The sequence below is a fragment of the Ambystoma mexicanum genome, chromosome 7q (assembly GCF_040938575.1).
Source record: "Ambystoma mexicanum isolate Mex_15411 chromosome 7q, UKY_AmexF1_1, whole genome shotgun sequence".
NCBI classification, from domain to species: domain Eukaryota; kingdom Metazoa; phylum Chordata; class Amphibia; order Caudata; family Ambystomatidae; genus Ambystoma; species Ambystoma mexicanum.
The window spans coordinates 857,452,508-857,524,596 of record NC_090941.1 but is presented as its reverse complement, the minus strand read 5'-3'; the positions used below and the strand labels follow the sequence as shown (position 1 = coordinate 857,524,596).

The 72,089-nt window shown below is 44.6% G+C and overlaps 1 protein-coding gene across 1 annotated transcript; it reads left to right on the top strand.

The window, feature by feature from the left end:
- The first annotated feature begins 32,183 nt into the window (after positions 1–32,183).
- On the top strand, positions 32,184–62,695 carry MTNR1B (melatonin receptor 1B). The gene is made up of 2 exons (XM_069639534.1): positions 32,184–32,577; positions 61,410–62,695. The coding sequence occupies exons 1-2, from the start codon at positions 32,184–32,186 to the stop codon at positions 62,276–62,278; spliced, it is 1,263 nt and encodes a 420-aa protein (XP_069495635.1). The 3' UTR covers positions 62,279–62,695.
- Positions 62,696–72,089: the final 9,394 nt, after the last annotated feature.

Genomic DNA, 72,089 nt, shown 5'->3' with positions numbered 1-72,089 from the left:
ATCAACATCTCCTTAGCCATTCCCCTCCCTCTTCCTCTCTGTGACTCTGGGGGGTTCCATATCTCACCAAAGTATGCAGCATACTTCGCATGTGCGTCTGCTGCTGCATTCCCTTTCGAGATGTGGTCTTCACCATTGGTGTGTGCGGTGCATTTGACCAAAGCTAATTCTTGGGGGTCATTTATTGCTTCAATTAGTTCAGCCAATAGGAGGGCGTGTTGCACTGGAGTGCCATCAGCTCTCCTAAACCCTCTTCTTCTCCATTTCGACAGCCCTGAGTGGACAGTGGACGTAACATATGCGCTGTCGGAATATATGGTCACTCGTTTGTCAAAGCTTTCCCTCAACGCCAAAATCAGTGCAATTAATTCTGCTGCTTGAGCGGAGTAATGCTGTGGTAATTGTACACATTTCATTGCCACACACACCGGTACTTCCATCATTTTTACCACTGCTGCCCCAGTCCTCCTTATACCATCCCTTTGGTCGATAGTTGATGACCCATCAATGAACAGGAGCTCACCTCCCTCTAGTGCGTTTTCTTCAACCTTTCTAGTACATGAGTACATTTCAGTTATTTGCGTACAGTCGTGGGCATAATCTCCCTCCTCAATTACTTCTGCTAGGAACCTTGCAGGGTTGACCGTGCTATATCTAACAATTGATAGTTCAGCTCTGGATAAGATGATCTCATAACCTGATGCCCTTTGCGTGGTTAGGGTGGACTTAGGTTTATTCAATATCGCAAATAGTGCATGTTCCACAAACAGTGTAGTTGGGCACCCCATGGTTATTGCTGATGCTTTTTCTACCGCAAAAGCAGCTGCGGCGAGACCTTGTTCGCAAGGGAAATGACCTAACATCACGGGATCTAAGTGGCCACTGTAAAATGGTACTGGTTTGTAGCCCATGCTTGTTTTCTGAGCCAACACTGCTTTCATTACTGCTGAGTTGCAATGTGAAAATATAAAGAATTGTCGCTCATAGTCTGGGGTTGCCAGTACCGGAGCAGTTGATATCGCATCTTTCAATTCATCAAAAGCCTCTTTCATTTCCATTGTCCACCCCAACTTTTTCTCCCCTTTATTAGCTTCCTTTAACGCCTGAAGCAGGGGTCCTATGTATGAGCTGTAATCAAATACCCATGCTCTGCAGTAGTTGCACAGACCCAGGAACTGCTGCAGTTCCCTCACTGTTTGTGGCACTGGTGTGTTTGAAATGGCCTGTGCCCTTTGTGGTGCAATCTTTCTTTCATGTTGGGATATGAGCTGACCAATGTAAAGTACCTGTTCTTGACAGTACTGTAACCTTTACATGTCTACCTTGTAACCTTTTTCAGCCAATATTGTCAGCATCTTTAATGAGTCCTCTCTGCATGTTCTTTCGTTTGTACTGCAAACTATTATGTCGTCGACATACTGCAACACTGTGCTTTCCACTTCAATGTTACCCAAATCCATCTGTATTACTCTGTTGAATATTGAGGGTGATTCGCAGTACCCTTGTGGTAATCTGGTGTGTTTCCACTTTGTGTTTCTGTAAGTGAAGCTTGTCAGATCTTGTGAGTCTGGGTTCAATGGTATTGAGAAAAAAGCATTTTTAAGGTCGATCACCGTAAATCGTGATGCTTCCGCTGGAATGCCACACAATATTGTGGTCGGGTTTGCGGCTATGGGGTATTCTGCTTCTACTATGTTGTTCAAGGGCCTGAGATCCTGTATGAAGCGCCAAGACCCCCCTTTAGCCTTGCGCACTGGGTATACAGCCGTGTTACATGGTGATTCTGAGGGGACCAATATGCCATTATCTATAAGGGCCATTATGGTTTCATATATGCCCTCATCTGCCTCTTTTGATAGTGGGTACTGTTTCACTCTGGGGAGTATTGCACCTTTTTTCAATTTTATCCTTACTCCCCCTATACTTTTTATGCACCCCACGTCATAGGGGCTAGTAGTCCACAATGATGTGGGTACCTTTGTCATATCCTCCTTAAAGAAGGGAACTGGGGTGGATGTGGGTGCCTCAAGTGCCATTGCAATTTTCTGTGCTACTTGTTTGTACGCCACTCTTAGCCATATTTTCACACTCATCATAAACACCATTTCACCTTCCTCCTTTTCTTCTGAGAACAGCTCCTCATCTGACACCTGGGTGAGCCTACATCCTTGTGCTAGTGCTATCACTGCCCTCCATGCTCTTCCTTCTCTGTCGTGGGCATGTACAGCAATGTAATCAGCTGTTGCTATAATGCTCTCAATGTCCACTGGAACCACCTTTCCTTCTGGTTCATTGACTGGTGTTTCTGGTCTGAACAAATAGGCTGCTGGCCTCCTCCAGATCTTTCCCTCTATCCCTGGCATCCATGCAAATGCCATGTCTGTCCCGTACTGGAAGAGTTCGCCATCTACTGGCTCCGCCCTAATCGCTGTCTGTCCGCAGTATGCTTGCATAATCTGTCGTGCTGTGAGCATGTTAATCCCTGGAGTAGAGCAAATTATGCCGTCCTCAGTAAAGGAGATCGTCATATTCAACCTGTTCATTATGTCTCTCCCCAGTATATTTACTGGTGAGGCACTATAATATAAAAGTGGAACTGACATGTCATAATCTCCTATAGATAAGGGAATGTTATCAGTAAAAGGAACCAACCCTCTAGCCCCAGAGAATCCTTGGGTGTTCATGGCTTCGCCTGACATCTTAAATTTACCTTCCCTTATGCAAGACCGGGTCGCCCCGGTGTCAACAAGGAATGATAATTTTTTGTCACCTATCGTTACCTCTATGCGTGGTTCCTCCGCACTATTAGGTGTTACTGACAGGATGGGAGACACCAAGGCCGTCTGTGGGCTGTCCTATTGAGGGTACAACGATTGACCATTTCCTGTGTAAGGGTTGTGTCCCAGGACCGTCACCCTACCCAGTTGTGTTTGTTGTGCTTGGGGTTGTTGTGTTATCGCTACCTGTTGTTGTGGCAGTGAATATGTCTGTGGCTGTTGTTGTGTTATTAGTTGTTGCTGTTCGTTTCCCTGTTGCAACGTCTGCTGTTGCTGTATGCCCTGCTGTTCCTGTGTTGTCCCTGTTCACTCCATGATGGTGTTCCTGGTCTTACTCTACACGTGCGTGACATGTGCCCTAATAATTCACAACTCCAACACACCGGTGGTTCCCTACTCTGCCATGGAAAGCTCCCTGTGTTGTCCTGGTATACTGGTTGCCCTGTGGGGTAGGAATTTCTAAGTCCTCCCACCTGCTGTTGTGTGTTATATCCGTATCCTCTCCCTCTCATAATTCCTCCTCTTCCCCTGTTGTAATTATAATACCCAGCTCCTGGCATTGAGTATCCTCCTCCCATGTTGGTCGTGTATGGTTGGAGTGGCGGCACCTGTTGTGTTATAGTCTGTGAGGGTGGTATTTGGGAGGGATCTTGTGCGGCCACTACTTGTGTGGGGCTTTGGGTCATTGTTGTAGGCGTAGTTATTAGTGGCCCTTCCATTGTGTATTTAGTAAGTTTTTTCTGTACTAGTTTAGCCTCTTCCGTTTTCCTGTCCTCTTCCTTTTGTTTCATTTTTCCTTGCCATGTCCTGCAATGGTGCACTATTGTCAGTTGTATTTCTGGCCACGCTTTTGCTTCCATTCCCACTACTTTCTTCAGTTGTTTCTGAACTCCTTCTGGGAGCCCTTGTACTAGTATATGATAAAATATTGCTGGTGTTTTGTCCCATTGTTCTCTAGTTTCCATGCGCCACTTCTCTTGGATTTCCTGGATATAATCAACAGGATCTTCGTTCTCACGCATCTTGCGTGAGGTAATTGCTCCTATGTCTGATGTGTCTGGGTACTGTACCCTCAGTGACTGCCACAGTGCATGTCTGCAGTTTGCGAATGGTGCCCCATCGTGCGATGTGTTTACTATTGTTACCCCAGGGAATCCCGCTCTCTTCCAAATGTCATCCGCTGCATCCCCTAATATCGATATTAGAAGGCCCTTTACATCTCCCACTGCCAGTTTCTGTCCTGCGGTGTGTTTTTCCATTTCATATATCCATTTACCCGCACCTCCACTTAGTGATGGGAGCCTGCACTTTATATTCTCTTTGTCTGTATGCTTCCAAGGGACGTACTGTGGTCTAACTCCTCCCCTCTCCAGAAGTGGCATTAAGTTATGTCTCGTTTTACCCTTTGTGTTCCATAAAATCGAGTCCTCACACCCTTCCTCTTCTTCCCTCTCTTCTACATCGTCAATTTCGTCCGTATTTCCCCTGCTCGTAACTCTTTCTTCTCCATCCTGTCCCCTTCTTCCATCATTTCCTGTATTTAATGTGGGCGTGTGTATTCTTCCTTCCTGCCTGCGTCTAGGGAGGTCTCTAAGCCGATATGCATAGGGTGTCAGTTCGGCTGTGAAGGGCGCAAGTTTTATTGTACGTAATGAGCGTGAGGTGGTTGAGCATGTAGGGTGGGGTGGGAGAGGTCGTGATGTGGACGGTGAAGCCTCATGTGTCTCTCTTTCTGCTATTCCTTGCTCTTCCTCCTCACTTCTCTCCAGTTCATCCTTTCTCCTACGGATCCATGGTGAGTCTGTGTTGGTCAGGGTGATGTATAGTTTATCTAGGCTTTCCCTTTCACTGTTTCTTCCTTCCTTCTCCACTCCTTCTTCTTCCTCACTACAAAAGTCATTCATAAACGGCAGCCCCCACTCTGACTTTTTTCCCTTGATTGTTACTGTTTTTAAGTCTATCAGGTCCGGTTCTCCCTTTTCTCCTTTACCAACCGCTCCCCTTTGCGCTGATGTTGTTGCTACTTCTGTGTCTCTATATACATCCCCCCTTACTTCACTCTCCCTTCTCCTATCTTCTCTTTCTCCTGCATTTCTCTCCTCCATCTCCCTACCATTTTCCTCCCTTTTCCTTTTTAATTCCTCCATTACTTCACTACTCACCTTTTCCAATATCCTTTCATCCTCTTTCTTCCTTTCCCATCTCACCCTCTCCCTTTCTAATATACTCTCTATCACCCTCCCTTCTTCGTATTTCTTAGTCGTTTCTGATAGTAATCTCTTCTTCCACATTGCCATTTCTCTTTCTTTCTCTTCTTCTTCCCTTTTCCTCTCTCGCAGCACTGCTCTTGATACCCTTTCTGCTGCTGCTTTTACCCTTTCAGCTTCTCTCCTTTGCTCCTCAGTTCGTTGCCTTATTTTTTCCAACTCGTTCTTACCTTCTTTCCTTTCCCTCGCTCTCCCTCTTTCCTCCCTCTCGAGCTGTTTGATCAGTTCATTCTGCTCATCCCTTAACTCTGCTAGTCGTTCCTCCAAAATCTCTTCCTTTTGTCGTAACAGCTCTTCCCCTCTCATTCCACTCTCCCTGGTATTATCCTCATCTGTTTTTCTTACTACCTCCTTCTCTTCTCCTGTTAATGAACCTCGTAATTTTAATAGTATCTGTGCAGCTACCCTCTCATCATGTCCTATTTCCACAGTTTGTTCTTCTCCAGTCCTCCCCTCCCCTGCTGGCATCTTCCTATGAGCCACATATGGTGGAGGGCTGTATGCCGGGTTCGAGTACCCCTCAGCCGCCCTTAACTGTCCTCTTCCTATTTCTCCTAATTCTCTTAAAGGGTACAACCCCTCTCCCTCTGTTTTCACTACCTTTACGAGGGGTATATCGTTGCTCGGTTCCTTTTTTATTTAATTTGATTTATTATTCTTTTCTCCTCCCTCTTATCCGTTCCCCGTGTTCTTTGGGTCTTTACTCCCCTTTTTCCCATCCTCTCCTTCCTCCTTGATCTCTTTTTCTTCCGGTATTTCCCCCACAGTGAACATTCCATTTGGTCCTGGTCGGGACCCTTGGAACATCCTCCATAAGTTAAACACCTCCACGTGGTTTGCCAACTTCTTCCCGTTGTATGTATTATGCAGATGGTTTAATAGTGAATGTTGGGCATATGGATCGAAGCTACCATTAGGCGGCCATTGTGTTATCATTTTGTTGTCCGTCCCCTATGTCCATTCTATGCTATACTAGATCAGTTTCTCCCTATGGGGTGACAGTGTTGTACATATGTGTTGTAGTGGGGTAGTGAGGGTGTTCCCCCACCCTCCCGATCCTGTCCCGTGTGACATAGTAGCGCTCCACTTGTTACCCTTCCCCTATTTGGTAGCGGTTATCTCACTAGCAGTTTACAATATACAGCCTTATATCGTTACCTGGCCCCGTAAGTTTGGGGACTTGCGATAGTCCGCTAAGGAAAATTATTAAAATATAGTATTTACATTTGTATATTTTCTTCTGTCTTTCTTCCTTTACACGACACCCTTACGGCCCCCTGCGGCCGAGGCGCACGTAGCCCCTTGCGGCTGCGTACCCCTTATGACGTTCTTATACAGTCGTCCTATTTTCACTTGCTCCTCCTCCTTCGTCTACACTTGCCGTGGCCGGCGTTCTCCGTGCGCAGCCACGTCACCTGTTTCGCCTTTCCCCGATCAACTCATTACCGTTTATCTCTGTTTCCACTCCCTTACCACAGTTCTCTTCCCCACCACTCTCAGAAAGAAAGATGGCTTGTGCTCGGGATATCCTATGAAACCCCTACTGGTGACGTCACCGATCTCTTCGAGCTACTGGTAAGTTCTTCATATATTCTTTAAGTTCAAAATACACTTGCAATCTACCCCCGTTAACCTCACAGCTGTCTTCCTGTCACTCCTGGAACAAGGTAATCAATAATATAATCGGACTGCGCACACTGCGTCGCCTCGCGTGTGATACGCCCCTCGACAGGAGGGCTTAACCAGTCAATTATCTTCCGTATTGGGCAACTAACCAGCTACCGCCTACAGGGAAACGTCATCTACCTATCGAGTTTCTTGCTCGAACAATAGGGATCCTCATCTACTCATTGATCAATAAATGCCAAATCGTAGGAAACCACACACACACACCCTTACACGTAGTCGCGACCTAGGCCAATCAGTGTCTACGAGCGGCCACACGTGATGTTTTCGTGCTCCGCCCCCCTCTCTCGCGCCACATAGCCCTCACACTCGTTCGGCTACCATTCATTTCATTGCCAACACTAAATTGTCAAACCTTCGCCGCGCACCTGTGCAACACCTCCCACCTCCCGTATTTAATTCCTCCCCCTCCCTCACAATTTCACATTGCTTGTTGTGCGTGGCATGCTCACCAAGTTCTCTTGATGCGGGGGCGCTCGACTGCGTGCACCTCTCCAAGCGGCTCGCCACCTCCCCTCGTCTGGACCACGTCTGGACACTCGCCAACCGCGGGCGGGATACTTCTCAACCGGCTCCTGGAGGCCAATATCCGGATTGCGCTGTCCGGTCTTCTCGCAGTTCCGCGATGGTCCTGTAGTCCTCAGAAGGGGGCAACGGCAGAGGGGGCCGCGCCGCCGGGCCTCCTCGCAACGGGAGTACCTGGAAAAAATTAAAAATAAAAAAGCAGATCTTAAACAGATCTCAGCAGTGCCTCCAACTTGTCGGGGGGGAAATTCTGCCGGGGTCGGCCGGGCCGTCCGCAGACCTCCGGGCAGGGAGGCCCCAACTCCTCCCGTATATCCCAAAAGAGATAGAGTATGAGACACACGCAAGAAGCAAGGTGACTCTGCTGTTTATTAGACAAAACGGCAGGGATGGGTCAAGGAGCGTACGCGTCCGTCCTGACACACACACAATCGTGGGGCTCACAGGCCCTTTTTACCTTAGTATGACGCGCTACTTGCGTCACCTGGAAAGTTTAGCAAAAAACCTATCTCCACTCTGGATTGGTTACTCGAGTGGTAGGGTTAGTATAGCATACATATAGAGAACGGTGTTAGTGGTTGAGGGTTAGTCAGGTGGTATACCTGGGCTGTCCCTTCAATTTGATACATGAAAATTGTTACATGAAGACCTCTGAGGATTGGTCAATGTTAATGGCGTCAGTGATAGGAGCCCCATGTTCTGATTGGTCCGCTCGCGAGCCTCCCAGTCTGGGACTATCGCTGTTCCCAGCTCGCGGTGCACCTGTAATTTGCAACAATGTTTTAATATGGGTAGGTGTAAACAATGTGAGGATTTATTCATATGTTGGGAGGTCGACTACTCCCACTGCTGCAGATGTCCAATGAGTCTTTTAATTGTATCTGCCTGTGTCTTGAAACGTGGGATTCAGGCGTCTCCTTCCTCCTGGGCTTGGCATCTTGTCAGGTTTGGCTTTGTCACGTGAGGTGGGACCGTGTTTGAGGCAAAATTCAACACAATTAATATTGTTTTTCCTACTGTGTGCCTGGTTTATCTTGCAGGTGCGACCTTGGCGTTGGCTTGCAGCGTGCGAGATTGCAACATCATGCCCTTGGCGGTGTGCTTTCGCCGGGCTCATTCTGCAGGGTCAGCAACCCAGTTCTTGCTCATTCAATGTTCATGGAAGCTTTTGCTTGCGGCCTACTTGGGCCTGGTGCATAGGTGGAACCGTTTGATGCAGAGCGCTTTAGGTTACGGTATCATATTGCTCTATCCTCAGTATCGTGTCTCCGTTATATTCTTCATTATGGTACATGGTTCTTAGAACAAGCGTGAGCAAGCCTTTTTAGATAAGTTCATGATGCGTCTTGCGTTTCTGCATTTTGAGAGCCTATGTGGAAAATAATAAAGATGCACGTCCGTGAGTATGTCTGTCGCCTACGTCATAGCACTGAGTATATTCTTCGTGTGGATTGGTGTGGGAGTGTCCGGTGTGCATGTTTGCACAGGTGTGCCGACCGTTGGCTAGGTCGTCATGGCATCTCTAACGACGTGTAGGTTTAGTCGAGTTGATCCGTGCCGCAGGTGTCGGCATGGACAGGGCGGGCTTCTGGGCAGGTAGATGGGCACATCCGTATGTTCCTGTACCAGGGTATTTGGTCGTCTGGTAGATAGGCAAACTCCTCTCGTGGCGGGTGTCTAGGCCGTGATCCTCTAGGCCAAGCGCGAGAGGGGAAGGGCGGGAGCCTGTTCTTCCATTCTCCCACTTCATAAGTCTCAGCTAAAGTACAATCAGTCTCTTACAACATCCGCCTGCTGTGGCAAGCACTCTCCTATGTACCTGAGACTGACTGTGCCCTGGTTGTGGGAGACGTAGTTAATTCCAAACTAGACTACTGCAACAGCCTACAAAAGGCACAAAATGCATGAGTTAGATTGGTATTTGGCGCACCCAAAAATGCCTCAACTTCAGGCCTCCACCATTCTCTTCATTGGTTAGCGGTAGACGACGGCATTAAATTCAAGATTGGTTGTCTGGTGTATAAATGTATCTATGGTCTGGCACCAAGCTATTTAATGAACAAACTGAGCCAGTACTATCCTACTTGGGTCCTAAGATCGGAAGATCGGATGAGAAACCTCTGCCTGCTATCCCAAGGAAAACCTGTGTTTCAAGAGGAGACTGAAGATTTTCAGTTGCTGGGCCTAGATTGTCGAACAGCCTTATGCTGAATTTAAGGAGGGTCAACTCCTTATTGGCCTTTTGAGCAGGTTTAACGACCCTCCTTTTCAAATAAAAGCTTTATTCTTTTCCTGTGAATTTCAATGTTACCAATGTCCATATGAATACATTCCTACTTATTCTTCTGTCCCACCTGTGCAAGGATTTGATTTAGGTTTTTGTGTGCGCGCTTACAAATGAGATCAAATCAAATCATTGTCCCAGCTGTCATTAGCCACAATACTGCCAGAATCCCAAACATTTACTGTGGAACTAACTTTGTCCCCAAAGGTAAATCCTGTTGATGACCCAATGTTATCTCCAACTTCACCAGACCCACATTCCATCAAGCCACTGGGGGTCATTACAACCCAGGCGCAAAAAAATACTGGGCATCGGTAATGACACCGGTGCCGGTAATCCCTTTGTGCCCTATTCCGAGGTCCCTTTGTGGGTCCATCCTTAACGCCTGGTTTTAGGGATACTGGGGTCAATAATGGTACCGCAGTTTGCGGTACCATTATTGCCACCTTCCCTCTTCCCAATGAGTCCTATGGGGGCTCAAATTGGAATGGGGAATGGCATCTCAAATGGGGATTTACCAGTCCCACAAAGGGCGGAATGGACCGGTAAGTCCCCATACCACCACGCCGGTGGCGGTACCGGTACCGGTATTGGTGCTTGTCATGGCGCTAATAGCGCCATGACTAGCACCAACCTCGGAATGAGGGCCACTGTCTCTGAAATACTAAAGCAAGGCACAAAATACAAAGAAATGCACCAACAGGCACACATTCTCAGTGGTAATTCGGCAGCAATATTCACTGTGGAGTTTCTAAACTTGTTTGTTAAAGGACGATGACTTAGGTTGCTGATAAAAACAGCAGATCCACACTTGGTAATGTACAACCACCATTGCTTTTCACAGCTAACTGTAGCATGGTTGAATTACCAGAATAGTGTTGCATTTGGGATGGCAGTTGGCCAGTATGAGGCAAACAAAACAGCTTTTCCAATCACAAGTGGAGCAGTGACCGAGGAAATGAATCTATGACTACCAGTCCACATTGAGAAACCTTCTCTGGTTCTACCATCAGTAAGCAACTCGTAGAACAGCAGCAGCAGTATGCCACTTGTCAAGAGGAAACATTGTGCTTGGGCAAGGTTGGTGTCAAATTACAATGGGCCTCATTACGAGGCAAGCGGCCGTGGAATGAACGGTGAGGTAAGGGACCGGCACCGTTCATTCAGGGCTGCCCTATTACGAGGACTGCTGCGGGTACTGCTAAGGAATGCCTGGTCAGACCAGGTGTCCTTAGCGGGACCCGCTAACAGACCAGAGTGCTAACAACGGGCCCGTCATTAACAGGCCTGTTGTTAGCATCCTCCCCATTCCCATTGAGCTCTATGGAGGATCAAATGGGGATGTACCGGGTGCGGATCCCGTGAAAGGGATTCACCGGGCCCTCCAAGGTCAGAATGGCCCGGTAAATCCCCTTTTATTATACCTGGTATATACCTTACACCCATACCTGGTACCCGGTATGGGTTTAGCATGGCACTTTTAGTGGCATGGCTACCTCCATACTTGCAATGAGGCCCAATGTCTTAATAAGAGTTCTAATGTTGTTGCATCCAAAAGAATTTGTCTGATCAGGCCGGTCACTTTTTAGGGCCATATGTCCCACTTTGTGTGAAGCATTTAATCAGACACTGTGAGCATCTAGATGCCATGAATGCAGTGGGAAAGAAGATACCAGCTGGAGCATTAGGGCCCAAATGCATTGTGCATTTTGCAGGTGGGCTAGAATGTCTAAGGCCAGTCGCTAAATGCCATTGTGCTAAACCACTGTAATGCACCAACTGACTATGTCAACAGATGTAGGTAGGCATTGTATGGTGTATACCTTGCACCCATTCAGTTGTCGATGCTGAATAATGTCTGTCCTCTTCTGCAGCCTTTTGAGGTGTCCAGTGTGTACATCACTTTGCTTAGCCACCATTCAAGGTGATGCCACTGGTGTACTTGTTGGAACTGTAACTCTACAAAAAACACCATGACTTGTTTGGTGAGGAAGAAGATGGTCAGGTGGTGAGAAAATAACTCACAACATTGCAGGGTATATCAACACAATTTCATCAATAAAAGAGGATGTTCCTCCGCACAGATATTGAAGTGAAGGTGGCACATTTTCTGCAGCATGTGTGTGAGGAAAAGTAGGCCTCATAGGGAGACATGATTGCCATGTTTAAGGATGTACTGATGAGACATATGTGTGGTTGATTGTCCCAAGAGTGTAATTAGCAAGGTCATAAAGCACACTCTGTTCTGCACACACCAACATAGGTTGCAACATCAGGCAGAATATCCCCATTCCCATCTACAACTAACTCATCTTCAGACGATAGGAGGATGGTACATTGGGATTAACTAGGGATCCATTTAGGCATTCTCAATGCATAGGTATTGTGGTGAGTTGACTGTATTCCCCACCCTGACATTTTGGACGAGTGAGACGCTAGGGACTACTTTTGCAGAATGCGGTTTTGCTGCAGGGTAAATCATAGGCTGCCAGTTTCTAAAATGGCCAACATGGTTCCTCCCCTCGGACGAAACCGAGGTTGTGTCTCTGTTGCCTAGCAATCTTCTCCACCTTAAGCCTATGGCAGCCACTGGCAGGTGGAATCCGGCCCTTTCTGACACAGGCCCGAGAATAAGGCCCTTTTTCCACCACCGTATTCCTTCATTCACTTGCCAGGAAGAGGAGAGGGCAGGAGCCCTTTCCCTACTCATCTACTGCTGCAGGAGCAGCTAACCCCTCCACATGCTGCTGGAGGAGCTGGCCCGCGCCACAAGCTGTGCTGCATGCTCCCCGACCCTTAGATTGGCTGGACCTCTCTTGTTCAAGAAAGACGTTGAGCACCTCAAAGGAGCTTGTCCTCACTGCGCCGTCCAGTGGGGCCCATCCGACATTTGTGTTCATTCTTTTATTTCCAACCTTCTCCAAAAAAAAACACTGCATGTTTGTAAAATGGCCGGCATGGTTTCTCTCCTTGGACGAAACCGAGATTGTGTCCCTGTTGCCTAGCAACCTTCTCCACCTGAAACCTATCGTGGCTGCCGGCAGGCAAAAGCAGTCCCTTTCCGACAAAGGCCGGCGAATAAGGACCTGTTTGCATCTGTTTGTGACGGAGTGACCTGCGGACCCTTGCTATGCTACCGCCATTTCTGAGGTAAGCCTTGCACCTGCACAGTATCCCCTCTCTGACTAATACTTCAATTGGCCCTCACAGGATCACTCATTTGTGCATATACGCAGGCATAACAGAGAAATGACTGCCCAGAGACTTTTCCCAGCTACTCACGTAGCACTGCCCGGAGTCTCCTATAACGTGCATTCCTCACAGTACAGCGATCACACCACTGTAAACTTCCACTTAGATCTGGATTTTTAGAACATTGCCTGTATCCTCGGCTCAAACATACTATTTCATTAGCCTACGCACTTGATCTCTCCCCTCACAGATCTTACCACACTAGCACTGCAGCTTGTCTCTCGACTATGTAAATACTGTACCTTGTCTATGTACCCTGTCTATGTCCATGCAAACATTGCATTTGACCCCACCAGTGCTAGTTATGCACCTAGCCTTGCTTGCATTTAGCCTACACCCTGCATTTAGTCTATGCCTGCATTTAGCCCCAACTCTGTATTTAGCCTATCTCTGCATATAGCATATATCACATCTAGCCTATACTGTGTACCCAGCCTATGTCTGCAGTTAGCATACATCGCATCTAACCTATACTGGGTACCCATCCTATGTCTGCAGTTAGCATATATTGCATCTAACCACACTGTGTACTCACCTTATGTCTGCAGTTAGCATATATCACATCTAACCTTACTGTGTACCCAGCCTATGTCTGCAGTTAGTATATATCGTATCTAGCTTATACTGTGTACCCAGCCTATCTCTGCAGTTAGCATATATCGTATCTAGCCTATACTTTGTACCCAGCCTATGTCTGCAGTTAGCATATATCACATCTAACCACACTGTGTACTCAGCCTATGTCTGCAGTTAGCATATATTGCATCAAACCTTACTGTGTACCCAGCCTATGTCTGCAGTCAGTATATATCACATCTAGCCTATACGGTGTACCCAGCCTATGTCTGCAGTTAGTATATATCGCATCCAGCCTATACTGTGTACCCAGCCTATGTCTGTGGTTAGCATATATCGCATCTAGCTTATACTGTGTACTTAGCCTATGTCTGCATTTATCCCATACTTTGCATTTAGCCTAGGTCTTTGGCAGTATTAACCTACATGCCTGCTCATGCCTCAATTAACCTAAGCTAATGAGATTTTTGTAGTTATCTTATGATCACGCTAGCACTGCACTGGCGCCAATGCTCCATAATCTAGTCATGCTCCAGACTCTTTTATGCATCATGAGCCTACTAGTCAGTTCGACTACCTATATCTCCAATACCATGGCAACTCCTACCGGCAGCACCTCCACATCTGGCCATCACGATCACCTTCCACCCAATGCCTTGGCACTGCCACGGAGACTCATTCCCAACCTATCTATGGCTGATAGACTACCTTTATCACACAATGCCTTGCCTACCACCTACCTACCACAGCTGGACTCCTCAGTCACCAAACCTAACAATCTGAACTTACTAACTCTTTATCATACCCCAATACCATCTCCCACCCAATGGATCCAACTATATGCCTCAAGACCTAAGCCTAACCAACCATGCCATACCTCAACTAGAAACTCTAGACTAGGATACAGACTCCCTAGAGCTAACTACTCGCTAGCCTTAAGCACGCGCAAAAACCTTGCCAAAGCTACCCCATCATGCCCTAAGTTGGCACCTACACCTAACAAGACTGCCCCTCGTTGCAACATAGGCTTGGCAACCAATCCAGTGCCACAGTCCATAACTTATCTCAAAGGGGCACTAATCAATGCTAGATCGCTTACAGCCCATGCACTCGACACCTGCGATCTCATCACCTCTAACGATCTTGACTTCCTAGCCATTACTGAGACCTGGCTCAAGCCCACCTCCGGTCCTCTTTTCTCACTGACCATCCCTGACAATTACAGTATCATCAGGCAGGACAGGATATCAACCAAAGGAGAAGGATTCACCTTTATTGTAAAAACTACATTAGGACTTAGGCCCAGCCCCAAGCTGATATTCCCTTGTGGTGAACTCCTCACTATCAAGCTTCCTATGTCGCCTTCGCGAACCATAACCATTCACCTTGTGTACAGGCCACCAGGCCCTCTATCCTCCTTGGAGGAGGACATAACCCTACTCCTCACAGCCAACATAAAACCAGGCTCACAAGTGATGTTCCTGGGTGACCTTAACTTAGGCCTTCACGACCCTAAAGATGCCAACGCACTAACAATTGCTAATAGTATCGCTGAGCTAGGCTTTACACAACGCATCTCCCATCCTACACATAACAAAGGTAGACTCCTAGGCTTGGTCACTGAGCACAACTGCAATACTAATATCCTTTCCAACCACCCATGCACCTGGTCTGACCATCACACTATTCTCTTCTCCCTACACGACGCCAACCTCTCCAATATGGACTAGCCTATGGTAACCCCTAAACTTTCAAGAAATATGCGCAATATAACTGCTGAAAAATGATTCCCACTCCTCCAGCCTCTCACTAACCTTGCCACTTCAAATTCCAACCCAACCTGTCTAGTGGACAACTATCCTGAATGCCATCAACATGATCGCCCCATTAAAAATGCGGAAAGCTAAACCACATTCACACTTGAACACCTCGTTCACCCCACACCTTAGAACCATGTGCAAGATTAAAATAGCCGCAGAAGCCTCCTGGAAAAGCCTCCCTTCACTATCTTGCAAAGAAAACTTCCTAACAGCCGTGTCCAACTACAAAACAGCAATCCTCCAAGCCAAAAGTGATTCCTACAATGATTGAATCTTCAAAGCGAAATCCAACACTAAGAAATTATTTGGCATCCTTAGATAACTTGAAACTCTTCTGTTCCACCTGTAACATGCAATAAAGATTTCACATGGTGCTCCAACATTCAATCGGCACTATCAGACAAAATCGAGCTGCTACAAACTAAAATAGAGAAAAAGAAAGCTAGCCTCACCACCAACATTGCCCCTCTGGTAACCCAAACATCCCCAATTGACACACAAGATCTGTTCAAATTTGCACCTCTCGCCACCAAGGAAGTTGAGGATATAATCATGAGTCTGAAAGCATCTAGATGCCTAGGTGATGTCTGCCAGGCATCTATTATTAAAGAGGCAGCGATGTACATCATACAAGTCCTTTTTAGAGAAGGGGTCAACGATCTTCTTCTTGGCACCTTTCTTGCCTCCTTTCAATGTCTCCTTTGCAACTAACACAGTAGCAATGAATTTGAAGGATGCATGGGTCATGCCACTTCTAAAGAAACCCTCCCTCGACCCTAACACCCCAATGAACTATAGACCTATTACAATGGTGCCTTTCTATCTCACAATTCTGGACAGGGCTGCCTATCTACAGATCCAGCATCACTGGAAAGTAAAAATCTACTAGGACTCCGCCAATCAGGCTTCCAACCAAGACACGGTACGTACACAGCCCTGTTAGATCTAATAACACAAATGGAGATCATTAAAGAAAAAGGTAACGTAGCACTCCTCTTGTTACTAGATCTTTCAGCGGCCTTTGACTTGGTGACCTCAAAGTCTTATGTAAACACCTCTCATCCATAGCACATTTCTATGATAAAGCCACCACCTGGATTCAGTCCTTCTTAAACAATAGAACTACCAGAGTTTTCTATCCATCTGCCTCCGCTATCCCAATCCCTGTCACCTGCGGAGTTCCCCAAGGCTCATGCACTTCACCTCCTCTACACAACATGTTCACAAAGCCCCTTTTGATGACTTAGTCTATTTGGGTGTCTTGTATACAAACTATGGGGACGTCACCCAAATCCTTATTCCTATCTCTGGCGACTACAAAATAGATTCCAAGTGACTAAATGACATCTACCAAATCATTCAAGCCTGGATGGCCAAACATGGTCTATGTCTCAACGACGACAAGACTGATCTGCTCCTTGTAGGGACTCAAGCCAGACTCAACAGACTTGACAAACAATGCAACGCCTTCAATATTGATGGCAACGCCATTACAGTCTCAAAAGATGTAAAAACGACTCCTCCATCAATCTAACTAGACAGATCGATGTGACTGCCTCCACTACTGCATACACATGCAAGCTCATCAATGCCTGCAGGCCATTTCTGACTATAAGCAACGGCATCACCTTAGCCAGAGCTCTAGTCTTATCCAAGATAGACTACTGCAATGCTCTCTACCTCGCCACAACCTAAAAAAGCTTCAAATCTTCCTAAATAATGCACTTAGATCAGCAACCAACCACCCCAGATCTCAACATGTCACAGAGCAAAGTTGCAGTGCACATTGGATGTCTGTCCCCCAAAGAATCAGACTCAAAACCCTCACTCTTACATTCAAAAGCTTAAACAACCAAGCACCCAAATACCTGTTTGACAAATTCACACGGAAACACTCAGACCGTCCTACCAGATCCTCATATTCTAACAGCCTGATCATTCCTAGGTTCAAGCGCCAAAAAGCAGGCAGCAGTAGTTTCCCAGTCCTCGCAGCCAAAATGTCGAACTCGCTGCCGGCATCTATTAGAGCTGACCCTTCCTTCCATATATTCAGAGATCAGGTAAAAACCTGGCTCAAAGTGTCTGATCATCCATACGAATCTACCCTCTACACTTAATTTTATACCTGTAATTGTCCTGCTTACCTTGTCACTTGTATCACTTTCTTACCATGTACATACTTTCTGTGATTATAAATGAATCATGTAACTCCACTGTAAGATATGCACCCAGATGCCTAAGAGCTTGGTGCGCTATACAAATAAAATGCAATACAATACTCCTGCAATTTTGTAGTCTTCCCCAGTGGATGAATTACTCCTGCATGTGTTACTAATTCACCCCACTGTGGACGTACTTACTCTGGGATGCCAATAGCCTTTTTTTAAAGTTGAGAAACACCACTACGACCGTTTTGCAAGTTAAATCATATCATAAAAAAATGGCTGCAATGAAAACGTGAAAAGGGAGCTACTCAGAGTCCCTTCTCTCTTTCCATGGTGCCCATTGCAGCAGGAAAATAGAGAAGGGCGAGCTGGATGAGCACAGTGGAGAAGCATTGGCAGGTACAGTCTGGTGAGGGGAAATGTATTGGCAGTAAAATTCTACCTAAGCGGTAATGAGGGTGTAGTATACCATGTTATATTGATTTGGGATTTATGCATTGCAAACATACAGGTGGTGGAGATGGGTTGGCTACAATTCAGCTGGAAGTGGTGCAGGCAGTTGTCAGGCAGGTGTTGACGATTGGCTAGCAGATATATGTTCTTTTAAAGCTTTCTATTTAACCAGAGGGACTGCAGTGCTACGTCTGGGTGGTTTTTTCTGTCTTTCTATTTTAAGAGTACAGGCAACAGGAGTGCAGGTAATGTGTGCCGCTTCCCACGCATCGCCACTAAATGCGGCCGATAAGCTCAACGGCAGTGTTTGGAAACAGCTGTAACTCGGAATCTATGTATCTGCGTGCTAATCTCATCGTCTTCATGCTCTGTGGGCTCCACAGCCTTTCGGTATAATTAGCCCATTACCTGCAGCACGCCCGCTGCATACTTGAGCACCCATCTGCCTTATTTCAAGGCATTGTCAATACACTCTGCGGTATTGAGTCACGTGCTATGTTCCAGTTGTGTACAGTACTTCATAGCATTATTTCATTCCGTTGGGTTTTCCAATCATTTGCGAAAAGATGAAAAGCAACATCAATCACACATGCATATTATTAACTCGTGTTTACATTGCAGTGTAAACATCAGCGTGAGGGCCGTCCCAATAGGGTTTCTAACAGCTTCAGACACCTGGATGCAGACTTTGCGCTCTAGTTAAGACACACATATTAAAACATTTCTTTATAGAAATTCATGAAAAAACACTATCCAATCAAACTGCAGGAATTACATATTTTTAAAAAATAAAAGAAAAAAGTTAAAGATCAATATGCAATTTAGTTGGTAATTTTAAACATTGTGTGAACATGGTGGAGTCAGAGTTACAGGCGGATACCAGCACTCCACTTGCAGTACATTGCATTGATCGGACAATTATCATTTGTATTTTTTTAATTATTTTTATTGGTTTCTAAAAACCTTTAAAAAGGAAACAGTGTTACAAGACATAACAAAACAACACGGACACTTCACTTTGTCATCATCAGGAGGTGTGATTTCATCATGTGCGATAGTTGTCCTCGCAAGAATAACACAAGACCCTCGATGCGACATTTGGTAACTCTTAGGAAGAGGGGTCCTGTTTGGCTAAACAAGTTTTTAAATCTTTCCAAAAAGTTGCTAGCCCATACATAAGTTTCCGGTCTAACCCCCCGAACATGAGTTTCCACCAATCATCGGCACAGTAAGTTTGTCGCACCCAAAAGATAGGGCCAAGTAGGCGAGTTTGTAGGCTTCAGAGATTTTGACAGAACAGAGTCAGATGTTTGAGAGACTCTGTTGATTGATCACAAAGAAGGCAAGTTATGTTTACATTTTCGCTTTTGTTCCAGGTTCTAGTGTGATCTTTGGTGGGGAAGAGATTAAGTCTGAATTTTATAAGAAGCAATCTCGAGTTTTGATCGGGCGATTGGAGCAGGTATGGCTGTAGTTTGTTGTAAGCTCTTGCTTCAGAAGGAACATCTTTCATTAGATGAGAACCTAGTCGATCAGTGCAGGTTTGTTGCCAATCTACTCTCCAAAGCTTTTGCTTAGCTTTTTCAGGGTTATTCAACAGAGTCGTGACCTGGATGTCATTCGCCTCAAGTACTTCAAGACATAATCTGCCCCACATGGAAAGTACTGTATAATTCATTTGTATTTAATTGTAAAAGGTCCCCTCCATGCAGTATTTAACTTGTCCACCACATAGAGGAAATTTAAGAGCAAAATCTATACAAAATGTCCATTACTCTTATTTCTTCCACTATGTTCATGGAAAACTGTAAATGCCTCCCACAATTAATGATTGTACATTGTGTGGAAAAGACTTTGATGAAAAATGCTGAACAGCAAACAGAAAGTGGGGGGTGTGAAATCCTATTGCAGTGAGGTGCTTAGATAGCGTGGCACCCCAGGGGTCAAATCATTTGCCCCACCAAGTTGGGGACACTGCCAAACAAGGCTGTGTATTCATGCACTTCAAAACAGTAAAACGGCTAGTGTTGAGAAGTGGGAGCCAATGTTTTATTTTGGAAAAACGGTTTCTAAGCAAAAGCTGGATAAGAAAATAATGACCATGATGTGCTCGCAAACTAAGGGCTAGGATTTGGTAACGCACGTGATTTTGGAGCAATGCAGCGTGGGCAGAAGAAGGCAATCTTGCAAGGTGGAATTTAAATTACAGATTCCCATTAAATCACCAACATGGTCTTGGGGAAAACCAGTTGTTCAATTAAAAGATCATAGTCCAGCCGTTAATAGCCCCCCAGCCCTTACAACACCTAAAGTATGGTTGAAGCAAGTGTTTCCCTCTTAAGAACAAATCGTCTTGAATAGAAGTGCCATCTTACAATTGATGAAAGAGATCCCTGAACTGCACCTGTTCTCAATGCATGATATAGAGTATGTCAATTTCCCACAAGACGACTGCACAAATGCAGTTGAAGTGGCACATACATCCAAATTGGGAGCAGATGCACTATTTGAAGTGTGGATCAGTTTCAAAGATTGGGCTATGCAATTTCCAATTCAGCACCTAATAAGAAAAGGGGGACCTTAGACGGAACGAGAAATATAGGCAGAGGGCTAAACGCCCCTTTGGAGATTAGTCCTGAATAGTGGAAGATGGATTTAATGGCAACAGCCAATGTGGAAGGTCAGATTGAACAACAGGTCAGCAAGGTGCCAAGCGTGACGTGTGATCCTTGCTTCCTGATATTTTAACACAAGTATTTAAGAAATTTGGGGAAACTACTCAGGATGTTTATTTGATCATTTGGAACACAAGGGGTTTCAGAAGTTTTATTAATACTGTCTCAAAGGCATATACATGTAATAGTTCTGATCTAGTAATGTTGCAGGAGACATGGCTGACCACTGGACTTAAAATAGAGGGATTTTCATTACTGCAACAAATTGCCTTCCACATCAACGGAGGCCGTCTGTCCGGGGGATTATTTGTTGCCAACCGAAATTCTATAATAAATAACCTAGAACTAATACCGTCAGCCTTCCAAGGCATCCTAGCTGCTCAAATAGATATGCAGGTGGTTAAGAGTATTCTATGCTTTACATTGATTAATCTCTACTGGAACCCCGCTTCTTCTAATTTGGATGACGTTTTGGTGAATTTTCGGACATAATGTTGAATAGCATATTGGCCAAGGGATCACAAGGTTTGGTGATGGCAGGCAATCTAACTCTTATTGTTTACTGCCTCCTGCGTTTACATGTAAAGGTTTTTGTGCCCACTACAATGGATTGAAATGGTTGAAATATTTTGAGGACTGGGATGTGTATATTAGCTAATGGGAGCATTGCTGGGAACTTGCACCCTGCTAGACCAAAACGAGAAAAGCTGGATTGACCATCCAGCAAAGATTGGTGCTCACACTAGTGTTCAGAAATTTGAATAGTGTTATTCAAATTGGTAAGTTCTTGAGTATTCAATCAAAGTTCTTCCACAAATTTTTGAGTAAAATTGTTACTTCACCATTTTATTCATGTTAAAGTGCAAGTCATTCTTTCATCAATCTGCATGAATAATGTACTGAACACCATCCAAATTGACTGCCAAGAACATATGGTTATCTGTGCCTATGCATTTCAGAGTCTAGCTCCTTCCTCAGGGCTAAAACCATATTTTATAAATTCTTTTATGATTGTAAAACAACAGTTACATTCCATATTTCAAAGAAAGCATATTTCAGTGAATCACAAACAATAATTTAGAAAACAGTGTATATAGCAATACATACCACATTTCACGTGCATATGGGTTGTAGAAAGATGGAAGTGGAAAAATAGAAATAAAAAAATAAAAATGATAAATATGAGTTAAAGTAATTAATACAAATTACTCTCAATTTAACCTATGTTGATGCCCAAATAAAATACCAGCGTCAAGTGTACCTGTAAATCAACTTGCTCGCTTCTTGCATGAAGATGAAGACGAAGGAGTAAATGCAACTCCCTTGAATGCTGAGTAAAAAAATGCATGAAAAGGAACACGATCGTCAGTATTGAGTAATCTTTCAAATCGTGGAAATACATACGGGCGCTCAAACTGCTAGTGCTGACCGTATCTGTGTACTTACCAATGCACTCAAATGTGCTTCGGAACGCAAACTCCTCGCGGATCCAAGGAGGTGAACCGCGTTCACTTCCTTGTTTTGTCTGTTACCAGGGTATCCCCGGCGCGGCACTGCCTCGCGTCCGGTATCTCCATGGATGCAGGAGAACGGGAATGGGGAATAACCATTCATATGGGCAAGTTTACTCTAGTAAGTGTGCAGACTTTGCAAATTTGTGGCTAATATTCTCACCGATGGGTGAGAATACGTGGAGAACTTAACATGGACTGAACGTGTGTGTTTGTGAAAATGTAAAAAATGAAACGAGTATAAATCATTGGTGGACAGTAGAGCAGGAGAGAAAGAGTAAATATTGTCTGCAAAAATGAATACATAAAAGTGGAAATGTAGCAAGGAACGAAAACCTAAAAATAATAATTTCAGAGAATTAACATGATGAATTGTAATTGTTATAGACTAAGCCCAACTGACATGTCGTTGTGATACATAAAAAAAGATGTGGATGGGTACTTGGGAAACCCCAGCGGTATCAAAGCGGATCTATGTAACGGGATAAGGCATCTGTTTAGAAGTTACATATCAAAGTTCTATATTAAAAATGTACGTTTAATGTGTCTCATGGCTGCTCATGATAGTGGCATTAATGTGCATGGTATATGAAATGTGCTACCTGCCTACGCCTAATGAGGATCCTGAGGTGATGAACCTCTCTAGAACAATGTTTCAAACCCAATAAGTGGGAAAATCGAAAAAGTGGAAATGTTAAAAAACAAAAAATATATAATTAACTTAAGTGTAGGATAGTTTCACAATTCAAGATGAAATCATTGGTTGTGGACCTACTAGATAAGGGGCCTCATTACGAGGTATGCCGGTAGCCATGCCGCTATTGGCGACATGGCTGCCGGCAAAACCGCATACGTGTCCGTGTCCTCGGAATGAGGACTTACCGGACCATTCCGAGTTCGGATGGCCCGGTAATTCCTCACTCGAGGACACGGACACGGTTCATCCCCATTCCCATTGTAGCCCCCATAGGGGTTGTTTGCTCCCTCTTCCCCTCGCGGGACCCGGTATGCATGCCTGGTTTTCCCAGGCATGCTTAACGTGTCCCGCGAGGGGTCCTCGTAATGTGGCGGAACGGGTTGAACGGCACTGCAGCCTTTTACAGCGCCGTTTAACCCGTTCCGCCAGGGTCGTAATGAGGCCCAATGTCTAAACGGAAAATGAAAAACACATGAAAATGGAGATAACAATAAAGATGGAGATAAAAATGAAGATACATATTAATATAAATAAAAAGTGAAGGTAGATACATACTTTTTACCCACAACATAAAAGCGTATGCATTATGCTATAACTTATCTGTATCCTAAAAATAACAAGACCAGTTAATCTCCTCGTTCAGCACTCTGGGGGCAAGTGTTCCAAGTCTGTCTATCCAGAAGCACTCTCTTCACCCTGCTCTCAAATGGAAAAATTGAACCTGTCGGTCAATCATTGATTACCTGATTTTATCCAGAGACATGTGGTGCTCGGACATTAAAGTCCAGGAGACTCATTATAGTGACCATAATATGGTAACCGCGAAGTTCCCAACAGGGGTGGTGTTAATGGTGAATACAGGAGGTAACTGAATTTCCAAATTTAGAGGGGGGACTCGCACCTGATAAAAAGGTTAACAAACAGTGTATATATTATGACAGAGTGGCAAAGTGTAAGGGCTTGTTCTGTTTTCAACTTCTTGGATTTTATATGGGAGCAGGATCCACCTTTGCACACAGGTTTAAAACCAAAAGCAAATCACAGCATGGTTTTGACCAGGAAGTGCGGGAGTATAAAAGATAGTTGAGGAGAAATATCCTAGCTCTGAAGTATTCAAATGTATCCCAGATTGAATTCCTGAGCCAAAATGGTGGCTGAAGCTTGGTTACAGGAACTGGTTTAAGGCTCACTATGTTCTGATGTCCCAGAGAGTGGGCGATTGGATGCTTGGAATGTCAGCCTCCAATAATGAGTGGAATTTTTGTTGGTCCCTGGTGAATCAGGATTTGAAGCCTCAGTCCACCATGCAAAGTAACTCTGCGTAAGAATATACCGGGCAAGAGAATTTTATACAACTCTACAAAAAAAACACCTGGGGAGATAAGGTCATGGGAAGAGAATGTTCTCTGGGAGTTACATCTTACCATAGAGGATTTAACATTATTGATCTCCAAGTCCTCATCCTCAAGAGCGGCGGGGCCTAACGGTCTCACTAATTCCAACTTTAAGTCTGACATTGATCTGTGGGCAAGAATACTTCTGGCACCATTTAATAGCGTTATCCAGAATAGGCAGTGACCTCCGGCTTGGAAGACCCCAATTATTATACCTATTTATAAGAAGGGCCATCGGATGGATGAAGTTAATTACAGCTCGATCGCACTCCTTGATGAAGACAGCAAGGTGTTTGCTGCTGCAATTTTGCTAGAATTGGAGACCTGCATTCGTTACAGGAGTATTCTGTTGAACTCCAGACAGAATTTAGAAAGGGTATGTCAACTTCCCTAAATGGCCTCCTATTTAACAGCATGCATGATTTTGCTTGGGTAAAAGGTTGCCCCTTTATTTGGAGCATTAGTCATTCTCTCTAAGGTATTCAATACAACCAATAGAGAACGTCCCTGTTTGAAATTAAAATGACTGGGTTTGCCTATGAATTTGCTGTCATATTCATAAGCACAGAAGTGCAAAATAGACTAGATGGGCAGCGTCATCTAACAAGTCTAATTTGAATGGAAATCGGTCTGAGGCAAGGGTGCATCCTTGCCCCCTGCTTCTTTAATCTTTGTCTGGCAGACTTGGATTAGGCTCTGCGCCCACATGTCTTTGTGATTCCCAGGATCAGAAATCAAACAGGCAGCTGGATCGCCTATGCAGATGACATTGTGTTGTTCAATTACACTCTGATAGGCCTTCAGTGTCTGCTAAATGCATTGCGGGATTATACTGCAGAGAATAATTTACTGATCAATCCGGTTAAGTCAAATATAATCTGCTTCTGTAAATCAATGACAAGAGGTTTCAGTTTCAAGTGGTTCCTAAACAATGAAGAGATTGCTTTAACAAAGGAAGTTATATATTTGGGTTTTAAAATTACATCACACTCAAGTATTGCCTTTGTGCAAGCACATCTGGCGGGACGGATTGACCAATTTGCCTGCCAGATTAAAAATTGTCTGAGAAAATATTGTTGATTCTCCATCATCCCCTTAATGAACTTCTAGAAAGTGAAAATGATTCCAACTTTGCTGTACAGAATGGACATAGAGATCCAGGCATGGGACCTGGATTTGGTGTGTCTCAAAGGGAGATTGTGGAAGAGGGTTCTTAACCTGCCACCCTCCCTGCCCATGGCACGTTCCCGCTTCAAACTGGGTCCAACCTCATTGAGGGCTAGTATCAATTGGAAGCTGGTTCTCTTTATAGACTGATAATGTTTCCTCTTCAGAATTGCTTGTATGAGGATATTACAGTTGCCTTGAGGGAAAAGAAAACCCAAGTCTAAATAAATTAAATGCTGTGCTTTGTTCCATCTTGGAAACATGCACTTTTACAGTAAAGGATTTGAACGAAAATCCAACAGGGTGTGAAATTGACTGGGGACAGACCTATAAACACAATGAATATGATACATTTCTTTGCCATACACACATCCTTATCCAGTTTAGACACACCTTGTGGCATTTTACCCACATATTTATGTTGATTCCCAAATGCCTACTGGCGAGGTCAATTTTTGCAATTTTGCTTAAATCTGCTACCAACTGGTGAGGTTATGGAAGCTTGTGTGAAGAAGCATACTTTGGAAGGTGAGTGTTTGTTTTGTAAAAGAACACTTAAGCAAACCCTAAAACATATTTTAATCCTATGCCCTGCACTATAAGATCAACGAGACTCACACTTCACTCCCTTTGTAAGCAAAAGTGAGCTCTTGAGCATGGAAGAATTATCGTCGGGACATGACTCGTTTTTAACCATGGAAGTTCTGAAAATGTTGGCTCATGATGGACTTTTAAAATGACAATGATTTTATGTGAAATTATGTCTACAGATAAGATGTGACTGATGTATTAATGTTGTAAATGAACGTATACGCACATGTCTACTCTATTTGTGAAAAGTCATATTGCTATATTTTTGACTGTAGCAGATTATACATTAAATAATACATATCAAAATACATAAATAATGATAGCAGGAGCCATTCACAATGGACAATGACTTGGTGGTAATTTCAGGCTGGTTAATGCTGGGGTTAATGCAGCCACATTTCTAAGACAGAGGTGGGACAGCAGGTGCATGTGGTGTGTCCATTCAATTCCTCAACTCCACCTTACAAATATTAGAAAATGTGTCAGATTTTGAAACGAGGTAGAAAACACTTTTCATTGGCGCTTATGATTGGGAAATAAATATTTTGAGGTATAGGTTAATTAAAAATATATGGGTTCTAGGCATCATTGAAAAATCCGCTATCACAAAAGAATCAAGTAATGAAGAACTGCCTTAAATGACCTGTCCCAGTAATCTTTTGATCTCTTATAACCACAGTTCATCCATGGACCATGTACGTGTGCTAGGACAGTAACCACTCAATGGTGATTTACATGAATAAGTCTGTGTACACCTGTGTGCAAAACTAGTCTGAATAACTTAACAGCACTTTAAAAATAATTTCTCAAAGCAGTCGATAGAGAGACAGAAAACATACAGACTGGCACTAGGACAATACGGAATTCACTAGGCATGCTCCAAGGCAGACAAACCAACAAGCTGCCAGGGGCGGGGGGTGCGGGTTAAAGGGGGGAGGCAGTGTCTGCTGTAGAAGGCAGAAAAGAAAGTCTGTTTTCTGGCAAGCCACCTTTTTTGCACTAGCTCAAAGTATGCTGGGATGCGTGGCAGGTCTGCAGTGGATGACAAATGGATAGATTTTGCCAAGAATGTCAATCACCAAATCAAAAATGTGCTTGTGAATGTTAGTCAATCAAAGTTTACGAAACATTATAGCCCTCGACTGGCCAATGTTTTCAAGCACAATGAACAGATTGTCTGCATGCCACATGATATCCATCAATGTAACGCCCTTGGACTAGGTAGCAGGATCTTCAGCCATTTTCGCCATCCGTGTTAGAGGTCTGTCAATGTCTCCCCACTCTATTTGAATAGTCAAAGAAGCATGGAAAATGCTGGAAATAGGCCACATTTCTGTAATTTTAAATGCTGCGTTCTAATGTAATTAGTGTCAAGGATTTCCATGCGGTCAATGAAGTAGCAATAGAATTTGCATGAAACTAGTTTTCACTCCAGAACGGTACATGGCAACACAAAACATGGATCCATAAATCCAACACTGCACTTAAATGTACTTCAGAAAAATGGAACCTAACGCTACATATTGACCATTTCATAAATGTTCCAGAAATAACTTGGAACATGTGTTGAATAAAGCATCATCAATGTGATGAGGAATATAGGAAGACTGGCACTTACACCAATCTATTGGGTAAATTGTCACACCGTATGAGCCTGTCCAAGAATGGGGAACTGTGCCTGTGGCAGAACTGCAGTAATATCAGTGATAAATATTATAGCAATCACTCAGAGGTCACCTTACATCATTCGATCATATCAAGACACGTTCAGTGCCATATGCCCTGGTCTTCTTTGTTACACTAATACATTTCAAAATTCTCTTAGTGCATGAATACAAACCTAAGTGTGTGTCTGTGTGTACACTGGCGCATGCATGTGTGCATGTGTGTTCAGTTCTTAACAGCTGTTGTTTGTGGCTTTTCGCATAACAAAATAAGTTCAGCACTTAGTTTAGGGTGAACATATCCTGAGAAATATAATTGCAAGTTTGCATTGAGACTGCCAGGAGGCTGCTAGGAGCACAGGCATCCCAACTGCATCAATTAGGTCCAGAATGAAATTGTCAACAACCATGTATTCCATGATTAGATACCAGTCTCTGTTGTTTCTGCTTAAATAGGAGTTTGTATGTTAGCTCGGTTCAAGATCCACAGCTCTGCAAAATGTGTAATTTGTGCTGTACCAACCTATGGATGCATTCTTTTACAATGTCCAGCTTGTTGTAGACAATATCCTGAAAGCATCAGAACAGCACACCCTAGTAAAACAGGATGGTCGGTCCTTTTCTATTGATACTGTTATATTTTTGGTGATCTTGATCCGAGGTGCAATTCATCACAGAATCGGCTTGATGATGAACATCTGTATTGCGCACTATGCACTTACTTGTTATTATAGTAAAACATGGACTCACCAACACTTTTTTTAATGAGGCTTTCTTTATCTTAAACATTTTAAACATTATGTAAATAAGGTCTTGAGCACGCAGGTCCCTCTTGGTTTATCTGCGATTCTAATTTGTGCTATTTTTGTAATATGAGTAAAACCCATGAGACATAGCCTACCTTTCAAAACTGCTCCTGTCCCTCAATGCTGGTGCTTAACCTTTCCTCAAATGGCCTTGTTCCAGGCCAGACTACACGATCGGCAGCCTACACACCACAATACCCAGGCAGGAAAATGGGTATGTTTTCCTGGCATATGGCAACCCAGGCGCTGGGTGCAGAAATTCACCTCTGGGCCCCCACACCATCATGCTTCTCCTGTGTACCTCTTTGGGTGAGATCCCAAAGAGGGTGTTTGCCTATTTGCCAGGTAACCTCCACAATGCCTATCACAATGCAAGTACCAGGTTGGCTTCCAATGCCCACTGGCATGCCTGAGAATTGTGTGAGCGAAACCGCTTTAACGAAGACCCTTCGTGCCTTGACAAGGCCATCTTTTTATGACCAAACATTGTCACTTCCAGTCTCGCATAGTGAAGATCCCTAGACCCATGATCACTGTACAGCTTGGCTATTTACTATGTGTGGAATTAGCTCATGTATTTCCCTTTCCTGAAGTCCTGTTTTTCCTGGGTTTGCAGAGATGTTATCACAGGTAACTCTGAAAATGTTGTTGTAGACATGGTCTGTGTCCTCTCAGTGTTAAAAACACAATAAGACATTGGTATGACTCTTGAAGATAAGAGACATTTGCTCACAGGTCATTTAACTGACCCGACTAGCATACATAAACATCAGGCATCTATCAAATGTATGCTCCTTTGAATCATTGCCTACCACGGCCCTTCCTGTGAATGGACACGGCATGTTTTGGCATATGCACTTGTTGATGGTTTAGTGTGTTTAACTTCCAATTTGACCTGCACACTGACCTTGTTTTGTGACTCGCCAACTCCTCTCATCCCCTACCTCCTTATTCGCTTACCCTTAAGGCTCCTCTCCAGATGACCCTTAAGGACATAATCACTTCTGTTAGCCTTGCCCTTTGTTTTTATTGTTTATTATTACTGGGGAAAAAAGGTAATATAACAGATACACGGGAGTAAGTGACCATATTATAATGGGGAGAGTTTTAGTGACATTATTGCCAGGTTTGTGAAGGGGTAGATTGGACAGATACCTGGAAAAATACGTGGACATTATCAGTTTAATGGCCCTTGTTGGAAAGTGGAAACATTTCTATTTAAGCCCCTTAACCCGCACCATCCCTCTCTGTCCATTCAGCTCCTCACCATCTATCCCCCCAGTCAGGATCCTGAGGTGCCCTCAATCTACTGTGAACGGCCCTTGGCCTCAATACTCCCTTCTCGTCCCCTCTTCTTCCCATGCTCTCTCTGTAGTTTAAAGCAAATGTATTTGAAAGGAACCCCAGCATAAGAAGACCTAAATAACACGGTATACTTGCACCTCTGTTTGCTTGTCAACACACGCTGTCTGTCAAAGTTGGACCAAGGAGCATAAAGATGAAGGTTATCAAGGTCAAATCTTCAGTATAGCAATAACGGGACAACTTGCTGGTATATTAATTTACATCCTATTGTTAAATAATGCCTAATTATGTGTTGGTTTCACATGGGATATTTTCAGTGTGTGGTACCTAGGAAGTAATGCATGGGGTAACTTGCATCTATGTAAATAGGTCCTTTCCATGTACTCGATCCAGTAAATCTATGATGAGATCCCAACATGGGCTTGGAAAGAAGAAATATAACATAATCATGTTTAAGCTACTATTGAATCATGTAAAGAACCTCTCCGGGTTTGGGACTAAGGTCCCAAAGAAATACACACACCCCATAAACAGAATAAACTGAACTTTAAAAGTGCCTTTAGGAAGAATGTGGTGCTGTCACCATGGCAATGTGCTAGGAAATAATTCAGTGTTAAAACTGTGGAAGGAACACACACCTGTTAAGCTGATGATTCAGGGAATGATGCTTAATACAACATTGTATTTAAAAAACGTTTTATGTACAGCACTTTGGAGAGAGAACTATATATGTTATAATGAATTATTACTTACAGAGCCAGTTGACAAAGATACTCAAGGGCTTGATGCACAAACACGTTTTATGATGGTGCAATCCCATTGGAACATGTTTTGTGAATCAGGCCCTCATTGTATTCGTTTTTATTTTTCATTTATTTTGCAATTCATGCGATAATTTCTATTTGGAAGAAAGTGGACTATGTTCACTTGCGGATGTTAGCAGACGCGATGTTGTTTGAATAATGTTCTTTTTATATATGATTCTTGAGTAACTAATTGGACTCATCACACAAAGGTGCTGACCGTCCTTGTATAGGTTATAAAAACTATTTATTCTTCATGTCAATATATTCACGAAAACAAGAAAATGATTCATTAGATATCTCACAAATCAGCGAGACCAAACAGACAGCCATTTCAGCTATTCTTTAAGCATTATATTCTGGCACCAAGGACGTTGTTGGGACTGTGGACCCAAAAAGCCCAATTATGAGCCCAAAATGAAGTTAAGTACCAGAAGGAAAATGCAAGCTGGCTCCTTAACTCCCAGTATTGCTGCACAGTACTGGACTACCATGCTATCATCATCCAATCAAAGGAGGGGCGTGGCCTAAGCTCATACAGTAAGGCTGTGATTACACCGAGCTCCCACTGTGATAATTTCCAGATCCTGCTTCAAGGTGGCTACTGCAGCTTAACGTAACATACAGAGGGAACTTCCTGCACCGTTTACTGGCACCCAGCTGTTCAACGTTGTTCCGACAAAAATGCTGAACTGAAGAAAATCCAAAAGAAAAAACGGTCCCAGACGATCTAAGATGGCTGCTGCAACGACTCTTAGAGCTTACGGAGTGGTCGGTCACGTGACTGAGCTTTGTTGCTCGCTGCGGGCTGCCTGCATAGAGACCTCCCTGGTGGGATCGGAAGTCATTGCAATTATTCTCGGGACTCCCACTGTCTCATACCTGGGGCTTCAGAGTGCCTGGGCTGGGAGAGACGGTCTGCCCTCGTCTGCAGCACTATGTGAGGTGATCTCTCACGCACTGAAGTGCTTCTGGAGTTGGAACCCACCTGCTGCCCCGACAAAGTGTTAATTGAAACGCTGAGGCACAGGATGGCCCGCCTCAGTGCCCACGAAGTGGGTGAGTCGCTTCTATGGGCGACTGCACTCTTTCGACTCAGGTACGCTTGCTTCCATGAGTTGAGAGCCTGGAGGCCTGCATTTTGTGCTGATCTTTGTGCAACACGGAACCTGCGCCTTTCTGCCCTACTCCTCCCCCTTCTTCTGGTGCCCAGACCACATTCAGGTGGAATCATGGGATCCTTGATGGCTTGCTAAGTGCCCTGATCCCCTCTGCTGATAAGCCCAGATAGTGTGTGGTTGCTGGAGATTTTCCATACCTTGGACCTTCTACCCATGAGAGTACCAGAATAGTTGGCCCACCGCCTTAGCCTTTCATTGTGCAGTTCTGACTGGAACTTTGCCAATGTTTACTGTGGGTTGTGACTGCCTAAAGAGGCTGGGCCCCATTAATCACTTTTTGTGCCCTGGTACCACCCGGCTGGTCCAACAACTGTGCTTAAGAACCCTGAACGCCACTATCCTTTGGATTTGTACCAGTCGCATCTTGCAAAGACATAGCAAAAGAAGTGTTGATTTGCCTTGTGTTTCGAGGGCCACTTGTTTAACCCTCACTGTCTGAAATGTCTTTGGCCACCTGTTGGGGCACATACTCCTGCTTGTCCTGACTGCTGTCCCCCATAATGTCACCTACCAAAAATAAGGGCAAACCAACCATCAGGGACTAATTTGCTGGCCAAAATAAGCAATGTAAGAACTCTCAATCCATGGACACCACACAGGCGGAGTTGGGCACCACAGCAAAAAACCTTCAGGACGATAAGGTTCTTGCTGCAGTTGTCGCTTTGCGATCCTCACTGGAAACAAAAATAGACCAGGTCAAAGTCGACGTCCAACTGCTCCGGCAAGATGTCAGGCAACTGGCTGAGAGGGTCACGACTGTCGAATTGGGGTTGAAAGAAACTGTTGACACCACTAAAGATCTTGCGACACCGGTCAAAGAGCTAGAGAGTAGAAACACTGCCTTGGAACTGCGCGCAGAGGATGCTGAGAGCAGGTCCCGCAGAAACAATTTATGTGTGCTAGGTCTCCCGGAGGGGACGGAGGACTCAGACCCAACCTTATATATTGAACATTTGTTACTAGAGGAGATTGGGCCAGGTAAACTGTCATAGGGCTTTGCAATTGAACGGACCCACCAGTCACTACAAAAGAGACCTCCACCTGGATCCCACCCTAGACTGGTTATTGCAAAAAATTCTGAAATACTCTAGGAAAGGTGGTGAAATAGAAAGAGACACCTGTAAAAGTGCTATTTATCCGGATTACACACCCATGTTTCAAAGAGCCAGGAACTCATTTGTGCCAGTTAAGGTGAGACTCAGACAAATGAGCCTCAAATATATGCTCAGGGTCCCTGCCAGACTAAAGATCATCTACAATGGCAGAACGCATTTCCTCAAAAGTCCTGCTGCGGTGACCATGTGGTTGGAACATAACAATCTGACAAGTGGAGATGATGCTTGATTTCTGTTTAATTCCATCCAATCCGAACAGACCATCGGATGGCCCTGGCCTTCTGATATTCCTTGCAGATCAGGGGAGATGATTGGTATGAGTTGCAGGCTACTGTGACATCCAAGAACTGTACTTATCTACCTTGCTGCTTGTGGCATTGTTATGTTTTTTAAGCATACCTTTGTGTGCTCTGGATAATGCTGTACTGTAGTGACTAATAGCCACCTGAAAAGTTTAATTTTCAGTGGGGGCAACGTTCGGTCACCCACCGCTGATCTCACCTGCCTGCTCTGAGTTATTAATGGGTGCCAGTCTGTTGCTGGGCCCCACTACCTGGTACACAATGGCCATGTTTGGCCATAGTGGCACGGGAATACCTGAGCAACAAAAGATTGCTGAGCAATGTTATACAGTTTGGTTATTGTTAATGCTTTTATGTTTTCTCCATGGATTTTGGCTCACATGGTGCTGCTTTTGGTCAAGTGCCCAGACAGGGACGGTGTATTTGAAAATTATCTGTCGCTATGTAGACGGTGCAGTTGGCCAAGATACTGGTGTGTCGGAGGTGCTGCTTTCATTCGCCTTAGTAGGCTGGGGATGCGGTCACTTTTTTGACGCATAGCACATACCACATACCACAACTATGGCCACCATTAAAATATTGACTTGGAATGTGCATGGTATGCGTTCCTACCTTCGCAGGCATAGGGTGAAATCTTATCTGAAATGGAAAAAGATATCTGTAGCCTTAATTCAGCAGACCCACCTGATGACCGAAGAACAAGAGACCGTTCTTAACCGCTGGGGTGGGACTGGCTATGGTGCCACATACTCTAAATACACCAGGGGAGTACTTACGTGGATTGATGGTTCATTGCCATTTCAGCTGTTAGAAGTTGACAGAGACAAGGAGGGGTGGTATGTATTTTTTTCCTACAGGGATAGCTTGATGATAAGGAAGTGTGCATCATTAATTCCTATTTCCCAAATCATAATATCCCATCTCACGTCCACACATTGTGTGCTCAGGTCACGTCTCGGCGAGATTGTTTTTTCCTTTGGGGGTGACTTTAATTGTGTTAGAGTTGCTTTGCTCCACAGATCCTCCCCCCTGTTTAGGGGGGAGGATCTCGACCTAGACCTAGTGGATGTCTGGCGGGAATTACACCTGGAGGTTAAGGGTTACTCCTTTTCCTCATCTCCCCATGATCTATATACCAGGATTGATTATGTTTTCATTGGTCAACAACAGGTGGTTGGCATTTGTAATGCTGAGTATATGGGCCGCTCGATATCTTACTATTCCCCCATGGTGATTAAATGGAACATTAGAAGCCCTAGACCCCCAATTCCAATGAGGCGCATGCCTACTGGTGTTCTGACTGATGAAGTTTCCAAAGTGAGTTACAAACCTCACCCTCTAAATTTTTAAAACAGAATGTGGGAAGTGTGGAAGAGTGGGGCACTAGTTAGGAAACCATGAAGGTAGTGACTAGAGCAGAAAGTATAGCTAGTGCTGTGGGCATCTGCCAGAAATTGAAGGAGGAGTTGGAAGCTATGGAGGAGGAGATCCAAATAATGGATGCCTGGCACACAGGCCTGCGGTCGGATGAGGTATTAGCAGAGGCCTGGTCCTGTTGCCTTGAGGCGTGGGAGAGATAGTATAGATTTGACTATGTTACACGAATCACTAGGGCCATGCGGAAGGGGACAAACCTGGGAGGCTTTTGTCATGGCTTTGTAAACAAGAACAGCCAAGACCCCTAACTACATTGCTCCGCGATGAATCAGGGGTCCCATGAAGGTCCCAACTTGTGATTAATGATGACTTCACCATGTACTACTCTCAATTATATTGTCACAATGAACAAGTACCTCACAGCCAACCACAGTGGAGAATTGAGCAAAGCGATTGCCTCACTTTCTACAAGTAAAACGCTCAGACATGATGAACTCCCCTCTGAATTCTATAAAGCATATAGCTCTTCATTAGCTCCAGTGTTATTAAAGGTTTTTGAAGAAGCCTATACTAAAGGAGTGCTCATGGCTAGCATGAGGGAAACCCTGCTTATACCCATGCCCAAGCCATGGACACAAATGGCTATGTTAAATTATGATGTGAAAATACTTTCTACAATGCTAGGGCAGCTTTGCAACGTCATTACGGACCTGATAGATATTGACCAAAATGGGTTTCTCCCAGATCGTGATACCCCCGTGAACCTCTGAAGGCTACAACATCTTTTTGAACAGACCAATCCCTGTGCAGAGCATTGTGTAGTGGCATCGCTAGACGCAATCATGACTTTGGGCTCCCTGTATTGGGAATGGTTCTTTGCTGTGTTGCAGATCTTTGGTATAGGAGAGTGTTTTATTTGCTGGGTGATGCTGTTGTATTCCTCGCCTACTGCTAGGATCAAGTCTGGAGGACAAATATCTAGAGCATGGAATATCCAACGGGGACACGCCAAGGTTGTCCCTTATCACCCATGCTGTATATATTGGCCTTGGAGCCCTTTGGCGGTCTACTTACGCCAAGAATACTTGGATGCGGGGTTGGTGGTTCAACACATCTTGTGTTGCTATATGCTGATGATGTCTTGCACTACTTATGTGAACCACAACACAACCTACCAATAATTCTGAACGTACTGGACAACTTCACAACACTTTATGGGATTTCTTTCAATAGAAAGAAGTTCTGTCTTTTTCCCAGTGGAGGGCCAGGGGCCTTTGTGGGGTGAGTAAAACTGCCTTACCAGACCTAGGACTTCCGTGGGAGGTGTTCTTCTTTAAATATTTGCATGTTCAAGTCATGCATACACTGCAAGACACTCACACACGCAATACATTTGGTGTGGTGAGGGGTCTTAAAAAATCTATCTCCTTTTGGTCCTGATTACGGCTTTCACTCACAGGTAGAATAGCAATCGTCAAAATGATCGTCCTGCCTAGATTTCTGTACTACTTTAGAAATGTCCATTATTATATCAAAGCCCCCATTTTTCATTTACTAGACACATTGATTAGAGAGTTTCTATGGGGCCCAACCCTTCACACGCTTGCTCTGTTGAACCAGAAGAGACAGTGCTACTAGCACTAATGGATGCCTTATGGGACGGTTGGAGGCCAGTGTTGATATTATATGGCAGCTTGCTGAACCGGTCCAACCCTCTGAGTCTAAAATTGAAGTCGCATTAGAATTAGACCTGGGAACTGTAATTACAGAAAATGAGTGGGCACGGATGCTCAGTTGTCCTAAAAATGTGTCCCGGAATCCTCATTCAAACTAATTCAAATAAATGTGCTCCATCGTACATACATGACCCCTAGTAGGATCGCTAAATTCAACAAACACAAAGGCTCAACCTGCCCCTGGTGTTATCAAGATGATGCAGATCTAATCCACATGTTTTTGAAATGTGTAAAAGTGCAAGGTTTTTGGTCCCACATCGAACAGGTTTGCAAAGTAGCAGGTGTTACGGGATGCAATTGGGGCCTCTGCGGAATGCCTCCTTGGCGCATACCCCAGGAACGGCCAATATAAGCATATCATTATATATATGGATTTAGCTGGTATTCTCGCTAAACGTCGCATTGCCTTGTCCTGGAAGTCAGTGGGGTGCCCAAAATACAAACTTTGGTACCACAAACTTGAAATTTGAAGTGAAGCTGAGACTGAGGTGTGGGCTAGATCATTACATTGTTTGGACAAAACCCTTGGGGACTCCCATTAGTCTTGGAAAGTGCTTGTCTTCAATATGTTCCATCCATCCGACACTATGCCACTGTGAGCATCTTGCTACCTGCCCATTGCATCCACTATGGGTAAATGTGAGTTTACTGTACCTACACCCCCTTCCCCCGAGCATGATTTCAACCAATTTTATTATCACCCAGTTTCCCGCCCTACAGAGCCCAAGAAGGTGCACTTATATTGCATTAGAGCCTAGTTAATATGCCAGGAGAGTACATTTCTTTTGTTGTTTTTGTTTTGTTATCTTTATTTTAATCTGTTCTTATTCTGTTTGCATTTGATCATATGATTAACCATGTGCTGTACATTCACTTTTTTTCTTGATGACTGTTGCAATTACCTGCTGTTTGTTAATGACAATAAACACATTTTAAAATGAAACCATTCAATCATAGTGGTGGGCTGAGTGAACATTGTTTGCACTTATTTCTTGTCCTTCACAATTTATTCAGTGTGCAAAGGGGAACATTGAAGGTTGAATTAAAAGTAGGGAGATGGCTGCTGAGGAAGAGATGATCAGCATGTTCAGAGGATAGTGAAGGTAGTCTTACTTTTATTTTTTTTAATAAAGATCAGGAAGAAGGGACCTGCAAAGCGAGGCATATGGGAGTCAACAGGTGTAGAAGCATCATTTGTGCTGCTGCACAGCCACCCAGAAATCCACAGGTCACCTTGACAGACAAGGGGGCCAATTAATGGAATTTCATGTAGAAATCATGTAAGGGACACGCGCCAGGAAGGACACTGCGTGAGCCTGCACGCAGAAAGAAAAATATGCACCATGCGTATTCATGGAATTGACAGCGCAAAGTAACCGTATTTGCAAATCGTGGCTGGAATGCCCCCATCACACCCACACACAAAGCAGACAATTGCCAGTGCAGCTACCTTTGCACGCTACCCCGGGCACAAATACATGCAGCATCCAAACAGAGCGTGGGGTCCCCCGTAAGCATGCCTGCGGCTCGGGGACCCTGCACGGAGTCCCCCGTAACTGTATCCGGCATCCCGACAACATGCTCTGGCTCCCAGTGGCTGCGAGGATCAAGTTCAATACCCTCTGCATTGTCCACAAGGCCTTCTAGGCCTGAGGCCCCAATACCTTCAACTCTCTCTTCCTAAATATCTTTCCTCTCAAGCTCTTCACTCATCCGCCTCGGAATACCTTAGAATCAGTCGCTTCTTCAAGCAATGAGTTGGTGGTTGATCTCTTTCTTCGGCTGGGGTCTCCCTCTGGAACAGCCTGCCTGCCTCCCTGAAACTTGAGGTGAACCATCTCCTGGTCCAGAAGCACCTCAAAACCTTTATCTTTGCTTCTTCCTTTTCTCCTCCTCTCCCCTGCTGACCTTCTGGCTGAAACTGAATCTGCACTGATTACCCGGCTATCCTCTGTTCTCAGACCCAGGCCCCTCCCCCTCTAGTCACTCCCACTTGCACTGCCTGCCTGGCAACCCCTGCACAGGGACATCATTTCACCAAAATGCCAGGGGTAGCGGAAGTGACATCACAATGCCACGCACCCACGAGTGACATCACAGGAAGTAATGTAATTTGACCCCGCCCCCTTGTGACTTCACATGGAGTTATGTCATTTGACCCCACCCCCACATGTCATCACAGCAAGTGGCATCATAAAGCATTATCCCTCAGTACACTAAAAACAATATGGTTACGGTATCACTGTATTGTGACATTTCATACAAGTATGGATCACCCATATGTAGCAGTGTGTCAAGGCCCATGTTGCAATGGGAAGCGTATGAACCCAAATCTCCTCTTTATGTGGATCTGCCCTGGTATTTCAATAGGACTACAGAGCAAAATCACATTCTGGGGGGACAGGGGCAGATAGGCAGGTATAGGGATAGGGGAAAGCCAGGATAAAAGGGGAAAGGGACCAAAATGGCCATGGCGGTCAGTTTTACCAAAGGAACAGAGGTGCGACTAAACATGATTGTAGAACTAGCAAACCCTCTATTTTTATTGGTACACAATTTTTCCTCTGGTGAGGGAGATCAGCACACACGGGTAAGAGCAGATCATCATTTTACGGTAGCTTAAGGGTTTTTGGGAAATCCTTTGATCAGCCATCAGGCAAACTTAGAGGCAGTAGCATGGGGACCCGTCAGTCCTGCTCCTCTCTGAATAGTTCTGTGCTGTGCATTGTCGTTACTCCAAGAGTGGCTTGCCACTGACCAGCAATAATTAAGGAAAGGAAACAGCTTAAACTCCAAAGCTCTTATCTGCATTGTTCAATATACTTGTGCATTAGAAAAAAAACCTTCAACATGTACCTCATCAGTAATTCAGTAACTCTCTCTGACTTTTCTATTACGATAAGCAGCAACCCTTAGACTGGGGCGCCTGGCAATCAGAGCCTACCACTATCAACATTACAAGCGACTCAACAGTAGGGATGCTTGCACTTCAAATATCATTACGCAGGAACATCCAGATTAGAGGGTCAATGTTCAGGCATTCTTTGTATGCATGGCTGTGTGTAAAACTCCAAAACAAATCTTTTACAGATGTAATTCTCGAACTCTTTCTTTTAAATAAAGAAGAAAACGCTATCTCACATTGCCTTACTTGCATTGACCTACATACAAGTGCTATACATTCACTAACTACCCTTTCATTAAATAGGGCACTGAGAGTTTCACCAGACACTTTGAATACATAGAAAATCGGTGCGGTGTGGCACAGATATTCTGTTGCTACGTTTCCTTATACATTTAGCCTAGTTGCCTTGTAAGTTTTAGAGCTTGGACAACACCGGGGCGGATGAGTGCACGGGTTCATGGGCCCATTTTATTCAAAGCTAGACATAAAGCAGCCCAATGAAACATATGCTATCTGGACCATCAATTTACCAGAACGCCAGGCGTTACCTCTCAGAAGTACAGACCAGCTCAACCCAGAACTGCTCAGGGCAAACCAGATCACAATATGGTTGTGTGTTCACGGATACAAACACAGATAATCTTAATGCACCATTTCCCTTTTCTGTGCCCAGTCAAGACAATCCCACTGGGGTCCGGTGTCACAGTTATTTTGTGTGGCCTGTTTATCATGCCTCAAATCCCACAAAATAACAGTCCATGCGCTCCTGACAGAGCGCAGGGAATTTAAGTGACGCCTTTGCCTCGCGCTGGAAAAGTAAAAATTAATTCTCTCACTGTACACGCCTCTGTGTGCAGAGAGGGGCCGTTGCAGGGTCCACCAAGCTGGGAAACCCTATTTGTGCCACTGGAAGCACCGAAGGGGCCCTATCTTGCACCCTCCCTACCTGTGCCTAGTAGTGGCAGTGTCTCTGACGCCTCCCTCCTCACCTGCTGGAATAGGGTCTGACATGTGGTGAATCTGTACAACCGCATGCCCCACCTAAATTGTGCTTATGCCACTGAGAAGGTTGGTGTTAAGGTGCCCCATGGGAAGATGAAGGCACCATGTTAGCCCCCCTACCCAAGCGGGGGACCACTTGTGACTTTGGAGAAGCTGGATGGTGTTTAAGCGATGCCACCACCCAGCCAGCAGAGTTATGGTTAAGTTGCTAATCCCATAGGAAGAGCACTTTTTATGCGACTTATAACTTCGCTCCACCTGGACGAATCCTCACAAAACTTTGCAAAAAATATATGGCCCACTCTGATTTTTTTTTGCAAAGTTTGGTGAGGTTTGGTCCGGGGGGGGGGGGCAAAGTTATAGGGGGGGTCCCAAAATGTATTTTTTCCCCATAGACTGAATGGGAAAAAAACTTTGCTCACGCCTACAGCCCAAACCGTTGGATAGATTTTCACCAAATTTGTGGCAGGAGCAGCAGCTCGGTCCCAAAAGTGTGCTTCTCTAAATTAGGTCAAAATCTGTCCAGTAGTTTTTTTTTAAATGACCAAAAAGTAGGACACAAACAATTAGTGATATCTATGGCCGCTCCGCGGACACACTTCCCTGTTCGCTCCGTGGACAGTGTCCTGATTGGCTAATCGGCTTGCGTCATGTCCGCGGACTTGTGTCATGTTCAGTGATTGGATGGTGAAGAGCGTGAAGTGCATCAGATTTTGTCATGATCACTGCTTCCAAGGAGCCAGGATCAGCCCAACGTCCTTGGAGGCAGGCCCCTTACCCTGATCCTAGGCACCAGCCGGTCCCCACAGGGACCTTTTGGACCTTGTCCTGGCGCCGGTGGCACCAGGCTCATCAGAAGCATCGGTATCGGCACTGGAAGCGCAGGGCTCATCATTGGTGTGAAGGTGCTTGGGTGGACTTAACTGCGGCAGACCATGCAGCTTACTTACCAGACTCTTAGAAGTCCTCGGTGAACTGGGACTACTTTCTTACCTGGGTGGGGCAGCTCCACTCCCTGGATACAGCACTGGAACTCTTCTGGAAGCAGGAACTCTTTTCTTACCTAGGCGGGGCCGTGGAAGGAGATGCCTCATCACTCCAAGGCTATTTAAACCACACCCGATTGATGAAACGTGCTTCGCGTTATTCTGCATCTGCAGCAGAACGCTCACCGAGTCTGTTCCAGCTTTTCTTCTTTGGATCCTGAACCTGCAAGAATTATACTTACCATTCCTGTACCCGATCAACATCAGCACCTGCAAAAGACCAGAAACAACAGGTTAGCAGAACGAACTTTAACACGCAGTGCTTACCTGATCCATCGGCAGCGGCCGTGTCTCACTCTGCACCTTCGCCTGCAAAGATAAACAGCATTTCCATACTTACCGGCGCGCTGTGCATTCCGGCTTCTTCACGCTGCATCTTCACCTGCAAAGATAAACAGCATTATTCTACTTACCGGCACGCTGTGCATTCCGGATTCTTTACGCTGCATCTTCATCTGCAAAGACAACAACAGTTTTACACTTACCGGCACGCGGCGAATTCCGGATTTCTTCATTCCGCATCGTCACCTGCAAAGACAAAGAAAGAGACAGTAAGAGCGCTTGCCATACTTACGCAATTCCAGGCGCTTCACTGCCACACATAAAAAGACTATAAAGACTAAAGGTGTCCAGAAACTTACCGGTCGTGCAGACAACGACGGTATCCATCCTCTGAAGCCAAGAGGCCAACGTTTCACCAGTGAAGGAACTGGCAACGGCACCCTGCACTAGACGCAGATGGAGAGCCCAGCATTCACCTATCTAAGGTGAGCACGTTGACCTGGGAGGGGGGCTCAACAGACAAGCTGGGAGGAGAGAGAGATAGGGACATTCAACAACCCAGACCTTTAATCCCCATATTATTTAACCTGCAGAAACCTCACCCTTCGAGTTCGACACACAGTGCGGAGAAGTTCGACCCCAGAAGCCAACCGAATCTTGCACATCACGTTTCGTGTTACAGACACCTTCCTGTCAAGACCCGCGCCTCCGTGGGAATCAGGTGAGCGTTACAGAACGCGAAGCCCACCACAAAACTCCTACCCAGGCGCAATGGAAACCTCAGATACTGATCAACTAGCCCAGTTGCTTGGGGAATTACGAGCAGAAGTACATGCAGCTCGCCAGGAAACGAGCTCTCTAATAAGAGAACTGATAATTTCTAAGGAGCGAACTGAGGACCTTGCTAGGCAGTTGTTACAAACGCAGGCAGGACAGACACCTTTGCCCGTTCCAGGAGGGAGTTATCCTTCTGCATCAGCTTCAAATCCAGTGCAAATCAATCTGCCCGGTAATGTGCCCTTGGCTCCGCCCGAACGCTTTGCTGGTGATCCAAAGAAATTTGCAGTGTTCATCAAGCAGTGCCGCCTGCACTTCTTATGTCGACCAGCTGCATTCCCAACAGACCAGGCCAAGGTGGCTTTCGTGCTTTCTTATCTCAGTGGCAGCGCTGCAGACTGGTCGATCCCTTTAGTCACCCAGGATGATCCGGTTTTACACGATTTTCAAGCCTTCCAGTCCAGCATGGAGAAACTGTTCGCAAGACATGCACAAGGGCAGGCCTTGGACAATGAACTTCTCTCATTACGACAGGGTAACCAAGACCTCTTGACTTATATAGCCTCTTTCAATAGACTCATAGTGGAAACACAATGGCCCGAGGACAAGAGAATAACGCTTTTCTACCTGCGTGGAGAGCTCAAGGATGTGCTAGCGCAAGTTGTGAATCCTCCACAAGAATGCTCAGACTATATTGACTTAGTTGTCCAACTGGACCATAGACTACAGAACAGGAAGGCAGATTGTTCCAGATTTGATACCCGAGTGTTTTCTAAACCACAGACCTCGAATAAGGGAGCTGACACTGTGGAACCCATGCAAATAGGGGGCATGAGAGGACCTTTAACCCAGAAAGAGCGGGAAAGAAGAAGGCAGCTGCAATTATGCCTCTATTGCGGTAATTCAGGACACTTTCTTCTGGACTGTCCCGTGAAACCAGCTAAGAAGACTGTAGGAGCCGCGGATACCTGTACCACAAAGTCTGAGCAGGGAAACGACCTCGCCCGACAAGAGTAGAGGTCCTCTTGCCGAGCGTTAAGATCTGTCCCGTGACCTCGCATTTCGTGATACCCAAGGTCCTCATTAGTCCTGAACGTCCGGATCGTTTGCATGCAATTGAAGCTTGCATTGACAGCGGAGCAATCGGTAACTATGTGGACCGTGAAATGGTATCAAGGATGAATCTACCCCTTGTCCCTAAGGCAGTAAAAGACGTCATCACTACTGTGGATGGCACGGAGATAGCCTCCGGACCAGTAACGCATGCCACCCAAGAAGTGACGCTGTTGAGTCACAATGGACACCGGGAGAGAATAGTGTTCGATGTAATCAAGGCCCCTCAGTTCCAGATCATTCTGGGAATCCCTTGGTTAGAGAAGCACAATCCTCAGATTGATTGGCGAGCAAAGACGGTTCAGTTTCCAGAGTGTTCTACCACTTGTTATCCTCGACCTGATGTTTCACTAGCGGCGATCTCTTCTGAGGAGATTCTCAAATTACCTCCCGAATACCAGGAGTTCCAAGACGTCTTCCAGAAGGATCAAGCTAACACCCTACCTCCTCATAGGTCTTACGACAGTCAAATAGATCTAATACCTGGAACAACTCCCCCTTGCAGCAGGATCTATGCCCTCACCGAGCCAGAGAACCTTCACCTCAGAAAGTACCTGGACCAATACCTAGCTAACGGGTTTATCCGTCCTTCAAAATCTCCAGCTTCATCGGCTTTGTTCTTCGTTCCAAAAAAGGAAGGAGACCTTAGGACTTGCATAGATTACCGCGCCCTGAATCAGATCACTGTTAAAAACAGTTACCCGTTACCTTTGATCCCTGAACTCCTGGACCAAGTCAAAGATGCATGTATATACACAAAGCTGGATCTCAGAGGAGCCTACCACTTGGTACGGATCAAAGAGGGCGATGAATGGAAAACGGCCTTCCGCACCAAGTACGGGCTATTCGAATATCAAGTGATGCCCTTTGGACTGTGTAATGCTCCGGCTGCTTTCCAATATTTTATGAACGATGTCCTTAGAGAACTCATTGACGTGTGTGTAGTTGTCTACATTGACGACATCCTCGTCTATTCATCATCTGAAGAAGAACATCAGAGACACGTTAAAATGGTTCTCGAGAGATTGCGTCAACATAGTCTTTTTGCTAAGCTTGAGAAATGCATTTTCAACGCAACGGAAGTCGAGTTCCTGGGATTCATATTGTCACCTAACGGAGTCTATATGGATTCAAAGAAAGTTGATGCAATTATCAAGTGGCCATCACCAACCTCAGTAAAAGGAGTTCAAAGCATGTTAGGATTCGCTAACTTTTACCGCAGATTCATTCCTGAATTTTCCCGGATAGTCCAGCCCATCACCGCTCTGTTGAAAAAGAACAAACGTTTTGAGTGGTCTTCTGAAGCGGAACAAGCTTTTCAAGACTTAAAAGCTAAATTCATTTCTGCGCCTGTTTTAAAACATCCTCGCCCAGAACTTCCTTACATCATGGAAACAGATGCTTCTAGTCTTGCTATGGGAGCAGTGTTATCACAAAGAGATTCGGTCACAAACCAACTACATCCGGTTGCCTTTTGGTCCCGCAAGTTTTCACCTCCTGAGATCAACTATTCAATTACAGACAAGGAACTTTTGGCCATCAGATCGGCCTTTAAAGCCTGGCGGCATTATCTTCTAGGAGCCAGACACACAGTCACCGTAATGACTGACCACCGCAACTTACAATATCTAAAGACCGCCAAAGCTCAGTCTTCCAGACAGCTTCGCTGGGCTCTGTTCCTAGCAGAATTTGACTTTATAATTACTTATAATTACTTATCGACCAGGTAGTAAGAACGGAAAAGCGGATGCCCTCTCCCGGATGGGAGTAGATGAACATTTGATCAATCCAGATCCAATACCCATATTCCCAGAACAAAGGATTTTGGGTTTGGTCAGCACTCAATCTTTTGAAGACATCAAGACCATGGTGAAATCGCTTCTAATTCCAGCCTATTTGCAGGACTGGCAGTTAAAGGGAAAAGAATTCTCAGTAGATCAAGACCTACCATATTTCCGAGGATGATTGCACTTGCCCTGTGAGGAACTACAAAAACAAGTAATCTCCGGTTATCATGATTCTCTAATGGAGGGGCACCCTGGCATTACCAAAACCATGGAAAAGATTAAAAGACATTTCTGGTGGCCATTGTGGAAAAGGGATATAAGAGACTTTGTAATCTCCTGCGGTGTGTGTGCCCAGAATAAAAGTCAAAAGCAAAAACCAGCCGGCCTATTGCAGCCACTTGACATCCCTCCCTGTCCATGGCATACCATGTCCATGGATTTTATCACGGATTTACCTCCATGCTTGGGATATACTACCATCTTAGTAGTCGTGGATCTATTCTCGAAAATGGCTCACTTCATACCTTTGAAGGGTCTGCCTTCAGCCCCAGTATTGGCCCGGGAATTCTTGGCAAACATCGTTCGCTTACACGGTTTTCCTTCGGTTTTAGTCTCTGATAGGGGAAGTCAATTCATCTCCCACTTCTGGCGCAGTTGCTGTCGTCTAGCCCAAGTTGATGTAACACTTTCGACCAGTCACCATCCCCAAACTGACGGACAAACCGAAAGGACAAACCAGACACTAGAACAATATCTACGCTGCATGCTCCAACAAACAGAAAACCACTGGAAGGACATTCTTTGGATCGCTGAATACGCTTACAACAATTCGATTCATTCTGGAACAGGGAAGACTCCTTTTTTCCTATTATATGGACACCATCCTAGAACCTCCAACCTGGATCCTCCCCAAGAAATGGAAGCACCTGCTGTGGATCACTTGCATTCGGAGATCACCAGTGCTTTTAAGGAAGCCACTGCCCATCTGCAAAGAGCTAAAAAGGCAGCCGATTGGCACCGTAAAGAGGCCCCTCACCACGCTGTAAGAGATCAAGTCTGGTTATCCACTAAGCACCTGCCTTTAAAAGGACCCCGCACTTTCATCCCGAGATACCTTGGGCCCTACCTCATATCTGCCATAATTAATCCGGTGGCTGCCAAATTGGAATTACCTATGCATATGAAAATACATCCAGTATTCCATGTCTCCTTATTAAAACCAGTACAACCAGAAACCCGATTGACTGAACTCCCAGAACCCGTTTTGGTAGACTGAGAACTCGAATTCAAAGTGAAGAACATCCTAGACTCCAAAATTTCCAGGTCTAAATTATACTATCTGGTTGATTGGAAAGGATACGGTCCCCAGGAAAGGTCTTGGGAACCCTCAGAACATGTCCACGCACCTCGTCTGGTCAAGAGATTCCATCTGAATCACCCCGACAAGCCAAAGCCCCCGGGAAAGACACACTTAGGAGGGGCCTTGAGGGGGGATACTGTCATGATCACTGCTTCCAAGGAGCCAGGATCAGCCCAACGTCCTTGGAAGCAGGCCCCTTACCCTGATCCTAGGCACCAGCCGGTCCCCACAGGGACCTTTTGGACCTTGTCCTGGCGCCGGTGGCACCAGGCTCATCAGAAGCATCGGTCCCGGCACTGGAAGCGTCGGGCTCATCATTGGTGTGAAGGTGCTTGGGTGGACTTACCTGCGGCAGACCATGCTGCTTACTTACCAGACTCTTAGAAGTCCTCGGTGAACTGGGACTACTTTCTTACCTGGGTGGGGCAGCTCCACTCCCTGGATACAGCACTGGAACTCTTCTGGAAGCAGGAACTCTTTTCTTACCTAGGCGGGGCCGTGGAAGGAGATGCCTCATCACTCCAAGGCTATTTAAACCACACCCGATTGATGAAACGTGCTTCGCGTTATTCTGCATCTGCAGCAGAACACTCACCGAGTCTGTTCCAGCTTTTCTTCTTTGGATCCTGAACCTGCAAGAATTATACTTACCATTCCTGTACCCGATCAACATCAGCACCTGCAAAAGACCAGAAACAACAGGTTAGCAGAACGAACTTTAACACGCAGTGCTTACCTGATCCATTGGCAGCGGCCGTGTCTCACGCTGCACCTTGGCCTGCAAAGATAAACAGCATTTCCATACTTACCGGCGCGCTGTGCATTCCGGCTTCTTCACGCTGCATCTTCACCTGCAAAGATAAACAGCATTATTCTACTTACCGGCACGCTGTGCATTCCGGATTCTTCACGCTGCATCTTCATCTGCAGAGACAACAGCAGTGTTACACTTACCGGCACGCGGCGAATTCCGGATTTCTTCATTCTGCATCGTCACCTGCAAAGACAAAGAAAGAGACAGTAAGAGCGCTTGCCATACTTAGGCAATTCCAGGCGCTTCACTGCCACGCATAAAAAGACTATAAAGACTAAAGGTGTCCAGAAACTTACCGGTCGTGCAGACAACGACGGTATCCATCCTCTGAAGCCAAGAGGCCAACGTTTCACCAGTGAAGGAACTGGCAACGGCACCCTGCACTAGACGCAGATGGAGAGCCCAGCATTCACCTATCTAAGGTGAGCACGTTGACCTGGGAGGGGGGCTCGACAGACAAGCTGGGAGGAGAGAGAGATAGGGACATTCAACAACCCAGACCTTTAATCCCCATATTATTTCACCTGCAGAAACCTCACCCTTTGAGTTCGACACACAGTGCGGAGAAGTTCGACCCCAGAAGCCAACCGAATGCTGCACATCACGTTTCCTGTTACAGACACCTTCCTGTCAGGACCCGCGCCTCCGTGGGAATCAGGTGAGCGTTACAGATTTTTGGAAAAGCCCACCATCTTGGATTTGCAGACATCTGCTGGTAAAATCATATTAAAAAACACAACATTGTACTTGTCAAACTTATCAAATAATCTCTGGGGAGGTAAGGGGTGATGAGGATGGGATGGGATATGGCTGCAAGAAGCAAAAAAACTGGTGTTTTTTACCACGAAAGTTTTGGATGTTCACGAACAGTCCTGAAAAGTTTGCAGACACCTCAGCATTACAGGGTTGGTGAAATGCAGTTCTTGAATGGCTTATACCTTTGGCACCACTTAATAGAACTGCATGGAATTTTGCATGTATATTTCTGATCTGATTTCGAATGAGTTTACACAGTTTGGTGGGATTCTGTCTTGAGGGGGTAAAATTAGACGGGGGGGTCCCAAAATATTGTAAAGGCTTACAAATGCAATGCTATTTGACTAATCTACACAAAGGTTTGCAAAAAGATTATAGGTCTAGATATAAATGTTTTCGTAAAGTCTGAATGGATTTTGTCAAGTGGGGCCTAGGTTATATGATGATTGTATGTGCATACATTTGACACTTTTCAAAAAATAAAACATGAGTGGATTTCCAGCAAACCTGCGTAAGGAGCATTGGCAAGGACCTACAAGCATGGTTTTGGAAATGCGCCAGTGTTTTATTATTTGACAACTGTCATAATGTTGCTACAAAAAATAGCAGTATACCTTTAATAATTGAGGGTAGCCTGTGGCCATGGGCAGTGGTCAGATTGTCTGAGTCAAGGAATAAGGTCATGGTCCGGACAATCTGGCTACTGGCCATGACCACAAGGGACAAAACATAGGATAAAGTGGCCATGTTCACCTGGGACTGGCTTTGTGGTAAAGTTATTTGAAATTAGGATAGGTTTGAAAGGGAAGAAACATGTGCTCATGGTAATATGGTCATAGGGTTCTCTTTTTGCCTTCTGCAGGCTGCCATGAAAGCTAAGAGGGGCCCTGTCTAAACCCCAGCCTTCCCTTTCCATGGTGGCCATCTTGGAAAAGGATTTTCCTTCCTACACCAGGATGCCACAGGTGTCCCAGTGTAGGAAGAAAATCCTCTTTTTTAGTACCCCGGGTTCCCGCTTTGAGAACCTAGGCTGATAATGGCCTTCATCCCCCATTTCAGGGGCTGGATTGGGGGATAATGGTCCAGAGACCTCGTTATCCACCCTCGCTTCGCTTGGGCTGATAACTTGGGCTGCTGGGCCGGTATCCACCGTTCCAGTCCCTGGAACGGAGGATGAACGCCACAATATTCCCATTAGTATAACACAAAATGCAAATGGAAATGGTGGAAAATCTTATTGAGTCTATGTACTTTACTGAGAAATATAAAGTAGATGGAGTCTATACGTTTTTTTTTTAGTTCTATTTTTTAACTTTGAAAGGTGCTTCCTAAAGGAATATTTTGGATGCTTTTTGTTGGCAGGAGAGCTTAGAACGACAGGTGGGGAGGGAAATGAGGGAAGAGGCACCAAACACTAATATGGAGGGGCAGGTGGACAGGGTATAATGTTGCGTGTGTGTTATTTCTATGGTAGGGGGCAGTGTTTCTCATGCTCCTTGATTACAGCAGTGGTGGTGTCTCTTGAGGAGATGGATGGCATTAGCTGATTCTATTTTAAGATAAATAGCAGTTTTGCTAAAAGTATGTACTGTGTACTAGATTGCTAATAGATAACGAGTAGGAATAGATGTTGGAGCTGTGCAAGGGAAATTTTGAAGTTGAAAGTTCCTAGATCAGTAGAAAATGCAGTTCCGAACTGTCCGCGAAGCACAGATTTTATCAGGAAGTGCGTACGGGTCCTCGAACACATCATCATGCCGCGCGCCAACATATGGTCATGTGGCATTCTCCGGAAGGTCTGCAATGAGGTCAGATGTTCGTAGACATTATGGTTAAGTTCCACTAATAAAAACCTATGAAATTCAATGAAAAAACTTTGCTAAGGGGACGTTATGGTTAAGTTGCTGTCTTCCAAGTCTGTGTTTTCCCCTTTGTATATGTTTCATATGCTTTGAGTGGACCCTAAGGGAATTAGTATAAGAACATATTTGAAGTATAAGTCTACAGATATAGTACTTTGTAGTATAGTATTATGAATTTTTAGTTGCTGACTGTTACTGGCCTAGATATATCAGTAAAGGAAAAAAGAGTGAGCCAGACATGTGATGTCATCAGTGATGTCATCAATGACATTTGTGATGTCATCTTTGATGTCCTGGGTGTTAGTTTTAGCAGTGCAATGTGGTGGGGCGAGTTAAGGTTGCTTAGCTTAATATAACTGGCGGATTTCAGGGGGTTTTCGGTTTTACTTGGAACCATAATGTCCCTTTAACAAAGTTTTTTCATTGAATTTGATGGGTTTTAGTAGCGCAACTTAACCATAACGTCCCTTTAACAATGTTTTTTCATTGAATTTGATAGGTTTTTATTAGTGCAACTTAACCAAAACGTCCCCTCAACAATGTTTTTTCATTGAATATATACACATATATAGCACTTGGGTGACTGGCGAAAGTTGATTAGGCTTAATGAATTTGCTGTTGATCATAACACACACAAAACAAGACGCGATAAACAGACACAACCATCCAAGACTTCAAAACACACATGTGATGCTTTCTTATCAAAATGTTTGGGGGTAGAAGCCAGCAATCATTTAGCGAAGCCACATTAACAGGACTTGGACACGATAAACAATTCAGTAGTCACCAGGGGTATTGCTAGGTCTGGAAAAGATCTGGAGCTATACTAATTTTGGGCCTGTTGGGACTGGGGGCTAGCAAGCCTTTTTGGTTGTAACCCCTGAGCTCCTATCCGGTGCTACTACCAAAAGGCCCGGGGCTCTAGCCCACTCAGCCCCCTCCTAGCCTAGTCACACATTTTGGCAACTTAAGCCCAAAAGTATATATCCTTGATATCTGGTCTGGGAATTAGTAGTGTCCATCACCACTTCTTGCTATCATAGCCTATGGAATAAATTGAAAACTGGGCCTTAAAACAGGTGAACTGCACTGTTGCTCCCTATGTCTTCATTCGCACTGCAAGGTCTAGAACAGCAGCATTAAAATCTCCTGTTCTAGCACCATCAGAGTGAGGATAGTGTGCCTCTGTGCATGCCTCTCAAATCACACGCTTTAGGCAGGTGCCACCCGCCTTGTGATTAATGAATTAACCCTCAAGCACCCAACCTGTACATTTATTTCAATGCGGATTCTCCCACCCAAGATTCATCTTTGCCACCTGTCCTGGGGAATTAAAAGGCTGCGAGGCACCTATTCCTCTGGCATCCTTAAAACACGCACACACAATTATTCCCACCAGAATCAGGGTCCGAACATAAGAAAACTTTGAGAGAGGGTACAAAGAAATTCAATTGCCTTAACAATTGCTTTAAATAGCGAGAAAGACCAGAACATTCTATTTGAAATCAACTGTATCAGAGCAAGTACATTGCTAGCTCGATGACAATATAGTCTTACAGACTTTGGAGGACCTGGCACATAAACCTTTAGTCTGGGAAGCGTAGCGCAGCACTATCCTACAGTAGACGCGATAATGAAAAAGAAACCATGCGCGTCTGCAGGGAAGGGGGAATCTCTTGGAAACATCACTGACTGACTGCCGGTTACAGAAGAATCATATTAGAAACATTTTTTTCCAGACAAAAACAAGAATAATCAGCCCCACTGCTTGGCTTCCATTAATGCGACGTTTAAATAATGCTATAATACCCTTCCTTGCTGATAAACGCTGCAAGGTCGGGCAGAACATTCCTTGTGACTCCGCGCATGCCAGAAGGTTTGTGCCACGATCACCTTGGCCAGGCGGTTGCAAGATTAGCAACGTGCAGACATTGGGAGGCGTGCTATGCAAACCGTCTGCCAAGCGGAGCGTTTAATTGAATAACCTGGACTCAGATCGCATATCGCCCGACCCGGCCCACACACAATGGGTGCAGCTGCCTGTCTGCAGCGAGCAGCAGTCACAGCTGATCGGATGGGCCGGGCAAGGAGTCCTGCTTGGGCGGATGGGCCGGCGCCACGGCCAGGCCGCAGGCAGACACAGCAAATATGAGCGACACATTGCACACACACACACAACAAGGACTCACCAGCAACCACACCCCCCACCAAACACAGACCACAGCGCTCTCACCCCTCACTGACTTACTGTGTCTTAGCCCAGGAGCTCGCTCTGACATCACGCAGCCACGAGGAAAGACAAATCACACATGCTGCTCTGCTGTTTTGAGAGGAGTCTGGCGAGAGTGGGCAAAATGGATAAGGAACCCAGGCACACGACCCCGGGTACCTGGTAGCTGTGGCGGCCATGCCCCTTGCGTTCTTTGGTTTGAGAAAATCCAGAGGTTGCAAAAGATTGACAGGGGTCGCTAGCCAATTAGCAGAGGTCGCCCTTGAGACCTCTGGCGACCTCTGAATGATGTCCCTGCCCCCGCACTTGGGGACTGTTTCTGTAGCCCTACAGTCCCACTACCAGCACTTGACACCTCTTGTCTGCACACCCCATGCACTTGCAACATGCTGGCCGTTACTTACTTATGTGATTATTCTATGCACTTATACTACCTGTCCCTCACCCTTTCCCCCTGCACTTTCCCCTTCCCCCATCCCTTGCACTTGCGCGATCTGAATGACACCTGGCCTAGTAGGATCGTTGCCTGTCCTCCTTTTGTTCACCCTCGCTTGCCTCATCGCACCTTGAAACACTTTTGTGTAGGCGCGCTATAAATGCCATCTCATATCATATCATGTACAAGAAATCATAACTCATCATTAACCCAGGAAATCTGTGTGCAAACCCACGTAAAACTTTCCTGCACCCCGCTACACTGCTTACACACACCCCTAAGTTACATCGGAACTCCAATTGAGTACATGCCCTCTGAAATCTGACATGCAAGTCCACCAGCGCACTGAAAATCCTATGCTCAAGTGTACTTACACCTGCCTTTGGATGGAGGATCAAATGGAGGACTTGCGTGGCCATTTACCAGACCAGACGATGCACGATCGAATCCATGAATACGTCTCATGCTGCGCAATTGTTGGCGTGCGAGTCCCATTTTTTGTGTTGCACCCCCTTCCAAGCCACCCCCAACCTCTACTTGGAGTCTCACTCAAGGCCCTTGATAGCTTGCATGGAAGTGCCCAGCCAGCGTGAACTGCACACAAGTCCAGGAAAAGTACTGCGCATTCAATTCCATAAATCAGCGAAGGGGGATTTGCATGCAGTTGCGCGCACAAGTACCCTATTTTCTGCACTGAAAATTCCATGAATCTGCCCCAAGGAGATCTTCTTTTGGTGCAAGTGATGGACTGCGCTTGTGCCAAAATAAATATGGGCCCTATCAAAAAGGGAGTCTGAATGTGCGCATCACAGATGTGCATATTGACATGTCCTTTTTCATTGGAGGGTTTTTCTGTACATTTTAATTTTAAAACACACCTCAAATAAACAAACAAAATGCTCTTTAAAATGCTCAAGTTAATAACATTCCTGTATGTCGATTTGGAATATGTACAAGGGTCACCCCCAATATTAATATATTGAAGGCTGCTAGCCAGCTCATCATGTGCACTGCCACACAGCACTGCTGAAATGCACAAAGCATCCATGTGGACAAGGTGATCTGTGCATTTCTAAAATGAACGCAAATGAAAAACTGTTCTGTTTTCATTTCCGGCCATATGTATAACCCTATTTCCTTAGCCACCAGTAATACTGATTTTTAGAATACCAATTCAGTCTCCTAGAATTCACTATTACGAGAGAACTGTATTTCAGCTTCAAATGGTTTAACTCTTTCAACCTACATTTTGTAAATAGGTTCAAGTCAGTTCACCTATCCGTACATGGGACATCCCTTCATTTATTGCCAAAACGTTGACTATAGATCTATGCTCTTTATAAATCATGGGAACCATATGTCTCAATTTGTAAAATTGAAAGAACAAAATCTTCGAACAAAATGTTGAACAGCCCAAAGGGACAGGGGTCAATTGTGCGGCAAAGTGGATGATCCCTCCGATTGCCAGGGCCTTGACCATGCTTTTGAAATCCTCAGGTTAACGGGGGTGGTCCGTCTTACGAAGGAGTGCTAGTTGATGCCAGGTGGTTTGGGCTATTCTGTCGATGATTTTCTGGAAGGGGAGATTGCATTTAATATTTGACCAGAGTGATTTGGACCATTAGGCCATCTGGGGTGTCAATCCAACAAGGTGGATGTCATTCAGCTGGCCTTGGATGGCCTCCTATTTTGATAAATATCCTAAACATCTTCCAGTTTTGGGGACACATTGTTACAAGGAGGTGCTTCTCTTCCAAGCTTGGATGGGAGAGAGGAATTTCCTCTGTCAAATGTCTTGAGTACAATTCACATTGAGGTTTAACTGAGTTTCATCAGCGTATTTGATGAAGTGAGATGTAAGGGTCGTTGAGGGGTGTCCAGAGGTGGTCCATATTGTTAGGGAGAATTCTCATAAATGTGCTAATTTCCCTTACCTTAGAGACCCCTGCAACTTTTCACGATTTTGAGGACTTGATTTTTTTTCCTGGAAAGAGTGTGAGCCTTTTTTCCCCACTCGTTCATGTATTTTGATGTGTGTTTTTAGTTTTGTGTTCTTTGGATATGGAGTTTTAGACAACTTCATAGGCATCATCTTTTCTTGTGTGTCACACAGCACTCCCAGTGCAGTGACACAGGGATGTCTTTCATGTTGAATTAACTTCTCTGGGACTGAATACTGTCTCCCAGTGAATGTAAAGTTAAATTGACGTTGCTAGTCTTTTTTAAATTGCTAGACCAAGCATACCCTGCCTTACAGCAGAGTGCTGGAGGGAATACCAAGTATTCCCTATGCCTAGAAAACTCATCTAGCACTCAAATGCTACGCTTTCCTCTCAGAATGGCTGGTGGCAGTGGTATTACCATGATTTTCCTGACCATGACCCATTTAACTGCTCCGGTAGCTAAAATCCACCGCAGCCATGTTTTTCAAGATGGCGTCTGAGTCCCCTCTGTAAAAACAGGTCCTGATCGACTTTTTCTGCCATTTCTTTTTGGAAAGGTCCTTCTAATGTTTGTTTCTTTGTGCCAAACCAGGTTTGGTCCCTTTGTTCGTTTTCCTTTGGCGGGCTTCAGTCCTGAAGACCGCCTCTGGCGCCTGAGTGTCTGGAGTGGACAGGAAGTGAGGGAGGTGCCGAAACTCCCTGTGCTTAGTCTCCTAGGAGACCTGAATGCACTTTGGCATGATTGGCTGGCTGACTGTCCGGCAAGGACAGCCACCCTGCTGGCTGAGTGGCAACTAGGCTGGAATGAATGGGAGAAAACTGTTTAAAAGGCAGGTCTCTGCGACTTGGAAAGCAGAGTTGACCACTGGAATGAAAGAACCAAAGACAAGCTGTAGGAAGACGACTGCTGTAACTCCTGGACCATTGGTTTGCTCGGTGAAGCCCTGCTGCAGGTCCGAATAGCCTGAAACTCCCTCGACAGAGAAGCCCCTTCAAGAACGACTTCTTTCCTTGAGCTGGTGGGAACAACCAACTTGCAAGCCCCCTGGAAACCATCTCCATACTGGTCGAATTTTCTTCAGAGTGCTGTTGAAAAATGGATAGGCAGTGAGAAGGATACCATTTTGTGGACTTTAAGGCACTCACACCTTAAACCAACGTTTTGCCAAGCTTGTGGATCCTTCCCCTTGCAGTGCAGGAACCTCCCGACGTCCTCCCTCTCGTCCCCACGACTGAGGCCCAGGAACAGCGAGATCTGTAGGAACTGCCAGGAACAATTGCCTCAGCTACAGCTTTTATTCTTTACCAAGGTACTGTGCCAACGCAGTTGAGAAATTCTCTCTGCCGCAGGGAAAGTTTTTGAAACCTTCCCAACTTTGAAGTCTTGTTCGCACCTAATCCGACATCTAACTCTTTTTTCGTGCCAACTACTTCTAAGAACATTGGCAAAGACTCAACCGTTTACTGCCAGAATTGTGCTATCCTATCCAACACACTGATCCATTGACTTTGGCCCAGACCTATTGAATTGAACTGCCTCTTGTAGTGAACTGAAACTATTTGCCCTGCCTAAAAAAGTATTTGTGTTTAACTTGTGTCTTTTACTCCCATTTAAAGTTATTGAAGTGCTATTTTGTTCCCACTGCTGGGGAGCCTAACTTGTTCCGAAACGTATTGGTTTAGTACTGGAGTGTATTATAGTGTGATATTGAGCAGCTTATTGCTAGTGGAATGTTTTCTAAATGACTGTGTAAATAAATGTATATTGTTTTACCAAGAAACCTTGAGTAAGTGTTTGTTTGAACCACTCTGATTGCAAGTCCTTTGTGTAACACCTTGTACTGCTCACATCCCTCTTGAGATAAGCCTGGCTGCTCAGCCCTGCTACCCCAAAACTGTGTAGTACAGACTTATACCAAAGGTGAGATTGTGCTTACACCTGTAGTCTTAATTGTGTGTAGTGTTCCCAAAGGATACTGCATGTAATTCTGACTAACACATATACAGACTGAGGATCATTATGGAGAGTCTGGGACTCTGAAAGTGACCGGGCAAAGTTTGGATCTGCCTTTACCCTTCTGATCTGCTTGGTGTCTTTCCAAGAGGTAGGAGATGAACCAGGCCAGGGCTGTGCCTGTGACACCATGTTATCTGCAATTAGGATTATAAGAGTGAAGTGGTTGACAGTGTCAAATGTGGCAGAGAATCAATGAGGAGCAATAGGTAGGAGACACCGTAACCCATTAGCGCCATCTATAACCTTAATGGTTGCTGTTTGCATGCTGCATCTGAGTCTAAATCCAGATTGGTAGTCACAAAGCAGGCCATGTTGGTTAAACTGATTGTGAAGTTGGTTTGATACTGCCTTTTAAATGACTTTAACAATGTGTGTACTGATTGTCCAGTACTTATTGTATGGGTCCAGAGTGAATCTTTTCTAGAACTGGATGCGTTAATCCTATTTTAAAGTTGCTTGGGAAGATGCCCTGATTGATTGAGACATTGTGCCGTATTACAAGTATGGTGATAAGGCAACAACGGCGTTGGTATTGCTACCGGCACCGTTGCTACCGTGCCGCCATACTAGGAGTTCTTCTCACGGGTGCCCTTGCAGCCACCAGGTCTGACCTGGTGCCCGTCCCGGCACCTGCGAGCAGAGCATGAGGGTAGCACCTGTACCGTTATTAACAGTACCGGTGCTACCACCCTCCCTATTTCCATTGAGCCCTATGGGGCTCAAATGGGAATGGGGATGTACTAGGCCCGGCACCTGCGAAAGGGCAATTACTGGGTCCGGCTGGGCCAGAATAGCCCAGTAATTGCCCATTCACGGGTGCCGGACCCGGATGCAGTTTGGGGGTAGCCTTGCCAGTATAACCAGCAAGGCTACCTCCAACCTCGTAATGAGGCCCAATTGACTATTTGGAGAAGGGGAAAGGACTGATCCTGACAAATGTTTTATGATATCGTTGTGAAGGATGCCGTCTTTGTAGTAAGGTTTTAATAACATGCAAGTATCAGCAAGGTCCTTTTTGGTAAGTTATTTCCAGGATTTTGTTGCCCAAGAAAGAATCACTGGTGGGGGTGAGCAATAATGTTGAAACACTGATAAGGTGTATTATTTGATCTATCTTGATGATGAAGAAGTTCTTAATTGCACTACGTTTTCTAGTAGAGTCAGGAATTTTTGTGTCCGCAATGGTTTGTAGCAGGGTTTGAAAGCCACAAAGATCGATTAACGTATGTTAGTGGCTGCCATGATAGTAGTGAAGTAATACACAGCTTTATCTGAATGATGGATGCCCTGTGTGTACTGCATACACCCTTTAAGCTTAGGGGGTCCCGTGCTGGCTAGAATTGTAAGGCTCTATTCCAGTGCTTCCAATAGGCAGTTCTTAAAGGAGCAGTGGAAATACATAGTGGGCTTCTACTACCCTTATTAGTCAGGTGGATATGTGTAAAGAGGATAGGGATGTCAGCATGGTATGTGCAGTCAAGGCATCAGGTTGAGTCACCTCTCCCTTGGGAGACAGGAAGATGATGAGGCTGAGTATGTTTCCCCTGATATGGGTGGGGTTGAGTATGTGTTGTTTAAAGTTAATTCATTTCATTAGGTAATACATACCATCCATGACGCATTTCGTCATGGGTTCCTGATAAATTGAAACACCACCCAGCAAGGAAAGGTTTGTTGAGTGTGCAACTGATGCTAATATGATACAACTGGAGATTTCAAAAACGAATGACCGACACATGTGAGGCGGGTGATAGATGAGATAGAAAGTGGCAAGTGAGGTGCTTGAGGGAATTCATCGGGACCCAGTTAGGCATGGTGCAGGCCCAGTTAGATTTGGTGATGACTGCCAACGATTATGTACCCTGGTCCAGCAGTGTCCCCACTCAAAAGCTGTTTGTGGAGAATGCCAGAATTAGTTGGGTGCCAAGATTTACCTGACTACACACATGCAAGCAGCAGTCTTGTTCCATTTGGAGTCTGTTTCCATTAGAATCTTTTGTTTTATAGCTGAGCTCTGTCCCATTCTTTTTAAAAACACAAAGCCTCTGTATGACCTAATTTATGCACAGATCATGTCCTTTGATATGTACACAACTTACACCGAGCCATTTCTCCATGTTGGGAATACCATGGGTGTCACCGCAGACAGACTAATTTGTTGCAAGGAAGGGGTCAGTCATTGGATGAACCCTAATTGGCTAAAATGTAAGCCGTAAGGTACTCTACCAGTTGTGGAACCACAGAAATGCATGGCATGACAACCAAGGCATGGTCATCTAGTCTCAGACCTACAACATGCTCCTCAGACTGGACTTTAGAGAAAATGTTTCACCTGCTGTCCATTCACTGTGCTGGTTACCGATGACACGCAGAATATGATATGATATGATATGATCGTTTATTTATATAGCACCTATACACAATGTGTTTCAAAGCGCTTCAAGGCAAGGGAGGGAACAAGGGAAAATACAACCACATTCTTACAGGCCATGAACAGTAAGGATGTGAAATTAACTATCGTACTCGGCCTGACGACATTTCAGATAGTGCAAGAGCTAAGACATAGATAAGGAAGGGAGGGGGAGAGTGGGAAGGAAATGGAAACAGGCAGGTGACTACCGTACTAGGCCTGATGATATTTCTGGTAGAGCCGGAGAAAAACAAAAGGTGAGGGCGAGGGGTGCAGAAAGGGAGGGGAGGAACAAAAAAAGCGACTATCATACTAGGCCTGACGACATTTCAGATAGTGCTGGCAGGGTGGTGGGGAGGAAAAAAAACAGTAATGGGAGGGTGGAGGAAGCAGACGAGGTTGCTATCATATTAGGTCCAGGGACAATTTTGATAGAGTAAGTGCATAGAAGAAAGTAAGGGGAGGAGATAGGAGATGGGAAAGGAGGAGAGAAAATAGTAAGCAGTCAAAAAGAGTGGAAAAGCAAGAGTGGAGAGCGAATACAATTGCAGAAGTCAGTAGTAACACATAATGTTGCAAGCCAGGATACAAGATGAAGATGGGAACAGCATGATTCAGGGCCACCATGAGTACAAGATGCAAAGGTAGTCCAGCATGAGAGTTGAGAAAGAGTGACGCACTGTGAATGAATGAAGCCCATAAAAGTGAAATCCAGCAAAATCAATGATCACATTTTCAAAAAGATAATCTCTCTGCTGGTGTTATAGTTCAAAGAACAGAGTGTGCATTGCACAAGTCCCTTTGTGTGTTACTGTGTGTTACACCATAGGGATCTCCATTCTTTCAGGATGAGATTTGTGATGATTCTCATTTCTAAAGCTTGCTTATCAACCTATCCTGGAGATTTGAATTTACTTAACTTTATTCCAGCTAGGTAGGGCTGGAGCACCAAAAAACTGTGCAGGCTTCTAACCTAGGGAACTGTTTCCTTACATAGCTCAGGTAGAAGTTAAAAATATCCTCCAAGTATATCCAAAAACTAAGTGTGTCCTCTATCTTTGATCTATTTGGCTTTCTTAATTGATTCAATACCTTTCTCAGTTGGCGTGGTCTCATGTGCTCCTAGCGCCAAGGGGTCTCTTTTGATGCACATTTTTTACCTTACCATACCAATATGCACAACTATTTGATTCTTTATTTCACATTTAAAAGACACTCACAGAATTGTTCTGTATGCCTTTATGTCGTTAATGGGAAAAAGAACATTTAAGAAGCATGTTATGCCTTCCAAATGGGATCTGAAATAAAAGAGTATTTGAGTGCAGAGAATTGCATAGTTAATTACACACTGTAGAACCAATGAAAACATGGGTATGTGCACCAGCTACACTAAAGATTGTTTTTTTCTACCTTGGGCATGAGGCATCAACATGTCTGTAGAGATATCACCCTAGCAATGTCCTTGCAGGACCACAAGGTGTATGCGTCCATAAAATACATGTACGAGTCATGTGAAATTGAATCCCTGAGAGTTCCAATGTCTTCAGAATCTAAGTCACCCCCACCCCGCTCCCCTCTTCTCTAGTCCTGGGTGAATTCCAGTGGTGACCAGGAGACCAGAGGTTTTCCTCTGTGGTTTCTCTAAGTCAAGCAATGTTATGAAAGGGCAAAGACCAGCAGTTTTATTTTATCGTTATCTCCATGTTAAAAAGATCGAGCAGCATGACTGCCCCCCCCCCAATTCAAAATGGCTGCCTAAAAATAGCCCAATACTACTGATGTGTTGGATGAAAATCAGGAGCAGGAGATCTGGAAATCACATATCATATATCAAATGCCTGCGGTGGATAGGTTAGGTGGTACCTTCATGACGTTTACCCATTAAGGCATAACTCATGCACTAGCTGACAAAATATGTATTAACATTTTGAAGATGTAGATGACTCGTTCTTACAATGAAGTAAACATAGTGAGTTATGTGGCTGTAGAGGTGCATGCCTATATGCACATAACATTACAGAAAGTTTGAATTCTTCAAAAACAAATGATCACATTTTCAAAAAGATAATCTCTCTGCTGTTGTTATAGTTCAAAGAACAGAGTGTGCATTGCTGAGATGTATGACTTGTGGATTCCACTTTAAATCCTGGCCGAGACTCCTCACATTGTAATTCTTTTGCGTTTGATAAACTGATTAAGATTGATTAGGCTAATACTGGAAAAGTTACTTTGTAGCAACACATTTGGGGTAGCAAAGACTATATAAAAACCAAGTATTGTTTTAATTTTTTCAGTCTGAGATGTGGTTTTCAAGTAGACATGGTTGCTGAGTTGACATGTTACTTATGGTGATAGTGAACCATTAATTAGGCTTGGCCTTAAACTCATTGACATACCCTGTGCATAAGGATTGACAACAATCCATTTTATTAACTCCAGTTTTCAGCAACATCTGAATTGTTTTACTAAAAGTAAGCAGCACAGCTTCAATAAGTGCAAACACCATAACTGATCCCTTTTCTTTCGTTTCCCTCCTTTAGGTAATGCATTTGTGGTGAGCCTGGCCTTTGCGGACCTGGCCGTGGCCTTATACCCTTACCCACTGGTGCTTCTCGCCATCTTCAACAATGGATGGGCCATGGGAAAGATGCATTGCACTGTCAGTGGATTTGTCATGGGGCTGAGTGTCATTGGATCCATCTTCAACATCACTGGAATTGCCATCAACAGATACTGTTATATTTGCCACAGCTTTGTCTATGACAAATTATACAGCACTCGGAACACTATGCTCTATGTCAGCCTAATTTGGTTTTTCACTGTGGTGGCCATTGTGCCAAATTTCTTTCTTGGTTCTCTGGAATACGACTCTCGGATATACTCGTGCACGTTTGTCCAGACAGCGAGCTCCTCGTACACCATAGTGGTGGTTGTCATCCACTTCATTGTTCCAATCTCGGTTGTGTCATTCTGTTACCTGCGCATCTGGATCCTAGTCATACAAGTCCGAAGAAAAGTGAAATCGGAAACCAAGCCGAGAATGAAGCAAAGTGACTTCAGGAACTTCCTCACCATGTTTGTCGTTTTTGTCATTTTCGCCTTCTGCTGGGCGCCCCTGAACTTGATCGGACTGGCAGTGGCCATCAAGCCCTCAGTGATTGCACCCAAAATCCCAGAGTGGTTGTTCATTGTCAGCTACTTCATGGCCTACTCCAACAGTTGCCTTAATGCGATCATTTATGGTCTTCTGAATCAGAATTTTCGAAGAGAGTACAAGCGGATTCTTATGTCTCTCTGGTCGCCGCGGTTGTTCTTCCAGGAAACATCGAAAGGAGGAACTGAGGGACCAAAGAGCAAGCCGTCGCCTGCTTTAAATAATAATAACCAAATGAAAACCGACACTTTGTAAATGTACCTTGGTAAACACAAAGCAGTGCCATCAGCTATGAGCAATGATGTCTGAGCTATTCAGACTTGCTAATGTTAGGCTAATCTAAATGATGATGCATTGAAATGTATCCCCATTACACTACGGACTACTGTGCCCCTGGTAATCTCCTCTCAGCACACCCTCAACAGTTTTCTATTAACGAAGTTAACCATGTTTTGTGCTGTTTTTCTATTACTAACAATCTTTCGCAGCCATGACTGTACGAACAAAGATAAACATACGAAATGAAATGTGTTTGCTCATCAGACATTTCAATTTTAATGAAAAAACATTTATAAATATATTTACAAATGTACACATATTTTGCTTTGACAAACGTACTATACAAATTTGCAACAAAGGAATAAATAAAACACTTTATTGGAATTCAGGCAAGCTTGAGTTATGTGTGACGTACTGCATTTGTAAGCGAACTGTTATGCATTTGCATCTTGCTACGTCATTTATTTTTACTTTGTAAACATTCACTTAAATTGTCGAGTGAACTAGTTAAAGTAAAGCCGAAGCCCAGTTACACAGCATTAATTAAAAAGAGTTAGAACAATGGCGAGCAAAACTGTGTAAATCTCAGTAAAGGCTTTCAAGACTTGAATGCAGCCTACACAGTCCTGGAATGAGAGCTATGCCAGATAGTGAACAAGTATGTCCAGGTGCTGTGACTGGTATGTGCTTCAAGGGCAAGAATAAAATACGACCATTAAGCATCAATAGAAGTATGGCAGTATTTCTGTGATGTTTCCATGGAATTACGGCCAAACTCTTTTACTGTTACCACCACTCAGCCCAGTGGAATTAGTGCCATATTTCGAGTCTTAACCCCTTAAGTGCCAAGGACGAGTATGCGTGCCGTTTTTTGCATAGACTTGCATAATAGCCTGGCTTAAAGCCCTTTTTTGAAATTTATAATACTGCATTTTGTTATGTTTTACATTGAGAAGTCATTCCCCTTTGGCAAATCTGCTGATTTCTGCAGCTGACGCAGACGATTTCCCTTCAGCTGGAGATAAATCCTCCACTTCACCTTGAAATTCACAGACCAGCATTGCAGTAAAAAATAGCAGTAATTATGTTACTGCCTAACTAAGTGGAAATACTGGTATTACTGCAGAAATGTCAAACTGAGTTCCATTATCTGGGAACTATTCTATGGGCTTCAATCACAAGGTTTTTAGCAAGTCAACATGCATTTTCACTTAGAAAAGTGCAATTTGGGTGAGTGCAAACTGAAAATCAACGACAAAAACAATCTGTATGCAGATGCCAGCATTGGGTGTGCACAACCTGTGCACATGCGTATATGTGTCTGAAAAGGCAGCAGAGGGGTTTAACTTTAACATTCACTTCATATTTGCAAAATGGGTGTGACTAGAGGAGTGGTAATGGCTAGCCCATGCAAATCGGAGACACACCTACAAAAGCAAGGAAAGCATGCTGATTCACAAACAGGGAGCAACACATGTGCTCCTTGTCTTCCTAGTGAGACTGCCCTCCCTGCTCTAACTGGATGTAAGTCAAGGTTTAGGATTCGCAAATCTGGAGGAGCAAATTTTGTTTTCCCTATGGTTTCACACCATTCTAAGTGTAATGTGTATAATTATATTGATTTTCTCTTTTCACCTTCACACATGAAAGATTATTGTCTGGCCCTTGCAAATAGGTAGTCCCAGGGGTGGACTGGCATATAGGGAACTCTGGAGATTTCCCAGTAGGCCTCTGCACCTTGGGCCTCTTTTGTGTGGCAACCTATTTTATTTCCACATGTTCTCCTGGGAAAGGGTTTGGGCTTTGCTGAAAACGTGTAATATGTGGCCACTTTGAAAATAATTTTGAGGGCCTCTTTTGGTTCCCAGTCCACCCCTGGGTAGTCCACCCTTTTTGAATCATGATGCATTTACATACACAATTTACAGAATCTTCAAATTATCCACTGGCCACGTGAATTGCTCTGAACATATAATTTGTTTGCAGGTGCGAAGCAGTCATTCTTTCAATTCATTACCAGGGACCATTATTCAAGAAGAGTATAAACTGGTCAGATAGCCCAGCGAGCTAAGCACTCATACCTGACGTCTGTGTGCAGCCTGCTGTGGCCGGTTGGAATCCCAGAAGAGTCAACTCCGCCTTTCATCCTTCCAAGATTGATTAAATGAGTACCACTCTGTGGGATAATAATGCCTTCTGCTATTTGTACGCTCTGAGACCTATGGGTATTCAGCACTATATAAGAAATACATGATTATATGCTTGGGATGTGTGGTAAATAAAAGAGAGCAAATGAAGTAACTTTTATGTTACCCATGAGCTTCCATCAGCATCCAGGTGAGGGTTGCTCCGCTGGAACAAGATGTTGTTCTCTTGCAGTGTTACTGGGACCCTTCAGAGCATACGTCATATGATCTAATAAATAGCTGAGTTGCTCACTTTGGTGGCTAATGACCTAGGTGTTTTTGGATAAGAGATCCTCCTTAACTTCTTAGCATATGCTGTTTTCATTAATCCATTCTTAAGTGGATCCCACACAAATGCTGCTTGATATGCATATGTTCGAAGTGATTGTTGCAGGCAAAATCGCACTGCTCCGAGAACCATGATCTTTCAAATTCCTGTGAATAATGAGGAAATGGAGACGGGGAAAAGGAGGAAAAACATTGTGAGCAGAGGAACCATGGTGGTGACGGTACCCAATGATTGCCAACGTGCCAAACGTTCACAAGCATGTCCGGACAATGAGTGATTCCCAAAAAGTGTAATTGTATTAATCAAACACACCCTGAGACAAATCCATTGATATCAATGTATGACATATTTTGCCCTTGCTCTGGGAGATGTGTCTCCTTAAAAGTCGGAAATCAAAAATGTTGAGGATCGTGCACGTTGTGCCAGGCTGCATTTGGCACATCGGTCACTGGTACGCCTTCTCCTTACAGGTTCCTTACTGGTTCCTATTGCCAGTAGCGGACTCATCCTCCTGCTTAGCCCCAAAGGCTTTCCTGCTATGCAGTAGTTATAGTAATAAAGGGTGCTTCCCTGCAATCTTGCTGGGAAGTACCCTTACAGAGTCCAAGATGACAACGAAAACAGGAATAAAATGGTTGGTGGTGTGGTGGGGGATTAGGGGGGGGGATTTGCCACACTTGCCAATGATAATGAGGACAGTATAGAGAACATCAAAGGAAGAGTATCAACAATGGGGCTAGTCTCCAATCACAGACCCTAAGTAGGAGAATCAGAGTTCTTCATATTCATGATCAAGATATATACAATCCAAGACAAAGGCACTTTCAGCAAAAAGACGTATTTCACTCTTGGTGATATCAAAATAGGAGAGGGGCAGATTAAAAAAAAAACAACCTAAAGGCATGCAGTGAAAATGTATCCCAATGATAGTTTCAAAGAATAGCTAGGAACCAACTATCTGTTGGAAAGGAAATGTGAAGTTGATGGCCAGATGCAATCTCTAGTATTACAAAAAGTATGGAGGTGGGTGGATTTGATCTGCATAGTTATCCATATTGGCAATCATTGCATATGCACCCTTGTTTTGGTGCTTTTCGAAATAAATGCAATTGACAATTTGCAATGCTGTATTGCAAAATACAGCATTGCAAATTTAAATAACAGACCATGATATTGAGATAATCATTTTTCAATGATGTACTACTATAGTGTAATCAGCTATTTTGTAAGTGTAGTCAGTCATATTGCTAAACTTTCCTGCATGAACAACCTCTATGGAATTCCAAACTCTGTGTTTGCCCCACAAAGTACACAAGGAACAGATGCTCTGTCCATGGTAGAAAGATGCAAGGATGCAAATACAATGATGACATAGTCATCATTATGTATGCATCCTTGTTTTGGTGTTTTTCGAAATAAATTATATTGATATTAGATTTTTATGAAATACCAAATATACAACATTGCAAATTTAAATAGCAGACCATGATTTTGAGGATATCACTCCTATAGTGTAATCAGCTTTTTTGTAAGTGTAATAAATTAAGCACTAGGCCCCTCGCGGGGGGGGGGGCATTACCACTTCAGGTAATGCCCCAGGGCCCGTAGTTACAGTTAACAAAGGCACTTGGGCATTACCTGAGGTCGTAAAGCCCCCCTGCAAGGGACCCATTGCTATTAGTACCCCTGCCCGTCAGACCGGGGTACTAAAAGCATTTTTGTTCTGTTCCAAAATGCTCTGGCATTTCAGAACAGAAAAATCTTTTTTTCTTAAAAAATGGCCACTGGGGAAGGGAAAACAAAGTACATTCCATGGCGCCCATTGAAAATAAGTGTGAAAAAGTAAACAAACAAAATGGCCACCATGGAAAGGGAGAAGGGACTAGAAGTAGTCCCTTCTTCCTTTCCTTGGTAGGCATTCAAAAAATAGGCAAAAAATGTAAACAAAAAAATGGCTGCCATGGAAAGGAGAGAAGACACTACGTGTAGTCCCTTCTTTGTTTCCATGGTGGTCTGTTGAGGATCAAGAGCGGAGGCACTAGGGACAGAAGTGTTCCCAGCATGTCCGCTTCTGAAATGGACAGAAAAGAAGGTAAGTGGGGTTGGGAGAGTGAGGAGGGAATTCCTGCATTGGGGTGTGAACAATACTTACCTCTTTCACCGGCAGTGGAAGATCACAGCCTCCAGCCATGTGGTTGCTCAGAGCGGGGATTACCGCTGGTAATTCCCCCATTCCGAGCGTCCTCATTGGCTGAGTGGTTGCTACACCCCCCACCTCCTGCCGGGGACAGAAGGGCAGAAGGGGAAGGAATTTTGCGAACAGTGCAGAACAGCACTGGAGGTGAGGGATTCCCGGTCAGGTAACGCCTGCACTGGAGCCAATGGCGTGCACTTTTACAAAGTATGTGACACCTCACCAGGTACTAATCATATTTCTATCCTCTGCAGCAACAACCACCTCGATGGAATTCCAGAATATGTGATTGCCCCACAAAGTGCACAATGGACAGTAGCTCTCTCCTTGGTAGAAAGAAAAAAACACAGCCTTAAGGAAGGCAAGAAAATTCCCACTTGTAAAACTAAATATTACTTAAGAAGTAAGATTCAGTCTGGGCATGGGCCCATGTTTTAATTATCCCTTGGAGCCAAAAGATGTGGAAAAGAAGGCATTACACATTTCCAATGGTGATCAGGCTGAAGGTGTTGCCCGCCTATGCAGTGGTGTCTTGGCCTGAGGGAGCAATGATGATCTTGATTCACCCATAATAAATAGCCAATCTGTCTGCGAAGATTTTTCTGACAGTGCCACAAGGCTATGTCTCTGTTCTACCTGACAACAGACAGCATCCTAACCTCACGGCCAACCCCAACCCCTCTCTGCTACTGCATCCTCACAGGGTCTGATACATATTCCAGTCGACCCTGAATTTCCTTTAAAACATGTTAGGTGGTCACTGCAGTTCATCATTTGACTTAATCTTCTAGTAATAGGATTTTAATGATGTTTTTGCGATATCTACTGTATGATTGCAGATAAAGCCCATTTAAAAGTATAGTAAACCACCCAAGAAGTCTGACAAAATAAGGCCTGATTTACAAAGGAACTGGGGAGCAGAATGAAATGGACACTTTCCCTTCCCATCATTTCAACTGCAGTTTCAACCTCACCAGTCCTTCATTCATATGAGCTAATTGTGAGGGAAAATGAGAGGTTGTCTGTAGGGGCAAGAAACTTGCAGCCAATCATGTCTTAGTTTTGTTGAGTGTTTCAAACACCTAAATATATGACTAACATGCATGTATACATTTTGCTGACTAACAACATGTATGTGGGGAGCTGAGGTCAGCCATCCTTTTAGGCCTCTCAGCAGCGTTTAACACCATTGGCTATACTATTTTATGTCATCGCCATGAGGAGATTACAGTCACTGGCACAGCTCTTGAATGGTTTAAATCTTGTTTACATGATTGCTCACAAAGGTTATCACTCCCCCTGTTCAGATCAGCTCCCTCGATTCTGTCCTGTGGGGTGCCTCAGGGATCTGCACTGCTGCTTTTTAACATGTATACTCGCCCCCTGGCTAGCCTGATACAGAATCATGGCTACCAGTATTATGCATATTCTGATGATACCCAGTTTATTCTTTGAGTCGATCACAATCTCAAAGAAGCAGCATTACGTTTGCGAGGGTGCTTACCAGATATTGGTGTCTGGATGAACCAAAATTGACTCAAACTTATTGGGATAGGACAGAGGTACTGGTGGTTGGCCCTCTGTCTGCCAGGTGCCTGTGGACCACTGACTTATGGCTCCTAGCCCTGGGTGTTCTCCCTTCTCCTGTCGAATCGGTAAATAACATGGGGATAAGGATTTTGACTTCCCTTTCTCCTGATCGACAGATGAGTGGCAGATTTACTTCTGGCTTTTTTTAAGATGAAAACATTTTTTTTTTTAAATGGATGCCGTTCATTCCTGCAGATATGAAGGTCCTGGTGGTTGCTTGTTCAGTTATAGGTATTCTGGATTATTGTAATGCCACACTGCTGGACCAGCCTAAACACCATCTTCAGAGACAACAGGTCATCCAAAGTTCGGCAGCCAGGGTGGTAGCAGGTCTTCCGAAATGTGCACATGCCTCCCCAGTTTTAAATCAACTCCATTGGCTTCCAGTTGAGGGTAGGGCGAAGTTTAGAGCTCTGTGTCTCATGCATCAGGCATTACATGGCCACGGGGCCTTGCATCTTCACGAGAAGCTTATCACGTATACTCCACGCATGGCTCTGCGCTCCGCTGGCCATCATCTCCTTCTCATGCCTCGGATTAAGAGAAACACAGTTGGGGCTGGGCATTCTCTGTGGCAGGGCCTAGGCTCTGGAACACCTTGCCCCTTGCCCACGGGTTAACTGATAATTGTTCTAAATTCTGCAAGGCCTTAAGACCTTCCTCTACTCCTACTTATTGGTGCTGTCTTAGCATTTCTACACTGGTCCCTTCTTTCACTACCTTTCTCGGTTTTCTTCCACAGCGCCAAGATACCCTCGGTTGAAAGCTGCGCTATACTAAGGTTTGTTATCATAACATCTACCTGCTTGGAAAAAGTGAACACATTTGCTTTTTCAGGCCTTGAAAGGCCTGCGACTATGAGATCACATTATTTTATTTCCATCACTGTTAAGAGTTAAAATTGTAAATAATAGATAGAAATGCTCATGCCAAATGTGCATGTTTTCTTTTATGCAGGAACATCCTTCTGCGTGTCCATAGTGGACGCAAGAACATATTTAATGTCTGCCTGCGACTCATTTCTTACAGGGAGATAAGAACAGAGGAATGAGTGCAGAGACTGGCATACATTGAAGCATATTTCTCTAACAGGGACACATTTGCAACTGCTCCTCCCCTCCGCATAGGGCATCCCCTATCCACATCTGTGCTATTTATTTCTGTGGCACAGTCCTTCAAAACCATTAATCTTCCTTCAATCAACCATGTATGAACTCACAATACCTTAATCAGTGCACCAACTGAAGTGTTTGCTTCACTTGTTTGTGACTTGAAACCATATAATCCTCAACAAATCGCTCTGTCTGGGACCCCTTACTTACAAATGTGTCGGCACAACCACAGCATGTGAATACCCCACAAGCTGTTACAACCACTAGTGACAAGCATGCATTCACAGAAATAATGTTTGTTGTTGCTTGCCTGACCCTAGAGAAACACTTCCCCTTGAACGCTCATGTATGTAAATGATCATGTGGCCAGAACATGTCTATGGTTTTAAAAAGAAAGCTCTGCCAGAGTCATTCCTTCCCAACCCTTTGCTACACCCTGAGGTTTCTTTCCTGAGAAAAGCAGGTGCATTCCTCATACCGTCATAATTATGCTGGTGTCCTGGCACACTCAAAAGGGGACAAGATGCTGAGGCCCTTGATTAGAGTCATCAACACTCGTGTGTGGCATAGTGTGCCAAGAACTTTTTTAACTACCTCTGAAAAGCCCATTTGGTGAACCCATGTACATAATCTATCCTAGCTATCTGCAATATGCTATCTTCATTCATCAAATGTTTGATGCACAACTGTCTGAGGTTGTTAGGATGTTACATGTTCCTCTAAACTTATCATACTACTATCAACCACTTAAAACTCTGGGGAATGTTTACATCTGGCACAACCTGCTGGTGTCTGCCTTAGGGGTGGGTCCCTTAATACTAGAACTGTCATCATGCACCCTTGGGTCATCATGGAAATGCTTCCAGACCTTTGGTTGGATGTCCTTCTTATCTAGGATCATGGACTCTCCTACCTCCCAGAAGATGCTCTGAACAACCAACTGCCTCTTAAGGACCACATATAAAAAGCAGAATGTCATAGAAATGAGACAGAGTGGTTGTAGTTTCAGTCTTGTTTCCCACTGGCAAGTAAGAGTACCAAACTGCATCCTCTATGTGAGGGATTGGCCCTCATCAAGTACCAACACAAAATGCCTATTTAACTATTATGGTGTGATACAGAAAATCCTCCAAAATATTTTAGGAAGGATAGAAAAAAGAACTAAGATGCACATGAAAAAGTCTTTCATAGGTCCCAGACATACTTCAGGACAAGCACACACCAATAGCCAAACCTTAAATTGGCCAGAATACATTTTACTGAGTTTCAGGATATCACTGATATCTAGGTGAGTGGTAAAAAGGCTGCTGCCACCTGCATGCTTATTTGATATGGATAATTGATATTTTCCCTCTGACCTCTTAACACAGGTCAGGGACAGCTACTAGTCATAATTGCCACAGCCTCACTGTGAAGACTGTTGAACTTTTCTGGTCAGCACATTCAAATATGTTTTGAATCTGGCCATTCTTATTGAGCTCAGCAAGTGCAAAACACATTGGTCCCCTTGATTCTCTTTGGATCTTCATATGCTTAAAAAGAGAAACAAACAAGGTGAAATGAAATTAACAACGACCTAATCCTGAGATGCAAATAAAATATGGAGATATGTTATCAGTATATCATAAACAGTTAGGCAGCAAAAGCAAGCCTACTGCCACAGAGTACAGTGGCAAAAAAAGTGATTTGGACAATCTGTTTGTCACTGGATTAGCTCTTCTCATTAACTGAGTCTCCAAACACTCAATTGGCCCCCTCCAAAAAGCACTGCTAAGGCCTGCACAACTTTTCCCAATAACATATCCAACACATAGGACAACATCAATGTAAACACTTTGCCATCACAAACTGTCCACCCTTGCACAATCAATGTTTGACCTTTCAGACTTGGAGCAGAACCGCTCCTGCAATCCTCTTATTTTTTTCTCACACCCAATTGATATGACATTTTTTGATATCTTTACCCTGTCATTCAACTCTGCCTGCTTTGCCTCTACTTTCAAAGCATTCAACAAAGGTAGCAGGCGCCCCTCTCTTGGAAGAACAAGGCATGATAACCTGTTCAGTGGTTGTTAACCACATTGAGAGATCGCCGCCATCTGCTTTTTGCTCACTGTACCTTTCACAGATGGGAAATATCCATTTGCATATCAGTATTCGTACCGCCCACATGGGCAGTCCAGCACCAAAATGCTATGGCAATTCCTCTCTGAACAAGAGTACCAACAGCAACCCCATACACGTGTTTCAGCCTTGTTGAGCATCATCAGTGAGGTGAAGCTGAGCCTCTCTAAGCACAGTGAGCAGGGAGTCCACGTCTGGTTGCCCCCGGGTGACCTAGGGTGACCAACCCCAAGCTCCTTCAAAGAATTCAACAAAGGTAGCAGGCGCCCCTCTCTCGGAAAAACAAGGCAAC

Excerpts from the sequence above, each read along its gene's own strand:
- MTNR1B (XM_069639534.1), top strand. The coding sequence starts at position 32,184 with ATGGACACCACACAGGCGGAGTTGGGCACCACAGCAAAAAACCTTCAG. Across the intron at positions 32,578-61,409 it reads ACTAGAGGAGATTGGGCCAG|GTAATGCATTTGTGGTGAGC; the intron begins GTAAACTGTCAT and ends TCCCTCCTTTAG.